The sequence below is a fragment of the Rhamphochromis sp. 'chilingali' genome, assembly GCF_963969265.1.
Source record: "Rhamphochromis sp. 'chilingali' genome assembly, chromosome: 5".
NCBI lineage: Eukaryota > Metazoa > Chordata > Actinopteri > Cichliformes > Cichlidae > Rhamphochromis > Rhamphochromis sp. 'chilingali'.
This window is the reverse complement of record NC_137932.1, coordinates 40,906,171-40,978,259: the sequence shown is the minus strand read 5'-3', so window position 1 is coordinate 40,978,259 and position 72,089 is coordinate 40,906,171. Positions and strand designations below refer to the sequence as shown.

At 40.2% G+C, this 72,089-nt stretch overlaps 2 protein-coding genes across 5 annotated transcripts; both read left to right on the top strand.

The window, feature by feature from the left end:
* Positions 1-707: 707 nt before the first annotated feature.
* Positions 708-7,808, top strand: tmem44 (transmembrane protein 44). Of its 2 annotated transcripts, none has more exons than XM_080883387.1 (10): positions 708-991; positions 1,071-1,197; positions 1,284-1,374; positions 1,630-1,811; positions 1,939-2,025; positions 2,105-2,275; positions 2,983-3,144; positions 3,447-3,515; positions 3,645-3,770; positions 7,566-7,808. In XM_080883387.1, exons 1-10 carry the CDS (start codon positions 807-809, stop codon positions 7,758-7,760), a joined length of 1,395 nt encoding a protein of 464 aa, XP_080739513.1. In that variant the 5' UTR covers positions 708-806; the 3' UTR covers positions 7,761-7,808. The 2 variants fall into 2 exon arrangements, with proteins under 2 accessions (XP_080739513.1, XP_080739512.1); XM_080883386.1 differs by having other exon boundaries at positions 3,642-3,770.
* A 13,325-nt stretch (positions 7,809-21,133) lies between these two features.
* Positions 21,134-67,237, top strand: atp13a3 (ATPase 13A3). Of its 3 annotated transcripts, XM_080883070.1 has the most exons (35): positions 21,134-21,326; positions 22,823-22,902; positions 30,394-30,474; positions 38,439-38,525; positions 38,889-39,062; positions 44,922-45,164; positions 45,356-45,426; positions 45,672-45,755; positions 45,955-46,024; positions 46,473-46,607; positions 47,358-47,430; positions 48,242-48,373; positions 48,499-48,681; positions 51,589-51,746; positions 52,076-52,264; positions 52,418-52,479; positions 53,714-53,864; positions 54,318-54,437; positions 54,649-54,666; positions 54,891-55,044; positions 55,414-55,534; positions 55,718-55,842; positions 56,295-56,455; positions 56,890-57,018; positions 57,107-57,186; positions 57,422-57,464; positions 57,556-57,665; positions 58,249-58,345; positions 58,432-58,504; positions 58,597-58,774; positions 59,458-59,636; positions 60,364-60,452; positions 60,689-60,769; positions 61,506-61,598; positions 62,605-67,237. In XM_080883070.1, the coding sequence occupies exons 4-35, from the start codon at positions 38,475-38,477 to the stop codon at positions 62,800-62,802; spliced, it is 3,825 nt and encodes a 1,274-aa protein (XP_080739196.1). In that variant the 5' UTR covers positions 21,134-21,326; positions 22,823-22,902; positions 30,394-30,474; positions 38,439-38,474; the 3' UTR covers positions 62,803-67,237. The 3 variants fall into 3 exon arrangements, with proteins under 3 accessions (XP_080739196.1, XP_080739195.1, XP_080739197.1); XM_080883069.1 differs by lacking the exon at positions 22,823-22,902; XM_080883071.1 differs by lacking the exons at positions 22,823-22,902; positions 61,506-61,598.
* The last annotated feature ends 4,852 nt before the right edge of the window (positions 67,238-72,089 follow it).

Sequence of the window (72,089 nt, the reverse complement as noted above, 5' to 3'; positions counted from 1 at the left end):
AATAAATAATCGCAAACACCCCTGACCTGTGGCAGTGATTTCTGATGTTTCTGTTTTTTTATGTCTAATGTCTTTGCTTATATTGGTAGATAGACTGAAACCAGCCTGATTTATGAAGGGTTTATGTCTAAAGCAAAGACATTAGCTGTTTTTCGAGTATTTTTATGACTCTGTTATTGTAGCTAATCTGTGTTCTAAATTATAATCGATCCAATCCTTTTTGACCACTTTAAATGTATTGAAAGAACAGCTGTATGTGATATTTGGTGAGATTTCTGCTGAGACTTGGATAAATAAAGGATATATATAAAAGTCAATTTGCCAAAAACTGACTGCAGCTTCTACATTTGTGACAGGAACGTGCTTTGTGGCTCAAAATCACTTGTTATCATTCATGAGAGATATGCTTGACAGATCATAGCCCAACAACTCATTGAAAACAATTTGTAGTCGTTTTTTGTCAAGCGGTCACTGTGATCAAGCGTAAGATTCCTGAAACGGACTAAGGTACACGCAATGCTCCTGATCGTAGCTACAAATGAACGCGCCTCTTTAAATAAATGGATGATGATTTATTTTTTGGCATCTCTAAACACAGAAAGAGCGTAAAATCCACATTTTCACTTGTGCCTTTGAACGTATTTCCATATATGACAGGTGGCACAGGTAAGCCCCTCCCTGCCGCGTGCGGGCCGTTTGGAGAGCTGCCGCTGTGCTTTTGATGAGCAAGAAGTCAAATGTGCACTAGGAGCATGGCTCAGTTTCTGATCGGTTCTGCGGATTGTCGCTGAGCATTTGCGCTTAAAATGAAGAAAAGTGCGCACATCGCGGATGGTCAAGTCGGGGAACGATCAGACTATTTCCTGACTAGTTTGGTTGATTTTTGCGTGGATTCAGTTAACACCTGTTTGTCCCGTGACGCAGACACACTTTGCGTCCCTGTTGGTCTCACCTTTCTTTCTGCGCTGCTTTTGCTGCTATCATGTCTCCTGTAAGTAGATTATCATTAATCACCCACCGGCCCCATTCATTTAATACATATCTAACATTGACCTGTGGTAACTGTGAAGGTTCGTGTATCAGAGGTGCAAAATTCGGGGAGAAAATCCGGGAGAAACCGCGGTTTTCTTCTACTGCTTCATCGGTAACCTGTGCAGTACAACTGGAGCCATCCTGTCCAGGCAGCTGCATATACAGGTAACACAGTTCTACGTGTAACCAAGTATTTTCACTCTATTTATGCATTAAAATACCGTAACTCCTTATCGCTGCCCTCTCTGCAGATTTTAATGGGTGCTTTTGCTGCCGCTGTGGATTTTGTGAACTGTATTTTGTGGTGCTTTCCAGTGTTCCTGTGTTGGAATTCGAAAGCAGGTATGATTAAGAAAATTCCTTATCTTAATAATGCAAACCTTATCATTCCCAAACAATTTAGCAATTGTGCATTATTCAAAGTGCAGCAGCAAGGTAGCACAGGTGTTTAAATATTGTCATCCAGCCGACCAAACCCTTTTGGCAAAACAGTAGGTACAATTATCAGAGAGGCGCTACAGATAACCATACAAATGAACAGGGGACCTATTGAAATGCTTTCTAACTGTAACCGTCCTCTCTGGTGTTCTCTCTCAGAAAAAAGGCTGAGGATGATGAAGAGGAGGAGGAGACAGCATCTCCTAGCAGTGTGTGTCTTGATGGTAGTTGCAGGAGGTTTTCTGAAGTCCAGGGTCTCCCATACTTCAGCACTGCAGCCCGTCAAAGGGAGGACGCTGCTGCATGTTGTCCTTCAAGTCTCCAGCTGGAGTTCTTCAATGGTGTGGTTACACAAACAGACACATGTGTATGAGTGCTGTCACCTGGGTTGTTTTGTTGTTTTTGAATTGCCATTTTGCAGCTACTCTAAATGTCCTTCTGCTGCATCGTAAAACCGTCTGTCTGTAGGACAACACTGAAATCGTGGGTTACCTACTGGGGCTGCTGTCTTTTGTCATAGCCTGTACCTCCAGGATCCCCAAACTCTGCAGAGTAGTAAGTGACAAACCATTCACTTAAAATCATGTTACTGTTCTAATAAAGTTCCTAGTGTTATTTGTATTCTTCCTTTTAGTGCAATGGACATAAAGTGACCCACACTGCCATTTTCTCTGGACTGTTGTGCTCACTGGCTGGTGCCCTCTACACTGCAGCCATACTCCTCTGTGACACTCAGTTTAGATTTCTTATGAGAGCGATGCCATGGCTTCTGTCATCAGCAGGCTGTGTGACTCTAGACCTTCTTGTATCCTTACACAGTAAGTGTGACCACGCATCACTCAAACTGTGTAGAGATTCACAACTCACTTTGCTAGTATGGGGTCGGGCCTCATTTTGCCTTCAGAGCTTTGTGTCATAGATTCGACAAGGTGCTGGAAACATTCCTCAGACGTTTGAGTCCATATTGATGTGATTGCATCACACAGTTACTGCAGAGTTGTCAGCCCTACATCCATGATGTGAAGCTTTTGTTCCACCACATTCCAAAGCTACTGTGCATTCAGAGATCCTCTTCTGCTTGCCTAGACTGTGACAACTGACTGTTATTTGAGTCACTGTTTATTTCTCTGACCATTCTCTGTAAACCAGAATGTTTGGGAAACTCCTGGTAGATCAGCAGTTTCTGAAATACTCAGACCACCCCATCTGGCACCAACCATGCCACATTCAAAGTGACTTAAATCGCCTTCCTTTCCCATCCTGATGCTCAGTCTGAACTTCAGCAGGTCATTTTGACCATGTGTAAATGCATGAAGTTGCTGCTGTAATTGGTTGATTAGATACTTCCAATAACAAGTGGCTGAACATGTGTACCTAACAAAATTGATGGTGAGTGTGGATTCTCACTAAAACCGGGGCTACTGTCCATTACATCTAGATCTAGGTGATTTGCTTGAGTCTGTGCCAGTCATGCTGTGGTGTGGTTTGTTGACCTTTAACCTGTCATGTCAGATTGTAATTACTCATTGGTGCAAGAGAGGCTCCAGCAAGAAGGCTATGAGACTTTTTGCAGATACAGAGCGCCTTTTAGGTGGTTCACGGCGCCCTGCAAAGAATAACACTGCCATGAAGAGACAGACAAAAGAGCAAATTCCTTCATCAGCACAAACAAAAGTAAGCTTGTTTTGTTTAATCATACCACTTTTTTGTTATTGTGTGTGCAAGGCTGCTTCTCGGATTTCTCAGAGTGAATTTAATAGCTTGTTTTCAATCAGACTTCCATAATAAACATGCTTTTTACTGTAATACTGATAATATTGGATTTTTACTTACTGCTTTCTTGTGTGGATTAAGTTATTTGGAAGTAGCACTATGCAGGCATCGTTCTGCAACAAACACTATTAGCATTGTTCTTCTAATAGTGTTTGTTTACTAAAGCCTTGGTGTGACTATAATAGTATTCTTTTTCTTCAAAGATAAAAAATCTCCAGAAGATGAGAGAGGTGGGCCAATACATGGATGTCAACAGTCAACCTGCGAGAAAAGTAAGCAAAGAATCTGTTGTGACACTACATTTTTACAACAGCAGTTTGTTTGATAGGAACTCTTCACTGCACACCGTTATTCTTCAAATACTAGATGTGCTTTCATTTTTGAAAATGCCCCTCGAGAAGGTGACGTCACCCAGGGGAGACGTGGGAAGCGAGCCTCCCAGCAGGAGGGTTGGGGCGATCAGAGCCGACGGCTTCTGCTCCACAGACACATCCTGTGACTCCTCGCCGGTCAGCTCGGATCTGGAGGTGACTTGGACTACTTGGATACAATCACTTAAATTAAGAAATGAATCAAATTTATCACTAAATAAACATTTCTCCCCCTCTCTCTAAAGCTATGATATATTTTCAAAAAGCTGGTAATCTTAATACATCAAATGTCAGTTCTCACCGTGTAAAGCAGGGGTGGGCAACTCCGGGCCTTGAGGGCTGGTGTCCCTGCAGGTTTTAGATGTGTCCTTGAACCAACACTGCTGATTTAAATGGCTAAATTAGCTCCTGCAGTTCTTCAGAGGCCTGGTAATGAACTAATCATGTGATTCAGGTGTGTTGACCCAAGGTGAGATCTAAAACCTGCAGGACACCAGCCCTCGGGGCCTGGAATTGCCCACCCCTGGTGTAAAGGATAGCTATAATATGTAGTTATTCCAAAGTGCCACTAGGTGGTGACAGCATGTTTGTATGCTGGATAGTGTGCATGGCTGTTATAAAAATATGAATGAACATAACCCTTTGTGTAACGCCACCTTACATGAAATGCTGTGATGACCTGATTCTGTTAGTATGAGTCTTTTTATGAGTTTAAGCTATTGAGTCATTTGCACAACAGCAGTGGTGAAGTTCCTAAAGAGGTAATGACTTCATGACTCATTATCATAAGACAGGGGGTCTGGAGTCAGCTTGTGGAAATGGTGAATAAGAATGGCACTGACAAAACTGCCTATGTTTTAGTGCCACTTTAGGATTGAGATCCTTTATTATAAAGGAATGGTATTGACTGTCTGCGTATGAAAATATGAAAATGCAGTAAGAAGAATTCATAAGTAGACGTAATAGTGCAACTATGCTTAGTGCTTTGCACATGTGACTTTGGGGGAAGTAAGTCAGAAGACAGCCCTCAGACGTTCTTATAAGGAGACAATAGTCAGCATGTTCTTATTGGACAGACAAGTTGAAGTCTATGGAGAGATGTGCATGTGGTTTTCTGAGTGCAAGCTCAGTGTTTTGTATTTTAGTTTTCTGCAGTGTATAGCTGAGCCAGTATCAAATCTTCACTAGTCTTATTTTAGAGAACAGTTCATATTTATATAGTTTTCTCTTTTTTGAAAAACACAGTCTGAGTTTGCAAGAGGATTCAAATTCCAAGTGTTTTTTTTTTCTTTGTCAGGCCTTTATGCTCATAAAAACTCCCTTACTAGAAAGCCAGGCTATGGAGGATGTCATTTAATCAGAAACAAAGGCAAATGGTGCAAGCACAAACAATCGCAGGTTGATACTGTTCACCAAACAGGAAAAAACAAAAGACATGAATGCCTTTTTAGCACAGTTGGTTTGTTCGAGAAGTAAAGGCGAGTTGGAAAAGTGTAAGTTTATGCTGAATGTGACAAAGTATAACTTTGTTTGGCTGTGAACACTCAGCTTAATCTTCACAAAGACAACAGGAGGCAATTTAAAGTTTAGCCGGGCCGTTTCTGTCTGATGCACTTGGAATTTACTGATGCTCTTTACTCGATCTTACAAAGAATGATTCTTTCCAAGATGACTTTGTGTCTAATGTTTAATCCTGATTACAAAGAGCTCCAGAGGAGTTCAGGTCTATCAGTGAATCTTTTACTTTTTATTTGGTTACCTAACTTCCTAACAGCCTTAAAGCAAACTGGGAACTAAAACAAAGATTACAGAGCATTTTTTGAAGTATTTAAATGAGTGGCTTTTCCTACTTTACATGTGATCCTGATAATTGGACAGTCGCCTCAGCCGGCAGCTTGAAACCTCCATTGGGCTGTGTTTCACGCACATTACTGCTGAGTTCTGGTTCTTGGCTGAGCTGAGGCTTAGGGCTACAGTGATGGGTGGAATTGTTTGAGATTTGCCATGTGGTCCAATTGTTCTGCTGTAAAGGATCTTTGATTAAAGACCAACAGTGGGCTGGGTCTGTCTGCCTAGGAAGTGGTGCAAAATGGTTGCCTTGTCTATAGGGGGCCAGTACCCTCTGCTATTTTGGGAGATGTTTATAGTCTGTTGTTTGACTCTCGCTGGCCAGGAATGTCACTGTGTGAACAATACAAGACCTGTGTTGTAGGTGTCGAGTTGACGCTCTCATGGGGCACCATTGATGAGCCCCCCTAGAAAACTAAGGAACACTTAGTGTAGAGCAGGGCGATATGGCCAAAAATATTTATCACGATATATATTTGAAAATTTGCGATAACGATATAACCGACGATATAATTGATGCGAGACAAAATACAACTCCACAACATTACTAGTGCAAAAAGACAACCTTCCATTTATTTTCACTTAAACAAGAAGCTGGTTTTTATGTACATTAAAGCTTTATAAAAATGTAACAGTGCAAATGCAAATTCCTTGCTGAAAGTTTAACCAAAAGGCATTTCCAGTAGAAATGGGCTGACATATCCTGAGCATAACCATGTATAATATCCACTGAAGTTAAAAAGAGGTGCTTTGCAACATTAAACTGCAGTGTGCAGTACGCATTTTTCGGACCATAAGGTGCACAGGATTATAAGGCACATTAAGCGAAACAAAGCAGTCAGATAAATCAAACTTGATTAAACTCATTCTTCTTGCTTCCTCCACTTCTGTACCATTGATTCATTAGTGTTGAATTCTCTGGCAGCTGCTCTATTCCCATGTTGTTGCAGTATATTAATAACTAACCTCGTATTGTGGATGGATTATCTCAGTTGTTCTCCTGACTGAAGTTTGGTCCGTTTACAGCATCCTGCCATGCGATTGCATTTGTCTCTAACCATGAAGAACCTTCACATTAACTTTTATAAGTGGAAAAGTGTTAGTGTTCGTCCTCCAGCTTCACTGCTTATGTTATGCTAACATAGCTGTGTCGCTAGCGATCACGTAGCACATCATTATATACCAGCTAGCCCAACTTCAGTAACCCTACAAACGTCACTGCTGTTTAGTTTCCTGTCTTCATTTATGCTGGAAGTGATAGCAGAGCTGTACGTTTGATTTTTTTTTCAGAAATCTCTCAGTCAGAACATGCTATATCATGCTTAGGTAACTAGCGAAACTAGCGAGCTAACTTCCGCTAGCTTCCTGCTAACTTCTAACTCCGTTAAATGTAATAACTTTTGTTTTCATGGATGCCTGGAAGTTAAACTTTATAGTTACACCTGGTAAAGCAGCAATGCTGATCGTTTTATTAAAGATGAAAGAATTTAGACAGTTTTTAACTCTAAGTGATGCTGCAGTGTTGTTTGACCTGAAGCATACGGAGCTTAGGACCCAGATTACTCCCAGACTTAAGAGCATCTTAGTCCGACAAATACGACAATAACGATGGCCGCTTGCATGTTCTGCAAAAAAAAGTGTGCTTTGTTGTGTATCTGACGGACAAACACCAAACCAGTTCCACATCACTGAAGTTGCACCATTTTTACAAACCAATTCTGGTTCATCTGTTTCACTCAACGACCGGCCATGTGCGTATGAAAACAAAGGCACTGCGCATGCGCGTTTTACTCCCATTCTATCGCGATATTTCATTTTCCTATCGTTGCCTAACATTATACCGGTATTATCGTGAACGGTATAATATGGCCCAGCCCTAACTTAGTGTATGGTACACTTCTGAGCTGCCTCCCAATTCATCAATACATACTTTGTTTGTATTTTAAATCAACATTAGGGTGCATTAATATATCATATGTGCCATGTGATTATCGCCAAATGCTTTTATAGCATAGCAGACACATTAGTCTCAGAATATTAGCTGTTTATATGACTTTGCTATAATTCTTTGTACGATTACTTTGACATGTTCTTATTTTCTAGTGGGATTTTGAAGCAGCAAATACACACTGGAGCAAAGCAACAGCAAAACAACAGGAGGGTGACGAGTTTCCCCTGCAAGAGTGGCCGACAAACCCCGAACCGTTTAACATCTGCGCCCGTTCCCCGTCTGGACTCGCACAGAAAGCTCTATCTGGTACGGAAGAGTGTGGCTCTGTTGTAAGCTTAGCTAAGTGAAGTTCACACATGCTGAGTGCAGTAATTTGTGAATAAAAAATAAATAAAAGTGCAAAAATAAATCTGTCATCTGTCTTGTTTTACAACAAAAATTACTGATTGTTTTTGGTTTAGTTATTTCGAGTACCTTTTTTTGTTTCTAATACTGTAGGGAAGCACAAACGTCAAGCTCCTGAAGACGTTCGGCCTTTTAGAAAGGTTTACAGAAAAGACCTTCCCTAATAAAACACTATTACTCCCCTGCTGCCATTCAAGGTTACTGGGTCATATCCTGTATTTTGCTTGTCGACCTGGGTTATCGGGGCTGGACTGGGAAAAGAGCCGGCAGAGCAGATAAGAACCAGACTAGACGCCCGGAGCTTGTCTGTCCTCTCCATCATTCAGCAGACCTCCGTCCATCTGCCTGCTGTGAAGCTTTATGAAATAAAAGTTACTAGAGGCATTTTTAACTAAAGGGACTTCCTAAGGCCTGATTATGGAACAATTACATTTTTACTCCTCCCTGTTACATTTCCTCAAGTGACAGGTCTCAGACTAATGACTGGGAAACAACTAATGAGATGTAACAAAGCAATTGCTGATATCAGCAGTGGATATTAATGTCCTCAACAACTGGCTCTGTCTGTGGAAATGGCTGGGAAATGTTTATTGAATTTTATTTGATCTGACAGTGTTGATGTTCAGGCCATGTGATTTATCTACTTTGTTGTTTGTTTTTTAATAATAATGAAGGTAATAATATTGTAATAATAATAATATTGTAAACGACCCTATTGCTCAGCTATACTGATGCTAGTATTCATGATTACACAAGTGCTAAATATGCTAATGCTAAATATACACTCACTGGCTGACTTATTAGGTACACTTTGCTTGTGCTTTTGCTTTAATTCTTTGTGGCATAGATTCAACAAGGTGCTGAAAACATTGATCAGACATTTTGATCCATGTGATGACATCATACAGTTGCTGCACATTTGTCAGCTGTACATCAATGATGAGTCTCCCACTCCACCACATCCCAAAAGTGGATTAACTGTGGAGGCCACTTGAGGACAGCATATTTTATGTCACGTTTTAAGAAACCAGCTTGGCAGGATCTGAGCTTTTTGGCATGGTGCCTTATCCAGCTGGAAGCATCCACTAGAAGATTGGTACAGTTGATCACAAAGGGATGAGTATGGTAAGCAACAGTATTCAGGTAGGCTGTGATGTTTAAACAATGCTCAGTTGGTATTAATTGTCCCAAAATGTGCCACACCATTACTCCCAGCCCACCAGCCTGAACCACTGATGTAAGGTACATTTTTCCACTCTTCTATTGCCCATGACAATTCTAGACTCAGTTTCCTCATGCTAGCTGACAGGAGGAGAACCTGGTGTGGTCCTCTGCTGCTGTAGCTCATCTACTTAAAGGTTCAGCGATACCTTGGTTTTAACAAGTGGTTACTTGAGGTAAAGTTGCCTTACTTTCAGCTTGAAACACCCTGGCCACTCTCCTCTTGCTTCTGGCATAAACAAGTCATTTTCATCTGCAGAGCTGGCTATTTTCTCTTTTTCAGACTATTCTCTGTGAACCATAGAGATTGTTGTGGGGGAAAGTGCCCCCACAATCATTCCAGAATTTCTACAAATGCTCAGACCAGTTCATCTTGCAGCAACAACTGTGCCACGTTCGAAGTCACTTAAATTATTTTATCTCCATTCTGTTGCTCAGTTTGAACTCGAGCAGGTTGTCTTGACTGTGTCTACATGCCTACATGCATTGATTTGCTGCCATGTGATTGGCTGATTAACGAAGATTTAAGCAGGTGTGCTTAAGAAGATGGTTTATGCATTTATATTAGAGATGGCACGATACCACTTTTTTATCAGCAATTTCCTAATGTTGTAAACCTGCTCAACATTTGGCAATAAACCCCTTTCTGATTCTGATTCTGATTATGTCCGATACCGATATCATAAATTTGGATATCTGCCGATACCGATATGAATCCGATATAGTGGTTTTTAATCAATAAAACTGTTTTTTTAATATCTTGCTGCTTTTTGTACAAGTTCATACTCAAGTTAAAAAAAACAAAAACACTAAAGCTATTCTGTTATACCTGTATGTAAAAAAAAAAAAAAAAAAAAAATACACTGCACCCAAAATATTTCATAGTTCAGCAATACTGATCAATCTAATAAACTTAAACCTACTCCATCCTCCCTATTCTGGTATTTTAAAGAGTACTTAGCAGAAATATTAAGCAACCTAACTAATAGGGCTATAAAACTCCCAGCAAAATAAATAAATAAATAAATAAATAAATAGGGAACCACCCCGCACCCTCCACCTCGTGATGCTTAATCGACGTAATCAACTTTAATTTGATGCAGTGTGAAAAAAATGCACAAAAATAAATTATTTTTCAAGAATAATTAAATAGATTCAACAGAATTGCAGACTGCACAGATGGTATCTTCCCAAAGGAAAAAGTACTATAGCTTACTAGGGTATATTAGACCTAATAGTTACTATATACAGTAATGGACTTCTATACATTTTACATCAGATTAAAACTTTGGGTGTAAGATTCGGATAATTTTTTATTAAAAGCTAGACATTTAAAATGAGAATAAGAAAGAAAAGTATGTCTTTGTGCCCCCTTTTCCCTGTTAATGCCCTATCGGCCCCCCTGACTAAACTTTGCTAGATCCGCCCCTGCACAGTTACCAGCCATCAGCTGCGTAGAAAAAGATCCTGGTGTAGAAAGTAATATTAAATAAGTTCTAACAACAGCTGATCAAGGTTAAAAGTGCTGCTGTTGTTCAGCCGCTGGTTTCCTCTTTCTGGCGCAAAGTGGGCCAAAAACAAAGAAGAGAGACGGACTAGCGACAGAAAAGCCGATCAGCTGATCATTGATCAGTTTCATGATTGAAGTAGCAGCAGGAGAGAGCGAGAGAGAGAGAGAGAGAAGAGGCCATCGCTCCATAAATCGGTTGTTAAGCTTAACGCGGGAATGCTTTACAAACATTCAGAGATGAACTTACACACTTGCTTTACTTCTCTCTGGGATCACTTCCTCGGAGATGAAATGCTGGTTTGGTAGCGAGGCTACAAATCAGAGGCGGAGCCAGACATTTGAAACACCCGGGGCTTAGCCCTAAAGGGTAGTATGCATGTGGGATTTTTTTTTTTTTTTTTTTTTTTGGGGGGGGGGGTTTAGAAATGACTGAAAGATTAATAGGCTCTGTTTTGAGTTTTGTTCAATAATGAATGACTTCATATAGGGAAAAATATATATCACATGTGCAGGACACCTTAAACTAGTTTTTTAATTAAGCAGCAAGGCAGAACAAAGTCGGGGGTGTATCAAGACACGAAGACTAAACCCCAATTCAACCAGACCCAGAACTGATCCGGAATTAAAACAGGACTACAAGAGTTCAAAATCAGGACTATTTAGGACTTAACAAAGACAGAACCAGAATCAGAACTAGATGATAGTAGCACTAAAAATCATCATAGACCTGCACTACACTTATTTTTTTAATTCTACCAAAGTCCACTATTTAGATTGAGAAAAGTTTATATAATTATTTAGCCTTGTTGTGCAAAAAAGCCTGCATAACTTAATAAATATAGAATTTGAAAAATAACAAACCTAAAAAGAAACACTAGGTACGAGATACACGAGTACCTATGATACGGTGATACTTTTGGTAAACAACCATTTGACTAACATGTGTGTCTCACCTGCTCTTCTTCATCTCTGTTCTGTCCTCATTCTCTCTCTCCCTCTCTGTTCCTCTCTCTCCCTCTTTGTGCTGACAATCATCAAATATACAGTTGAAACCACATATTTATGTACTCTTCTGATCAAAACACAAACACTTTTTTAATTGTAAGATCAAATCAAACTAAATGTTTATTTTTTTAGATTGATAAATATAAAAAACATATTTGTTAACTTTAAGGGTAAAGAGAGAAACTATCTGTATTTCTTAATTGCAAATGGCACCAAATTGTATTCAAACTTGAGCCACATTTATGGAGCTCCACAATTCTTTTCCTGGTGTTTTGGTTGACATCTCTTGATTTTCCCATTTCAAAGAAACAGGCTCTGTGTTTTGCCTTATATGCATCCACAGGTGTGCCACCAATTTACTCACATGGACTCTACTAACCTATCAGAAGCTTCTTCAGCTCAGAATGGAATCGTCTGGAGTTTCTTATTAATTAACAAACTTAGTGTACATGTACTCCTAAATTGGATCAAAGTGATAAAAAAACAGAAAGCTCTGTCTCTCTTTATTCTGACATTAAACTAATTCAAAAGATATTTCAATATTTATCTAACAAAAGTTTACTCTAAATTGATGTTGTACAGTAAAAAAAATTTCTCCCTAAAGTGTATGTAAATATCTGGTTACAAATGTGAATATCCTGCTGTGTACTGAAACCCCTCTTGTTTTGCATAGAAATATACTGAACAACATACAAAGCATAATATATAAAATAACATTTACCAGAGTTTTTTCTTTGAAAGAACCCTCTAATGTCCATTCTTATATTTCAGTACATAACTGAAACCGATTTAGTCGGGGAGGGTAAGAACTGAAAATATGAAATAAACACATGTAAGCTAAGACTCTTAAAAAAATTGCATTTGTTCGCTTTTCATTTCGCCATTTGTTGATTCACTTGAAGAGCAAGTAACTTAATATGGGTCAAGTGATCAGTTTGATATCAATCTTTCGTGATTCACCGTCATATTTACATTATTTATACGGTACGAATGATTTGCTTTGGTACCTGGTCAAACTTAAGCTCTCCTTAGTATGGCTGGCTCAGTTTCTCCAACAGCGCACTCACGGGCAGCAGCTGCCCCGCCCCCTCGCTCAGTCGCTTAGTGCCTGAGCTCGGATCATACCAATATCAGGGGGGATTCACGCACAGTCGTAAATTCCCACAGTGTGCACTATGTGCTTCGAATATTGTGTGTACTTTTTCTTTTATACAGTTGTCAGCCAGACATCTAACAATGAAAAATTACACTCCAAAAGACCCCGGGCTTCTGACAAAACAACCCGGGCTTAAGCCCAGTAAGCCACCCCCAGGCTCCGCCCCTGCTACAAATACACACAGCCGCTCTATCATGTGACCACACTGCTGCAACGTGCTACGGTTATGAGCCGAGTTACGCCATGTCACAAGTTTTGTGAGGTGCTTTTTTGATATTTAATGGATCGATTACATTTTTTATTTGTCTCCGATATCCGATCCAGTAATTTACGTCAGTATCGGACCGATACGTAATATCAGATCGGTCCATCTCTAATTTATATATCTGCAATAGATTTGTCTTAACTACCTTTGAAAAGTGAATGCACAAAAGCTTATCGAATGTTGATGAATATGGAGATATCCCATGTATGTAGCTGTATAAGTCTTCAGATCAGTCATTGCAACCATAGTAACAGATTGACTTTAATTCTATATTGAAAAAAATCTGTCCTGAACCTTTCTGTTGGAGACTTGGCAATTAAAACTTTTTACCATCTTAAAAATAGACCCAAAGACAAATTGTCATTTAGGGGTCTGATGCCATTACAAACGCTGAGCTAGCATGGCTTGATCTGGGCCTCATGTCAGTCCCTTCTGAGGCCAAAAGAAAACAACCCGTGTGTCCCATATAAAAAGGTGGAATTTTGTTTGCAAAAGTGATGAAGAGCCTGGATTAGCACATCTGAAGCTGCAGTGGGGAGAGGATCTTTCTGTTTTTCTTGGCCCTTTGTCAGCGACCACTCCACTGCAGAGCATGCAAGGCACTGAGTGATTCGATCCTGTAGAACATTTTGTTCTTTGAGAGGTAAAATAATTTCTTTCTCATCACATAAAAAGAAAAAAGAAAACAAAAATATTCAGGAATTAGAAAAAAACATCAAATCACTAGAAGAAGCCTACGCGTCCCACCAAGATCAGGAAACATTGAACAAAATACGCAAAACTAAACTAGAATTAAATGAGATAATTGATAAAAAAACAAAATTCTTAGTACAAAGACTACGCCTACAAAATTATGAACATGGTAATAAATCCGGTCAATTTCTAGCAAACCAGCTAAAAATAAATAAAGAAAAAACAACTATATGTGCTGTTCAAGATTCATCTGGGAACACAATATATGATCCGATACAAATAAACAACATTTTCAGGGATTTCTATAAAACGTTGTATTCACCACAAATAAACCCATCTAAAAAAGAAATTGATCAGTTTTTGGACAACATAACTCTTCCAAAATTATTGGACACTCAAGCAATGGCACTGGATTCACCACTGACACCAGGTGAACTCCAGGAAGCCCTGATAAGTATGCCCAATAATAAGGCTCCAGGTCCAGACGGCTTTCCTGCAGAATTCTACAAAGAATTCTGGTCGATTCTAGCACCAGTTTTCTACAGAACGTTGTTGGAAATTAAAGAAAAGGGCAGACTTCCATCAAATATGAATTCTGCAAACATTAATCTCCTGCTAAAACCAGGCAAAGACCCTGTATATCCCTCAAGCTATCGTCCAATATCCCTTATAAATGTAGACCTTAAAATAATCTGCAAAGCTCTCTCAAAGAGACTGGAGAAAATAACCCCCCTCTTAATTCATCCTGACCAAACTGGTTTCATAAAAGGTAGGCACTCATCAACAAATACACGTAGATTACTTAATTTGATAGACTACTCATACAGTAAAAACCTAGAAACTACAATATTCTCTTTAGACGCAGAAAAAGCATTTGACAGAGTTAACTGGAAATTTCTATTTGCAACTTTACACAAATTTGGTTTTGGATCCTCTTTCATAAACTGGTTAAAAATATTACATAATTCCCCAACAGCTTGTGTTAGAACAAATGACCAGACATCCTCCAGCTTCTGTCTCTTGAGGGGCACCAGGCAGGGATGCCCACTCTCCCCTTCACTGTTTGCAATTTTTATTGAACCACTAGCAGCAGCAATTAGACAGAATTCAGTAATTAAGGGCATAAAATGCAAGAACGTGGAACATAAAATCAGCCTTTATGCGGATGATGTGTTACTCTTTCTCCAAAATTCACAAACCAATATCTCTGGGGTGATTGAATTGATAAACTCTTTTGCAAGAATATCAGATTACTCAATTAACTGGTCAAAATCTACAGTCCTACCGATTAATAGCTCCTTCCATAATTCCTCTTCTACACCACTGCAATCGGGAAATATAAAATATTTAGGTATTAATGTTTCTCCCAAGCTTGCAGATCTAACTAAATTAAACCATATCCCACTTTTAAAGAAGGTAGAAGATGATCTGGCTAGATGGAAATGTCTACCCATATCACTCATAGGAAGGGTTGCCGCTATAAAAATGATGGTCTTACCAAAAATAAATTATTTATTCTCAATGATCCCAACTAAACCGCCACAAGATTGGTTCAGATCTCTAGATTCATGTATGTCCAAATTCCTTTGGAAAAATAAACCCCCACGTATAAGCTTAAAAACACTACAAAAGACCAAGGATAGAGGAGGATTAGAACTACCTAACTTTCAGCACTACTTCTTAGCCAACAGGCTTCAGTTTATCTCAGGATGGCTAAAACATACCCTCTTAGATGAACCTTGGCTAGATGTAGAACAAGCACTCTGCAATAATCTAGAGATCTCAGACCTACCATTTATCAGCTCAAACATCCAACGACATGAATGCTTTAAAAGCATCAACATCAGCTCTTCTCTGACAGCATGGTGGGAGTTTCTAAAATTGACGGCGTCTTCATTAATCCCATGCAAACGTACACCTATCTGGAACAACCCTGACATATTACAAAACAATAATATGATAAACTTTTCAGATTGGAGTGATAAAGGAATCAAATATTTAGAACATATACTAGAAGGAACAGAATTTATTTCATTTGACGGACTAGTTACACAATATGGGATCAACAAGAAAAGATTTTTAGAATATCAACAAATTAAATCCATAGTAAAAAAGAAATTTAAACCGGGTCAAGTTGAACTACAAACACCACCAAGTGTGGTTCAATTTCTTACTCTTAAAACCCCCAAATTACTATCCAAAATATACAGAATGCTTTCTAAAACAGACGAATCAATATCACTTCCTATTGCAAAATGGGAAGCGGATTTATCAGTTAACTTAGACCTAAACTTCTGGTCTCAGATTTGCTTAAAAACCTTTCATCTAATCAGAAATCCCAGTCTTCAATTAATTCAATACAAAATATTACATAGAGTGCACTATACAGGTCATCGGATGTTCAAGATGGGCTTTACGTCTACCAACAACTGCTCACACTGCCAAACCAATTCACCGGACAATTATATCCACGCTCTTTGGTTCTGTCCACCAGTTCAGAAGTTTTGGCGCGAGATATGTGAAGACTTATCGAAGTGTCTGAAATGTAACATTCCAACTTCCCCCTTAGTGTGTTTGTTGGGCAGCTTAGATAATGTCACTTCAGAAAAGAATATCGCCCATATGGTTTTCACTGCCCTATGCATAGCCAAGAAAACAGTCCTCATGAACTGGAAAAATAAAAATAATCTTAATTCTAACCAGTATAGAAATTATCTATTAGATTACATCAGTCTTGATACAGCCTCTGCCACCACATCAGATCAATTGCTCTGGGCTCCTTTGATCAGCTCCATCACCTAGTGGGGGTGGGGGGTCATAGTTTGGTCCCGCCTTCACTGTTGTGATTGGTGTGGGGGTAGGGACAGGCTTAGGGCGTCGGGGGGTTCCCCGGAGGCATCTTCCTTGGGGGGCTCAACCCGGGGTAGCGGTCATGTCCGGTTAGGGGCTCTGTTGGCTCTCAGGTGACTGTTTCCTCGTGGCCGCGTGCAGCGGGGCTAGGGGAGGGTCTGTGCTGACGGACGTGGGTTACTGACCTGGTAGCCTGGCTGCCCCTGGGTGGGTCCGGGATGGGCGTGAGGTTCTGGGGGCGCTCCATCTCTGGGCTGGGACCCGGGCCGGGCCTCGGGGGCTTGGGTCCTGGTTGGTGTGTTGCCGGGGTTGTGGGCGGGTGGGTGCATGGGGGCCCAGCCCTGGAGCAGGGTGCCGCCGGTGCATCGAGCCACCTGGGGGGCTCTTCAACTGGTGGGGGAGATTGTCACAGCTTTCCTCTCCTCAGGAGCTCCCTCTGCAGGAGGGGGAGATACAGGAGAGGTGGAGGAAGATCTCAGCCTGGGTGTTTATTGTCTTATGTAGTCTGGAAGATGAGTGGATGGTGGGGTGGGTGCAGTTTTCTCTGTGGTGGGGTTGGGTGGACTGTCCCGGGCTCTGTGGGGCCAGGAGGCGCTGCTGCACTGGGCCCCGGTCTGGATGGGCCTGGGCCCCCTTTCCCTGGCGGGTCGCGGAGTATGGGGGTGCCTACTGGGGTCAGCGGGGGAGCTGACCCCCTCCCCATCTCCAGCTGCCTCCCTCTTCCCGCTCCACCACAACCACCCACACATGCAGGACCTTGGAGTAGGGGTATGTCACCAGGGTGCAGAGGAGGCTACCCCCCCCCGCCCTCTGTCCCCTTCTGGCTGCCTCTGCCTCAATTTTATCCCACAACTTAGACATTCACATTACTCACACTCTCATTACACATACATATAGGATCTTGGGGGTGGGCACGATACACGGAATCCAAAGTACCATCAGGGTGTACACCTCACCCCTGGCGTTGTTACCCACCTCTCAATTTTGAATACACGTAGACATTGAGGGCTAGCAGGAGGGACTATGCGCTTACCTGCTGCTCTCTGGCAGGTAGCTCCATGCCCCCCTGGGTTTTAAATGCACCTTAGAACACACATGCATCAACACTACATATGAGCGGGTGGAGGGAGGTTTGGAGTCTTCTCTCACCCCCATTCTCTGCGACCTGCTGGAGCGGGGGGGCTAGGAGGAGGAGTTGGCCGTCCGACTGCGGTCTGGAGTGTGGGGCCTTCCTGCTGCTGCGGAGTCGGGGCGGTCTGCCTCCCCCCACCGCAGGGAAAAGGGTAACACCACCTGGGTCTGGGTGCAGTTCCCCCCTCCAGGGGCAAGGGTACCTAGACCCGGTTTGTAGAGTACGCTTGGGGAGTGTGATCGTGTGTACAGCGTCTCTTTATGTCTGTCTCCACGTTGGTTGAGTGTGGAGTGAGTGCATATGAGAGCATGAGGGTGGGAATGGATGTTTGTGTTTGTGTGTGCCTGTATGTCTGTGTCTATATGTCAGGTTGGGTGTCAGGCGCCACCTCTCTGGGGACATCTCAGGCCCTCCAAGGTTTGGAGGCCTATCTCCCCCTACCACCACTTCCCCTGCCAGTGGCGGACTCCCTCAGACATCGGTGCGTTGGTGGTTCTTTGTGTCCGGGGATGGGCGTCCAGGTAAACACCGGCTCACTCCTTGGCGGGGCCTGGAGCCTGGGGCTCGCTCGGGCCACTTCGGAGGTGGGGTGCCCCCGGCCTCTCGGCCTGGGGCTCGGTCACTCAGGCACGGCTGGCTGCCGGCGGAGCTCACGGGCGCGTCACTGCAACCCCCCCTGGCTTCTGCTCCGCGGCTGCTGAGTGACCCCTCATCTGGGACTCTCCTCAGCTCTTTCTGGGACAGTGGCGCGGATGCCCCTCTGTTGGTCTTCCTTGGTCTCTTGTGTTCTGGGGGCCTCTGGATGTCTGGAGTTTTGATCTCCTCCATACCTGCTTCATGCCCTGGAGGACGGGGCTGTGGCCCCCCCACACCCTCTAGCAGATCATTAGATGAAGGAACCTTTTTAAAAACAAGCGCGTCCATGCTCACAGGTGTACACAAGGGTGATCACACCCACAAACTACACCCTTTTTGGCTCCTACCTCAAAGCACACTGTGTTCTGTTGATCTTATGTGCTGCACAATAATGTTTAACATTTAGTATTTACTGTCATATTCCCATATATCATTGTGATGTTGTTTATTCTATTACTCTTGTTCTCTTCTGCTTGCTTTCTTTTTTCTTTCTCAGCAGGTGATCCAGGTGATTGATATATGCATTTTTTTTTCTCTCTGCCCGTTCTGTTGGTTTTTGTCTTTTGCCCTTCTCCCCCGTCCCTCTTCTCAGCTGTTTCTTTCCCTCTTTCTTTCTCCCCTTCTTTCTACCAGTCAAGTCTGTCCCGTATTCAGTAAGTGAAAATAAAATAAACAATAAAAGGTCAATCAAATGGACCATTACGGCAAGGCTGGGATGGTCAATTTGGTAAAGTAAATCCGTTAGGCATCTTTGTTTGCCTTTAGACAACAATTCTGATGGCAAAAGAGCCAAACGGGACAGACAAAAAAAAAAAAAAAGAACATTTTTTTTACCTTGAAATTTGGCTAGCAAAGGGGGGAGGTGAATTGCACAGGAGTGACACAATAGTTGAAGTGCACAAGTGAGGAATAAATCAGAAACTAAATCTTCACTCATGAATACATGGTTGTTACTGAATAAAGGATTATATAATCGTGGGTTGCTGAATTTCTTTGTCAAAGGAGCAATTGATTTGGTATGTGTTTTACAAATGGGGTATATGAACTTAAGTTGTGTGTTCACTGCTTTTGGCAGGAGAAAGAATTATCTAGTTTTTATGAAGCTTGGCTGAATTAGGGATTAAATATGTCAAGTTTGGATATCTTAATTTCTTTTGATCAGTTCTTTGTAAACCCCCAAGATTTATGAAGTTGCAAAAAGCAGAAAGCATTCAACATGTGCTCAATAAACACAGTGAAATAACTATATTTGTGGCTCTCACCTGGTTTAGTGTGCGCTACTATTCATGACAATATCATGGTGAAGTTTAGTGCTAGACTAAAGTGTTAATGCTATCTTATTTTAATAAACAACACTGCCACACTGTCATATGCGAAAAACTAGGGTGGCACTAGGGGTGGCACATGCCACCCCACGCCACCCCACACTGTCATATGCAAAACTAGGGTGGCACATGTCACCCCACGCCACCCCACAATGCAAAACTAGGGTGGCACTTGCCACCCCATGCCACCCCTTTAGATCCGCCCCTGATCCACAGAGCCTTTATACTCTCTTCTTACTCAAAACTGACCAAAGCAAAAATACTTTAAACAATGAAAGCTGGAATAAGCAAACCTGCTCTGAAAACTATGTAGAACGTAAAACAAACAAGCAAAAAATACAACGAAAAAGGACGATGAACAGCTGACAGAGCAGATATTTGATACCCGAATCTCGGGAAACTCTAAAACTCTTACTCTATTTAGCAATAAAGCGTTTGATGGTGTTGGGATTCAGAGATTCTTTTATTGCTACCATATAATTTGCCTTATGAAGAATGTATTAATAAAATGTTTCACAGTATCATTTATCAGTAATATCTCTTACAGGGTTTATATTGCATTGAATATGTCTGTCATCACATTGACCTTTCTATTTTTACAGGTTGAGTTCATTTTATACACAATGCATAAATGTGCTTGGTTAAGAGTTGATGTTCCATTCTAGAAGGTTTTAAGCTTCACTGGTGAGAGTGTCCAGATGATACATGTTGAGAGAAGATGAGAACATAGCAGGTTAATTGCATGCATGCTTACAATACACATATTAATCTAGTAGCAGGTTTGAGTGAAGGCCTAAGCGTCTTCTACTTCAGTTTGAGACTGGCTGCAAAAGTACTCTACTTAGGGATTAATGACGAGGGTCCATTATTAGCTCTCAGAAATGCTAAGACCTGAAGTTATTACCTTGAAAGGCAAGTAATGTAGAAAGGAGAAGTTATATGTCGGTGTAAGGTTATATGTACGTGATGAACCCTTGTCTGCACGAATTGAACTTTTGCCCGTCTGTCACCATGTATTTTTGAACTGTATTGACGTAGGTGTGATATTTTGTCCTATAAAACCAGAACCCAATGTATTCTTGTCAGAGCAACCCATTCCGTATGCTGACGGTTGGTTGTTCTCCTGTGATAATAAAACTCATCGTTTGATTGCACTTTTCCGGAGCCTCCGTCGTTTGTTGTCTGGTCTAAAGTTGATCGATCTCGCAACAATGGCTTTCGTCATCGCTTCTTCTTGAGAAACTCTAAAACATTTTCGTAAATAACCAATAAAAAATCTGTACTTCCTCCTTACACTGATATTGTGCGTACACTGTGCTGTGTTAGAGGCATCACTGACTCCTTGCTAGCCCAGCATTATTTTATTTATTTATTTATTGCGTTCAAGGCTATAGCATGAGGCAGCGTTCCCTTTGCAGCTGTTATAATATTTTCTCTAAGGGAAAAGTGCTCGTCGCTTACTTACGTGACGTCACGCGAAAAGATGGACGTCACTTCCTGCAGTCAGACAGCCAGTTCAGGCCAGTTCATCGTTGCTGTAGTACTCGGTCTATCCCATTGAGCTGTCAACACACTGCAAGCCTCCTCTGCCGCGACAACATTTTTCTAATCAACTTAGCCCGTTTTCTCCGTCAGCGACGTTTTTCATCAGATAACAGCTACTTTCTTCTCAATATGACTCGAAGGTGATCTTCAGCGTGTCCAGGTGGTTCTGGGTGAGTGTCTTATAATGAAATATCTGTGCGGTTTTGCCTTCATCGCTGTCACCACCATCATCATCATCACCCATGTGTCTTTCGTTATCAAGCGCGGCTAAATGCTAAAAGCGGTATGGTTCTAGCTGATGCGTGTGGAGACGTCAGCCTCATCCTTCTAGCAGCACGGGTGGAGAATCACCACGGTTGCCTCTGAGATACAGTTTTCCTTTTGGCAGCGATTAAATTGGGAAAACAGCTCAACAGTGGAGGATACCTGGACGTTGTTTTTAAGCTAGTCAGGCTAACAATGCAACTTGGCTAATGTTAGCCAGCTAGCAAACATTCAATCATGTCTTCTTATCTGCCCAGACCCACCTAAGTGGATACCTGGGATTGTAGCCAGGATTGTTCCCCCGGAGTAATTTTTCCATTTTTAATACAGATCAGTTTTGCTGGACAGCATCCGGTCATATCCTTTATGATACTGACAGTACGTAGTGACAGAAAATCAAGAATTTTCACCCTTCAAGTTGTAAACATGTGCATGCCAGTTGCGCAGTTGTGATGAGCCTTTTGATCTGCAGAAGGCTTTTTTTCTTATCCAGTTATCATTTCGTTGGCATAAAAAGTAAATCTGAAGACGCTTTAAACTGTTGGGCGTACAGTTTAATCTAACACACCTGCTACATTTCATCCTCGAGTAATTTGTAGGATTGGAAAAGTTAATACACCTGCAATAACTACAGCGTATGAAAACATGCTAATAAAATAACTTTGACTAATGTTTGATAGCATTTAATCACAGGTCTTGTGAAAGGCTTCTCGTGGTAGCTGCATTGAGTAATATATATATATATATATATATATATGACTATTCAGAGAAAGCCAAATGTAAGTGAGCTATATTTGATATTTGTCAAAGATCAGGTTGTAAATTTTCCTAAATTATTTTGTTTGAAATGTGCAAATTGTTCACTGGCATCTCCACGCTGTAACATAAAGCTTTTGTGACTGATTCAATCAGTCATGAAGTAGCAGGACTGGCACCCCTGTGACGGACAGGCCTGTTCACAATGACAAGTGTCATCTATTTGGATTTAGGGCACGTGGTATTTTAGTTGTATCAGAAATCTATGCAAATGTTTCCCCCTTTTTTGTCAGCTTTCACTAAACCCACTCTTTTACTTGTGTGCATGTTGTGGTAATTTGCAAAGCTGGCCTCGGACACTCTTGTGCCCCACATGAAGAGAGGTTTTTAAGTTCTGCCACAAATTCTCAGTGTGATTGCGAAGTGGACTCTGGACTTTCCACATGCCCTCTGGCAAACATTAGCACCAGAGCTTCTTCTTGTGGCTCCTACAGCCGTGCCTTAGCCCTGTTGACCTGAGTACAGGTTTGAGGCCTTATATCCGTGATGCTTTCCATTTTGGATTTTCACTGCCTTTGATTTTGTGTGTGTGCGTGCATGCACGCGCGCCCTTTGCTAATCTGTCATTTTCACTGACATTTTGCAGATTCGTTTGAAACACTGTTTCATCTTCGTGATGCGGGTGTTTCATCTTCGTGATGCGGGTGTTTCATCTTCGTGATGCGGGTGTTGCCAGATAATTGACTTGCCAACTGTTGGGTATATAAATAACCTCGTCTAACTGATAAGATGTGGACTGTTGGCATAAGACTGTCTTAAACTAGTAACCTGTACACTCCAAATGGCAAGTTTTGATGGAGATTTGGATCATGCAGAAACGTGTAAGGGTTTGGTTCTTTTGCTGAATGGATTTAAAGAGCGACAAAGAATATGTTTACATTAGGGCTGCCACAAACGATTATTTTGATAGTCGACTAGTCACCGATTATTTTGGCGATTAGTCGACTAATCAGATCATCATCCATTGGACGTAAAACGTACAGCTTATTGCACCAGCAGCATCTGCTCTTATATAACTATCATTAGCTTACAGCTTTAAGTGTTTAAGGTCTGTGCTAACTAAAAATAAAGACAGGATGATAGTTTATTAAATTTTAATGAAATTTGCAGATTGTTTCGGTGAAGTTTAATAAACTCCTTGCTATCTAAACTATAACAGCATCTCACACTTCTGATAATCAGCTGTCTGCTTGACGTTTATTCAGCTGTGTAAAAACTATAACTTTAATCTCAGCCAAACCGATTTACTCAGGAACAAATAAAATACTAAAAAAAAAAAAAAAAAAAAAAAGGCAAAACAATAACATTTTTAAGTTATCTAAGTGACTTATATATCACGTTTAACCTGACGAGCGAAAGAAGGCGGTGGGTTTGAAAACTATTTGCCGGGAGTCCGGTGTTCTCACAGCTCTAGTGAGCCTAGCCCCCGGCTAGCTATCGAGCTAGTGGGTAACAGACGTCTCCGAAAACGTCGGAGCGCTTTTGAAAATATGTGGTGTCTTGATAAACTGAGCAGATATTTGAGGTTTACACAGTTACAGTCTCGCCTGAAAATATGTGAAACGTTTATTTTGTGACCCAGAAAGAATAATAAGAGTAATATTAAAACTAACTAGCTGCCGCCATTGTTGGAAACTGAGCTGGGCCGCGCTATGAATTCTGGGACACAGCTTCTTCTTCTTCGGGGTTTAACGGCAGCTGGCATCCTTGTACATGCAGTGCTGCCATCTTCTGTTTCAGTCCGTTATTACACTCTTAAATCCTGCTACTTATTTCTGCGTCTTTTGGATCTTACAAAGCTTCAAACGACGCGTCGACTATTAAATCAGTCGTCGACGATTTTGATAGTCGACGTAATCGTGACTAGTCGACTAATCGTGGCAGCCCTAGTTTACATTTGTGATCTATCAGGGGCATCCTTGCATTTCTGTTCACAAATTCTACCAAAAAAGTTTTTAAACTGTTGTAGAGAAAAGTCTGTGATTCTCAGAGAATCACATAATTAAGGTGTAATTATACAAAGATATCATCCTTTTAGCTTGAAAAAATTGTGTCAAAGTAAAAAGAATATAAACCTGTCAAAATGTGTTTTTTCATTTGTAATTCATTTAGATCAATTTCAGAAGATTAGTTTTATTGAGTAAAGATTCTTCCAGCACAGTTAGGTGTAAATTGCTTTTTGGATTTCTGTATTGCAGATGTACCAATCCTGTATTTGGATTAGGTAGCACTAACTTGGGACTTTGTAAATACACGATCAACTGTGCAGTAATGAGTGAATTCAAATAAATTAGGTAAACAACAAATGTATTTTTTAAATTTAATTTATGGTCTGGTTCTCGTGTTTTTTTTTTTTTTTTTTTTTTTAAATGTATAAATTCTTTTAATTGCTAACAAATACTTCAGTCAAGATATTAGTGTTGAAGCTAAACTCATACAGAAGAGTGATTCCGAGCTTTTTAATTTAACACTGGCACTGAAACTGCAATGAAGCTATATTTGGTATTGATAGATACCCCAGGCCAGGGTATCGGTATTGTCAGTGCTGTAGATGGTGTATATTTCAATAATTCAGACTGCAGGCTGCTATTTATATACATATATAAGTGATAGGACTTACATATGACTTGGGTCCAAAAAAGGCTTCAGTAGTGGAAGGATGAGAAAGTTGTTTGGCTTTACTGAGCCAGCAAAACATGTCCTGTTAAAGTTCCAGTTTCTTTGTGTCTCAGTAGATAATATATTTGTAAATATTTGATGTCTTTTCACTTTAACAGAGCCAGTGTTATCTTCAGTATCACTACAGTTAGTGACAATATGAACGTTGAGTTGAGTGGAGTAATATCCATTCCTCTAGATCTTCTTTCACGTGAGACCTTGAGCAATATGGGATTCAGATGTAAGATGAATTGCATTTATTCATAAAATTTGACACTATTGGTCTGTAAATAAGATAGGTCTGTTCAGCACTTAAAACTATTTTTTGTTTTAAACTGGATAAAGAAGAATTGAAGAACTAAGAAGCTAACTTGCCCTTTTACCCTTGGACTTGGCTCTTCTCTGTGAGGGAGCTTGAGGTCTTGTCGAGCTGAGCACTTGAAAGCGGTTTAAATTAAGAAGTTTGGTGCCAGTATTCCACTGTCCTTTGAGCCAGTGCCTGTAGGGCTTTTACAGGTGAGCTTGAACACATCAACCTGTGATGGAAGGCCTGCCAGTGTTAATTCAGAGCAGAGATGTCAAATATCCTGACATGGTAAAAGTCCTCTCAGCAGCCCAGCGCTGTTTGATGTGGGAGCCTCGGAGAAGTGTGATAGAGAAACGCAGCTTTCTACTGCTGGTATCACAGTTTGCCTTCAGTAAGACCAGAACACTCAAGTTCTCAGCAAAAGTGAGAATGCTTTCAATGAAAATAGGAACAACTGCAAAATTTAACAGACCAGTGCAAACCTGAGATTGCAGTGTCATGTTGATTAAGACTTTTTAAGGCTTTAGGTAGCAAAGTGAGGTCATAAAAACACCGAAAACATCTTGACAAACATGCGCTGTACGACCTTAGAGCATTGTTTATCAGGTGTTATTAGGCTTATATGGCAGAGCTTATTTGCAGATCGTGACTGTTGCTTGCTCTTATCAGCACCCGTCGGGCTCTTTCAGCATAATCAATTGTTACAAGTGATATGAGTGGAATCTAGATACAGTCTAGTAGAGTAGGTCTTCTACTAAGTTATAAGTTGCTCTTTGATGCATCTATTGGAGTATGAATGTGTGTGAATGTTAGATAAAAAGCACTTGTTGACTGAGTTGAGTAAACCATAGATAAAAGTGCTTGTATGAATCGGTGTGAATGGGTAATGAGGGAAGTTATATAAAGCACTTTGATTACTCAGAGTAGAATAGCTCTATAAAAGAACCAGTCTGTTTATTCAAGAGGCATCTTCTAATGATAATTAGATCATTGGTTATATTAAAAGAATATATAAACTTTTTTTTTAACTTTCCTTATACCGGGTTAAAATACGTAATGCATGTTAACAGCACAGTTGTACCACTAATCCACCTTGCAGTAGCGGAGCCACGCACTTATATTGACACAGGGGAAGTTTTGGGTTTCCTAAACTGATGTTTCATAATAAGAAACAACTGCTGAAGTCGAGCTTTACTACCATTACATGGATGAAATGCTGAATGACACTTGGCTCCTTTGCTGCTGACACACTGTAGCTTTAAAAATGACCTGTAATTCTACCTTTTACTCTGTTAGCTTGTAGCATGTAATCAGAGTACCTACCGAATATACCAGACGTTGGCAGTCCAGCCCTGTGACTTGGCAGACTGTGGCTACTGTTTGGGTTATTTTCCTCACTCGTTTCTCATATGAGGATAGGAAAGTGTAAAAAAGCTGTCTTGGTGTTACGACCGTGTTGAAAAAGTTAATACCTAATTGAAATTGTGTACTAGTACACACCTCTGTAAAGTGAAAAGCACAGTTTCAAACAATTTTCCTGTTAATCCAAGATCATGCGGTCAGACTTGAACTTTAGCATACTTTTGATCTTGAGGATTAAAGTTTTTCCCAGGCTTTTCCCTCTAGTATTTTCTTTCCATAGGAAAGGAAACCAAGCTCTCTGTCTTCTTTTCTTTTTTGTCTTTCACCGTCTGGAGTCATCCCTTGAAGTCCGTTTTCACCTGACACAGATGACGATGGCACATCATTTCAGCAGCTCTCTTCACAGTTTTGTGTTTTTGTTATATTTGTTTCTGCAGTAAGGTGCAAGAGTATATGATGTAAGGTGATCTCACCTTTAACTACCTTTAAACTAAGCCAGTTTTCCTAGTTTGTCTTGAGACCAGTTTTTCAAGCTCCTCGGCTGGACGTTTCTTCGAATAACATGGAGAAGTTGTAACAGTTCCTCTGTGAGTTTTAGGTTCTGTGACTTAGGTAATTCCTGACAGAATTCATGATGTTGAGATAAACAGATACCATCTTTTGCAGGACTTTTTTTCATGTATTTTTTAAAACAACTTAAGCTGTGTGTTTCTGGTTGATGTCTTGCAGCTGAATAAATTTGACATGGCTTTCTGGTGTGATTGCTGCGATTATAACCATAACTAATGTTTGGATTTCTTCAGATTCCTTACACAGCTATCATTATTAATTCTGTTGTTCATACATGGGGAGACTCCTGATCTTTCTTTAATCGCATTAAAATTGAATATGAGCACGGCAGGTATGAGATAGAAGAGTTACTGTTAACATTTTGCAACTAGTGATCAGAGTTGGTGTTACTGTGTCGTGGTTATACTGATGCCTTTATACGTGCCGATGAACACACTGAAATCATTTCAAGATTTGTATTGAATAAATGAAGCATTTAAAAAACCACTCAAATCCTTCTTATTTTCGATAAGTTTTAGCTTCAGCACTTCAGACAAATTGGATTCCCGTTCTTAATTGCATGTCGGCCCACGTTTGAGAGTCCGAGTTTCTTTTTAAAGGTCGGGTTTAAAGATTTGAAGATTGGAATGCTCAACACAGCCTCAGCCTTGCAGTTCTTTCTTATTTTCTGTTTGTGTAGGTTTAGGGTTCATGTGGTTTGTGGTTGTGCGTTATAATCGTTATGCCATTGTGATGCTCCCCCAGATTGACAAAATATATCGGATGACAACTTTGTCTATCGTTTTATGTTATACTCTATTGTTTATTTCATGCTGCAGGAAATGCACTGTTTACTGCAATAGTTTTTTTGTTGCTTTAGGTGACAGTTTGCAACAGTCACCGTGGCATCCCAGAGAGACCAGCCAAAACAAGTTGAGGCGCTTGTTCCTAAATTTGGGGCTACCTCTGTAACAAAGTCTGACACCGACTTTGTCAGATGTAAAAAAATAAATAAATAGTACTTCCCATGTGATGATTACATAAATTATTCACTGAATTTACAGAAAAAGTGTTTAGATTGTTTGTTTTTATCCCAATAACAATATATATCACAAACTGATTAACTATAACCAACAAGTCAACACTTTACATCATTGTTTTTTTTTTTTCATATCTGTGTATGTACCTAAACCAAAAGGATGCAGTAGATGCTCTATGTGCATGAATGGAACATACATTTTAGGTAAAACAAGCAAGTTAAAATTGTATTCAGTTATTTATAAACTTATGTTATGTGGTGGAGAACTTTGAAGGCTGTCTCAGGAACTCTTTTTAGTCTACACAGGCGAGGAAGGGCAGGTAGTTAAAAGATTTTATTTATTTATTTTTTTAAAGTGAACCCAGAAGCTATAATGATAAACAACATGACTGGCTCATGATGGGAAACATAGTTTGGCTTTAATACCCAATGAGTAGGAGGGGAAGTGATAAAGAAAGCGCATTGAGTTCAGAGTATGATGGCAACAAAACACTTTTTCCTCCAAATGCTTCCATGAATTATAGACTTATGTCATTAGGTCATGGCTCATTGTTCACTTTTTCCTTTTTGTCTTGTGTGTTGTAGAACAGGACAGAAAGGGAAAGGAGTATATGTCTACTCTCATTATTTATTTGTCTCTTTGCTAAGATAAAAATCTACAAAGTGCCCGAGCATTATGTGCAAGCAGTATTTTTAATTAAATCCCACATGCTAAGTGAATCTTTGACCGCTAATCATTTGTTATTGTTAAAAAAAGAAAAGAATGGAGAACAAGAACGGTTCTCTGGACGCTTCTTGTATGCCGTGTAAATTTTATGTAAGTGGATATACTTGCATCAAAGAATTTGATGACATATTTTAGTGTTTTCTAACAATTTTTGTAGTTGGTACAGTAACTAAAAAATATTTCACAGAATAAAAATCCAGAAACATTGGTAGCCCACTTTGGTAGAATTTGTTTCCATACTGGCCATATGTAATGTTCCACTTGCTGACTTTAATGATTGTTTGTATATTAAAGCCATAAACTCCGCAATCAAATACATGCTGACAATATTGTGGTTATATAAGGCACTGGGCTGTGTAAAAGCTGTACAGGATCATAGATGCTTTAGGACTCAAATAGGTGTTCATGATTGAGCCTCTGAGGTTTTATAAATTTATATTAAGTGGATTTTTTTTTTCATCTTACAGAGTTTTTGCAGGAACTCGGATGATTGCAATGTTTTCTCTTGTTTGGGGAAAAAAGATCAACAGCTGCTTAATGTTTTATTTTTTCCCCAAGCAAACATTGCTTATTAATGGCAGATTGATTAGTCTAAGGCCACATTGTTGTCTCTTATTTGATTAGATAAGAGACAACAATGTGGCCTTAGGCTGGGCTCAAGCGATCTATAAATATCTGTGAAGTCATGTTGGCTCCTGGAGGCCTCACACAAGGTCCTCAGTGTTCCAGTGTGAATACTAGTTCCTCCTGTCACTCTTGTATTCAAAGCAGGAGGCATACCTTATCTGCTGAGCAATTGGCTGGTGTAATTCTAAACTTTGGAGTGAAGTGGAAACAATTTCTTATCATCTTGGCACCTGAAGTACTGAGATTCTGAAGTCCCTGGGAAGATGTAAAACTGGAACCTGTTTCATCCTCAACATTTAGTTTGGAGGCCACAACATGCTTGTATATTCTCAGTAATGAATAAATAACAAAACCAAATGAACAGTTTGTCACACAGTAAATCTTTTAATAATTTCAGGTGTAAAATAGGTCAAAAGCTTTTATTAAGATAGGTACAACATCGTAATGAATAACTTAAGTTTTGAAACCCAACAGATCCATCTTATATGAACAGACTTCTTATTCCACAGTGGTGCCAGTTTAGGTTTTGGACTAAACTCACATTTAACCCATTTTTATTTATTTATTTATTTAATTCTTTAGATACTTAACTTTAAAAAAAAAAGAAGAAGAAGAAGAATTGAAGTGTTGTTGGAAAAGGTGGCAATAGGACCAAATCAAATGATCAACTACAATCAAATTCTGAAGCAATCTTTCTGTATCTTGATGAAGTGACAATTAAGGAGAAACTCTGAACAGTTTTGGCTATTTGGTAATATTGGTTTGTAAATGTGTATCCTCAGTTAACCTTCAACCTACCTAAGACTCAGAATATTTGGAAATCAATTGTAATGTAGATTGTGTGATGTAATTTTTAATGTTTTTTTTCTCTTGGATTTTTCCATCCAGGGTTCCAGGTTAGTGTGGTTAGAGAGCAAGCTAACTGTGGGGAAGAGGACCGCCTGGGGCATTTTGTCCCTGGCTCTCAAGGTAGGTGCACAGAAACCTTCAAAAAACATAATTTTGTTAAAAGACTTGTGATATACTCACTCAGTTATGTTGCTGAAATCTGCCGAGGCATGCTTTAATATTAGTCAGTTGAACATTCACGTTAAGCAGTAATTTAGTTATGTTCAACTGTTTGTGGTTTTCAATATCTAATTTATCCACATATCTGAAAAAAATCTTCATTTTAATTACCAGACAAGCAAAGTGTTAATAATTTCCCCTAGGGATCAATAAAGTATTCTGATTCTGATTAATCCCCAAGGGGTCAATTGCACAGCAAATATGATGGCCAGCTGCTGTTTTACTTCATGAATTAAGTAAAAGGAAGGCAACAACGAATACTATATTTTTCTTCTCTCTGTTATGATGCAAAATGTTCTATTGTTACGGCATTTTAGCAAACTTTTAACCATACCCAATTTTCTTATTATGTTGCAATATTTCCATACACCTTATTTATTTACTTTGTAACCATTCCTAACCTGGCAGATAGGAAAAAAAATTTGACTCGACTTTTTCTTAGCTTCAGTTAAGTTGTCACATAGTGGTACTTGAATCATAAATGGGGTCATAAGTCTGGTAAGGTTTCAACTGCTGTTGTCTGTTTGGAACCTGTAATTAGAGGTCACCACCCTCTGTTATCTGGATAGACTACGTAACAGTCTTGGTTTCAGTAACCACATAAACTTGATACTCTGTAATCCTTTTTAGCTGCAATTTATATTTGGATGTTGTGTCATGTAGGGCTGCTCGATTATGGCAAAAATGATAATCACGATTATTTTCACTGAAATTGAGATCTCGATTATTTGACGATATTTATTTAACCCTTTAAGACCTACCATAGAACCAAGTCCGCCAGAGCTTATATTATTTTTTTTACATGTTGTAGTGCCATTTTTGGGAGCATTTCAAGTTGCTATACATCAATACAACTGTTATAGCCCATATTTTAATAATATGTATGCATTAAGTCCATAGTAATTACATTAATTGCAAAAATGTGCAATAAACTACAAAAAAATTGAAAATCGTTTTTGTTTTGTTTTTTACATATATTTCTACTTGGGGAAATTTAAGAGGTTTATCCCTCAAAACTTTAAATACAAAAAAGTTGCAAAAAATAGTTTCCCACCACAGGAAATTTATTTTGAGTGTCTTCATAGTTTTATTTTGGAGATACAGCAATTTTTATATACTGCAGGAAAAACAAAAAACAATCTTATGATGCAAATTTGCAAAGAAAACAGCATGTGCATCAAAATAAACTATTTCCAGCAGTGCAATTCGAGTTCCAAGCATCCCAGAAACTATTCAGAAAAGTATAGAGTCAAACATGACTTATAAAATCACCAGTATAGGCTTTTAAGGCCTACAAGTAAAAAACTACATTTTCCACGAAAATGACGTCACTTCCGGTTTCGGACAGGAAATGGCGGACATGCGATAGTTCGCGTTGACGTCTTTTTCATTGTGGGAAGTGTTACGAACAGCTGATAGGAACGGCAAAGCGTGTTTCTGGAATATTATGTTTTTGTTCCTGCAAGCGCTTTATATGCAATTTTTGCAAAGCTTTATGTGGAAGGAAACCGTGACCGAGGACAAGCTGATGGCATAAGATGTAAGTACAACTCCTCCGGTTTCATATGCAAAACAAATTATTGCGCTAGCTTACACGGTTCCGGTTCTACAGGGATTTAAAGGGTTAACAATAACAATGTATTGAATAAAGACTTTAAAAAATAATATAAAATAGTGTGCAAATACTGGTAATAGTGCAAATGTTTGCAATATAAAAAATAAATGAAAAATGTAAACATCTACTTTTAGTGAACTTTGCAGTGTTGCTCTGTGGTGCAGCTATGCTATGACACCGTAGCAAAGTTTACACACTATGTCTACTTGATCCACGTCTGACTCCGCGAACCCATAATGTTTCCACACCACTGAAGTTTTTTTTTTGTTTTTTTTTTACCTCTCTTTTCAACCAACGGCAGTCACTCTCCTCTCCAAATAACTTCTGCATAGCTTTCCGAGCTTCCCTCGGGTCCTCTTAATTGTTGTGACGCGTGTTCGAAATGCAGAGAGGTGCGCTCGATTTGCCACACGGAGCAGCGCGAGAGTAAAGCACGAGGGAGGGGCTAATAATCGGCTCAGTCATTTTTAATGATCGTTGAAAGCCCAGATCGTAATCGTGATTAAAATTCGATTAATTGAGCAGCCCTAGTGTCATGTTATGTCATTGAGGTCATTTTTAACATAGTACTCTATTTTAAAATGTGTCATTTATTTGTCATTCTTCTGTTTGGGGTACAAAACAGTACCTGATTATATTTAGTCATTGATCTAAGGCTTTTGATACTCTTTATCGTGACTGTCTTATGAGGCATCTTTTTTTTGTTTTGGTGGCAAATTGTCTCAGCTGTGTTATACAAGCTGTGGGGTCTGATGGCTTACAGTCCAGCCTCATTAGTGTCAACAGAGGTGTGCCACAGGGTTCTATTGTAGTACCACTTTAATACAAAATAGTTAATGACTCAGGTGTAACCTTTAACGGTCCAAAGCATATAACACCACTCTCTGTTACCAGAGTTTTATGTACAAAAATCTTTGATTAACCTTAAATTGTTGTCAAGCTAAATGCATTAAATAGTTTTAATGCATTCCATTTCCATAAATAGTTTTATGGAAAGATTGCCAAGCATGCTTTCTGCCTATAAATCCTCCTTGATGCTAACTATTGTCGCATTAATTTCTTTTTTCCATTTATTTCAAACTTTGTCTTGGCAAATTTTCTGGGTGTCTCATGAGTATTTTTTTTCCCCACTGTATACATCTTCACCTACACCAGATCCCAAGACTGTTTGGTCCTTGAAGAGAAGGATGTTAATACTGAAATGGGAAAAATGGCTTGTAATTATTAAGCTGTATGTGGGAGAATCTTTAAAATAAGATGAAATGATTCCCGTTAATAAATTTAAATCCATTTGGTCCATGGTAATCACTGGAACTAATTACCTGAGCTTTTTCAAGTCAAGTCAAGTCGGCTTTATTGTCACTTCAACCATATACAGTTAGTACACAGTGAAGCGAAACAACGTTCCTCCAGGACCAAGGTGGTACATGCAACATAAATTTACAACATAAATTAACAGAAAACACTAAACTAGCTAACTAAGAGGCCTAGTTAGCTGGCTAGCAGAGACAAGACAGACTGACCTAACATAAATGACAACATAAATTAACAAAATCTAACTATCTAAAGAAGACTTTTTTTTTTTTGTTAACAGACAGCAGACAACAAAGTGCACGTGCAAATGTGCGAACAAGAGCAACAAAGTGACAGTGTGAGGAAAAAAACACAACGTAACATAATAATAAGGTTTTGTGATGATGAGTTGAGGTAGTGGAGGAACAGTAAACATTCCTTAGTGTAGCAGCAAAAATTAGGAAGTAAAGAAGTTAGTGCAAAAAGTCCAGTAATAATATTGTGCAAAAGAGCATTTACAGGTTGGTGTGTACGATAGTTTGGTGGTGTAGGTCAGTGTGTTTGCGCTTGTGTTGATTAGTCAGTCCAGTCTCAATGTTTTGAGTAGTTGAGTTAAGCTGAGTGATTTGTGTGTGTGTGTGTGTGTGTGTGTGTGTGTGTGTGTGTGTGTGTGTTTATCAGTCCAGTCCCTTTAGCTTAAATGTTTCTGTAATGCAATCGGGTTGTGCTTGTGCCTTCCCAATGCATTTCTGGACAGTCATGTGGGTGCTTGTGTCCATGATGTACTTGGGTTGGCATTTCCAGTTATAGCAGAAATTTAGGAGGGAATGTTCTTGTTGTTATGCAGCCACCGCTGAGCGCTGGCTAGGGGGGCTGCTATTGAAAAATACAAGGAAGGGCTTGGTCCTAAGCAAAATATCCCGCAGTATGCCAGAGAAAAAGTCCACCCGGGTGCAGCAGGCAAGATAAGATCTGAGTGTGCGAGGCAGTGATATAGGATAATTGGGTTATACAGGGCGTTGGATGCAGTAGAAGGGTGGCCCTATTGGCACTCTGTCTTGACATATCATACCAGAACTCTCCAGTGATAATTGCTGTCAGAGAGGGTATCCTAACCATTTGCCTGACTTAATACCTCGTTGGATTTGCTTATCTTTGTGTGTACTGATGTATTTTGCTATTTAATATTCAGGCTTGTAACCTGAGTCTAACTTCAGTTAACTTTGACTCCTGTCTATACTGACCTGTATAAGGCTAGCACAGTGGAAGGTAAAGGTCAAGCACTCCTTGGTTTTTCTTGACTTGTTTTTCTTGACTTTCAGAGCTACACCTTCAGTTACTCCACACCCCACCAGTGGTGCCTGATGTAATCAGAGAAGCTGGATTCTCTGATTTCTCAGATTTCTTTTTTACTTTCTCTTGTCTTTTGTGTAATGTAGAAATGGTCAAATGCGGCACTGTTTTAATGTCTGGGCCTTACTTCTTGAAACATTAATTTGCATCTTTGTGTGCCATGTTTCCCCAAGTAGCCCCATTTAGCCCCTCTGGAGTGAACCTGATCAACTGTCTGTAATATTACTTAGTGACGGTTTGCTGGGGTTTTAAGTAAAAAGTGAAACTGTCTATAGCCTAACTTGTGTTTACAAGCACCTTAGGAATCATTTGACAAAGATTGTTCAGTGGATAATACAGCAAAATTCACATGCACGTCCAAACACACTGGCAATTTTCCTTCTGTACGGGATGTGTAGTCCTCTTGGGAATTGAGAGAGGAATGGAGCAACAAGTTTGATATGGACTGGAGTAATGCATGAGTTTGATGAGTCATTCAGACTGTGTGGGTGTATTGACTTAAGAGATAGTCTCAGGTGTACTAAGGTTGAGCAGCTTTTTGGGAAGTGCTGTTCATTGCTGCTGGGCCATGTTTTGTGTGCTACAGTCTACATCTGAATTTGTATAATTTGCTAAAATCTCTTTAACCCAATGTAAATGCTGCACGACTGTATGTGGACAGAGATAGGAAAAACAAAACGGTTCACTAATGTATCCATAGACATGTTCTTAACTTTATGTCCATAATGTTTTAATTTATATTTTATTCCAATTTTATCCTTACCAAGTGACATTAGTTAATGGGAACTATTCTAAACTGACTGGCACATGCCTGCAGTTTACAATTGGCATACGGCGATGCTTTCATTTACATTTGTCTAAAGTGTATTCTGCCACAAAGTGATTCATAATAAGAGAGAGCCACAGAAATAAAGACAGTATTGTTTGAAGTGGCAGCCAGAAAAGAATAGAATAGAATAGAATTCAACTTTATTGTCATTGCACATGTCACAGGTACAGGGCAACGACATGTAGTTTGCATCCATCCAGAAGTGCTTTAGCCATGATATAGATATATTACAATATATATTAGCAATAATATAGATATGTAAGTATATTACAGAAATGGGTCTATTACGGTATGTTATAATGTACACGGTATGAAGTATGTTATGAATATGCTATAACTATAAGTATGTACAGGCTGTTGTGAGTACAAGCTATGAATAGGATATATATATGAAAAAAACTATACAGAATATGAAATAATGAACTTTACAGAAATATGAGATATACACTTATACAGAAATGGGAACTATGCAAGTTGCGAACAGTTATAGAATTAAAAATTATCGTATGATTATTTACACAGAACTATACAGTAGTGCAGTTAAGAGGCTATATAAAGTGCTAGTGGTTGTGAGTGGTGGTTCAGTCCATGTTATTATTGTGTTTGAGGGTACAGTTGTCCATTGTGTGTGTGTGTATGTCCAGTCCGTGAGTTTAACGTGGGTCAGATGTCAGGAGGCAGAGTTCAGGAGTCTGACAGCTGTGGGGAAGAAGCTGTTCCGGTACCTGGTGGTCTTAGTCCGGAGGCTCCTGTAGCGCCTCCCAGAGGGCAGGAGGGTGAAGAGTCCATGTGATGGGTGACTGGGGTCTTTGATGATTTTCCCAGCCCTTTTCAGACACCGCTTCCTGTAGATGTCCTTTATGACAGGAAGTGGTGCTCTGGCAATGCGCTGGGCAGTTTTCACGACCCTCTGCAACGCCTTCCGGTCCGAGGCAGAGCAGTTCCCGTACCAGACTGTTATACAGTTGGTCAGGATGCTCTCGATGGTGCAGCGATAGAAGTTCACCAGGATGTCTGAGGACAGGTGGTTCTTCCTCAGAGTCCTCAAGAAGAAGAGGCGCTGGTGAGCCTTCTTGACCAGCTTGGAGCAGTTGGTCGTCCAGGTGAGATCCTCGGAGATGTGGACTCCCAGGAACTTGAAGCTGCTCACACGCTCCACAGCCGTCCCCTTAATGTGGATGGGTGGATGTGGATCAGCATTCCTCCTGTAGTCCACGATGAGCTCCTTGGTCTTCTCGGTGTTAAGCAGCAGGTTGTTTCTGTCGCACCACTCAGCCAGACGATCCACCTCCTCCCTGTAGGCGGCCTCATCGTTGTCACTGATGAGGCCAATCACCGTGGTGTCATCTGCAAACTTAATGATGGTGTTGGAACCATCAGCAGGTCTGCAGTCGTGGGTGAAGAGGGAGGTGGGGGGTGAGGATTTGTCACTTCAAACTTTATTGGGGGGAAAAAAATCCACAAGTGAGATTTCTTTCAAGAAATCTAAAAATTAAATATATAGCATGCTCGCAGGGTTAGCAAGTATAACATGTGTATGATATGCTAGCTAAAAATATATATTCTATAGATTATATGTGTGACTATATGTGTTATAGATTAAAACCCTCCTGTAGTTGCCGTTACTTCCACTGGTCCAAACCTCTTTGGCTTAAAGTGCATACTTTGAGTGCTGGTAAATGTTTTTTTGATCTTGTGAATGATGCAGAAAATCAGCTTCCTTCCTAAGCAATATCCGACCTGCCACGTGGAGCTTAAATACAAAATCCCTGGTCACTTCAGTCAAGAAGATTGCGTTAAGAATATTGATTAAAAAGACAGAAACTTGCTTTCCAAAGTTGTAATTTGCTTTTGACATTTGTCTTTGACATTTGACATTGTTAAGCACTTTACAGGGCTTTGATTAATCAATCTTTAATTTAAACAAATAATGTGGTGTTATCTTGTGACTTGTTCCGACACTGTGCTGTTGAGCTCTCGGTTTCAAAGCCTGCTGTGAAGCTTAAGCTGGGCAGAGACTGTGTGATTTTTTTTTTTTTCAGTCGCGCGATTCAGCTCCTGCTCAAACTGTACGATTGACTCGCAGGGGTTAGAAGTTCATAGGTCACGATGCAGGGTCTCACACTATACGGCCCGATGCTCTGATGCGACCCGAGTGCTCACACTGTGCATCCATAAAATGAAGGTTATAACAGAAATTCTGTCGCTCGCTCTCCCTCTCTCTTTCACACACAGACACGCACACCACCGCCATCAACTTTGCTAAATTGCTAAAAACATTGATCAGGCAGCTGTGATTGAGCAGCAATGTAGATCCAACTATTTTCACGGTTGTTGTGGTCGTGATAATTTTGTGAGGCCACATCGAAAAGGCTCGGATCAGCTTACCATAGTTCTACAAGTTGTGCCTCCGTCGCTTGTGTCCAGATCACACGCTGCACTGCCGTGCTGCGCCGTCTTTTTCGCTGACATTTGTGTTTGCGCGTGCGCAGTGTGAGAAACTGCGGTGACACCCTCACGACGGTCGCGAGGATTTCAAACGACCAAGCGATTGATGATCGGGAGCTGGTCGTGAGGTGTTAATCGCGTCTCGTTACCCCACGTATACTACACGATGCACGACGCACGATGAAGGCCAAAATCGGGCCGATCGCCAAAACGGTCGCACGACTCAAAAATCTGCTCAAAATGGGCCAAAAAATCGCACAGTGTAAGCCCAGCATTAAATGTTTCCCGCACTGTTCACCGTTGACATTTTGTCTGATCTGTTTGCAGTGACTAAGGAAGGGGCTTGGCAAACTGTTCTGCAGCATGGAGAAGGAAGACCTCAAGATTGTCAACAAGGGGGAAGAGGAGGAGATGGTATTTTTCATTTCACATATACGCATATTGAAAAAATACCAGAATTGACGTGATCCTGAAGGATCCAGAATCTAATGTGCCCATCAGTGACTTCTTGATGGCTTGCAATTTCTTCTCACTGCTTACTGAGTGTTTCCCTAATGGTACCATAACCACCCTGGCTGTGAAACTGGAGTCTGTTCCCAGCCTGAACCCCAGTGAGCTCACGCTGCTCGACCCGACCTGCGGTCCAGTCTACAGTGATGACCGCTACGCTTACTTTGTCTTCACTGCTAACTCCTGTGGGACTACCAGAAAGTTACATACTGTGTTACCTAACGTGCCATACTGTGCTCCTGTTTTCTCTTTTTTTTTTTTGTTAAGGAGCTGCAGGGCTACCGTCTGTGTCGTTGGCGGCTGGCCCTGGTGGGCCTCGGGGTGCTGTGTACAGGGGGCTTCCTTCTCCTGGTGCTCTACTGGATGCCAGAATGGTGCGTCAAGTCCACCTGCACTCGTACCACAGCCCGTGAGGCCAAAGTGGTGTTGCTGCGCTCCACGGTGGGTAGCAAGTAAAGCAGCAGTGAGTCATTATTATTCAAAAAAGAGAAAATTATTTACTTAGAAAATAAGTTTTTCTATTTTTTTCTCTCTTTCTTCGTATTAAATGGGTTTTTAATATTTGGTTGGAAAAAATCTAATCAAGAAATTGTGAAAGGAAGTGGTGGATTTTAGAGATTAAACATTTTATCAACAAACTAATCAAAACATATTAAAACAATTTTGGCTTCTTTTTTATTTATTATTTGGTGTTGCCAATTCATGAAAAAAATGGTAAAGACGTAAATAGAAGTAACTATTTTGAAGACTAGTAAATAATAATAATAATAATTAACATTTAATTTTAATATGTGCAAACACAGTTGTGGGCTTTTTCTTTGTTGTTTTTTTTGTTGATTTCTGTCTGTCTACATTATTATTAGAGCCCGAGCACTAAAAGTGCGAAGGCCCTTTTGTATCTGCTCCGTTTCTTCTTCTTATTATTATTATTATTCAGGCAAAACAAGGGCCTTTTTGAGGGCCTAAACATGCTCAAAAACTCATGAAATTTTGCACACATGCCAGGTCTGGTGAAAAATTTTGTATTTTAATGGTTTTACATATGAGCACTGGGAAATGGCTCTACAGCGCCACCTATGCCTTGTTAAATGCAGCCCTACGACCACATCATTTCAGCTACATGTATGAAATTTGACACACCTGTGTTACCATGCCAAGACGAACAAAAAGAAGTCTGTGGGCACATTGACGCAAACCCAACAGGAAGTCCGGCATTTGGACGTGAAGGTGACATTTTGGCTCTAATTTTGCCATTTCCATGCCTCGAACTTTTTCGAACTCCTCCTTGGGATTTGGTCGTATAAGCTTCATCTTTGGTCAGTGTCAACTACACACCTGGGCCATGTTAAATTGTGGAGCTTTTGAATTTTCGTGATACGGTGAGGCCGTGGCGCCACGGCGAATTTCGATGACTCGCCATGAAAATCTTATAGCCTCTCATTCTGTCATACATTGTCCGATCTGGACCAAAGAGCACACATATGAGCCTCCACCCCTGAACATATTTCAACTGCCACATTTGACATCAAGGACAGCGCCACCTAGTGGGAACAGGAAATGTCATGTTTTACACTTTGGGGTACAGTATAGTGATGGGTGACATCTGCAGCCTCAAATTTCTCCTGGAAAGCCTTAAGGAGTTGGTCTTGGGTTACAGTGAAAACTGTGAGTTTTCGCGAAAGGGTGTGACCCCGAGAGCATGGCGAACTTTGATGTCTCACCACGAAGAAACAAATTAGTATAACTCAATGAAATCCAGTCTGATCAGTACCAGACATGATGTCATACCTGCCCTGAATAGATTGATATTCCCATTAGGGCTGCTCGATTATGGCAAAAATGATAATCACGATTATTTTCACTGAAATTGAGATCTCGATTATTTGACGATATTTATTTAACCCTTTAAGACCTACTATAGAACCAAGTCCACCAGAGCTTATATTATTTTTTTTTACATGCTGTAGTGCCATTTGTGGGAGCATTTCAAGTTGCTATACATCAATACAACTGTTATAGCCCATATTTTAATAATATGTATGCATTAAGTCCATAGTAATTACATAAATTGCAAAAAAGTGCAATAAACTACAAAAAAAATTGAAAATTGCTTTTGTTTTGTTTACATATATTTCTACTTGGAGAAATTTAAGAGGTTTATCCCTCAAAACTTTAAATACAATAAAGTTGCAAAAAATAGTTTCCCACCACAGGAAATTTATTTTGAGTGTCTTCATAGTTTTATTTTGGAGATACAGCAATTTTTATATACTGCAGGAAAAACAAAAAACAATCCTATGATGCAAATTTGCAAAGAAAACAGCATGTGCATCATTTCACTGTGGGAAGTGTTACGAACAGCTGATAGGAACGGCAAAGCGTGTTTCTGGAATATTATGTTTTTGTTCCTGCAAGCGCTTTTTATGCAATTTTTGCAAAGCTATATGTGGAAGGAAACCGTGACCGAGGACAAGCTGATGGCATCAGATGTAAGTACAACTCCTCCGGTTTCATATGCAAAACAAATTATTGCGCTAGCTTACACGGTTCCGGTTCTACAGGGATTTAAAAATAGTTACGCAAAACGGAGCGTGCTGCTCTGACCGGCTTTAAAGGGTTAACAATGACTTTAAAAAAATAATATAAAATAGTGTGCAACACCACTGAAGTTTTTTTTTTTTAAAACTCTCTTTTCAACCAACGGCAGTCACTCTCCAAATAACTTCTGCTTAGCTTTCCGAGCTTCCCTCGGGTCCTCTTAATCAGCGGTCTCCAACCTTTTTTGCGCCACGGACCGGTTTATGCCCGACAATATTTTCACGGACCGGCCTTTAAGGTGTCGCGGATAAATGAAGGAGGGGCTAATAATCGGCTCAGTCATTTTTAATGATCGTTGAAAGCCCAGATCGTAATCGTGATTAAAATTCGATTAATTGAGCAGCCCTAATTCCCATTGTCAGGAATACGCAGCGCGCCACCTAGTGGCAACAGGAAATGTCATGTGTACTTTGTTGTACTGATTTTCACAGGTTCATCGTGGACACCTCAAAAGCGGTGAATATCACCATCAGTCCCTCATGATGCTTCAGTGCGAAAACTGTGACTTTAAACTCAACGGCGCACCCTGGTGGCAGCGCGGTTCACCATTAACAATGAAGTGGCTTTTGAGGGGCTTGGAAAGTTTAAAAAGTCTTGAAATTTGGCCCACACCTCCAATGTGATGAATGCTTTGTTATGTGATCACTTTCCTTGAATAGCGCAAAATGGCTCCACAGCACCCCCTACAAAATTTCAAATCATCAGCCCCTGCTCTGTGTTTTATCTATGAGTCTGAAACATGATAAGCTTGTAGAAGATATCAAGATGTAAAAAAAAGTCTCTTGGAGCAATATCCCAAATCCAACAGAAAGTCAACCATTTTAAGAACTCTCTGCCTGGGAGGGATGTGAGGTGGGCAAATGAACTGAATCATTTCTTCAACAGATTTGATTCAGCCATGAGGCAGTCTGCAACATCGGCTGCAGACTCACCCACCCCCACTGCTGCTGTTCCACCTCAGACACTTCACACCTCCTCTATTCACCCTGCTCACTCCCCCCCACCCCCAACAACAGCATCCAATACACACTCAACACAAGGCTCCAGCCTGTCTCTCTCAACCACCCAGGTTAGGAGGGAACTGAGGAGGATTAATGGCAAGAAGGCAGCGGGTCCAGATGGCATCAGCTCGAGGGTCGTCAGGTCCTGCGCGGACCAACTGTGTGGGGTGATGGAGCACCTCTTCAACCTGAGCCTGAGGTTGGGAAGAGTCCCACAGCTCTGGAAAACCTCCTGTGTTGTACCAGTGCCAAAGACTTCACGCCCCAAGGACCTCAACAGCTACAGGCCGGTGGCTCTGACATCCCACCTGATGAAGACCCTGGAGCGGTTGGTCCTGGCTCAGCTTCGGCGCCTAATAAGCTCATCACTGGACCCACTTCAGTTTGCCTACCAGCCTGGCATTGGAGCGGATGATGCCGTCATTCACCTCCTACATCGTTCCCTCGCTCACCTGGAGACCGCTGGAAGCACTGTGAGAATCATGTTCTTTGATTTCTCCAGTGCCTTCAACACCATTCTTCCCTCGGTTCTAAAGGACAAGCTGGTGAACTCTGGAGTGGACCATCACCTCACTACCTGGATCCTGGACTACCTCACCGACCGACCACAGTATGTGAGGACTCAGGGCTGTGTGTCGGACAGGGTCGTCTGCAGTACGGGGGCCCCACAGGGAACGGTTCTGGCTCCGTTCCTCTTCACCATCTACACTGCAGACTTCTCCCACAATTCCACCCAGTGCTTCCTGCAGAAGTTCTCTGATGACTCTGCAATAGTCGGCCTCATCACTGATGGGGACGACAAGGAGTACAGAGGTCTGACCCAAGACTTTGTGGACTGGTGCCAGCTGAACTACCTCCAGATCAACGCCAGTAAAACCAAGGAACTGGTGGTAGACTTCCGCAGGCACAAGCATTCTCCACTGCAACCACTGAACATCCAAGGTATGGACATTGAGGCTGTGGACAGCTACAGGTACCTTGGTGTTCATCTGAACAATTGACTGGACTGGACTCATAACTCAGACGCCCTCTACAGGAAAGGGCAGAGCAGGCTGTACCTGCTGCGGAGACTCAGGTCGTTTGGAGTGGAGGGCCCACTCCTGAAGACCTTCTATGACTCTGTTGTGGCTTCTGCTATCTTTTATGGCGTGGTCTGCTGGGGCGGCAGCATCTCTGCTGGGGACAGGAAGAGACTGAACAGGGTGATCCGAAGGGCCAGCTCTGTTCTAGGATGCCCTCTGGACCCAGTGGAGGTGGTGAGTGACAGGAGAACGGCGGCTAAGCTGTCATCCCTGTTGGACAACATCTCCCACCCCATGCAGCAGACTGTGACAGCACTGAGCAGCTCCTTCAGTGGGAGACTGCGGCACCCACGGTGTGGGACGGAGAGATTTCGCAGGTCTTTCCTCCCCACTGCTGTCAGACTCCACAACAAAGACTTTAACTGAACAAACACACACATCCACACATGTGCAATAATACCAAGTGCAATAATCCTTTCTGTCATCGTTGTATTTTTACTCAGTTGTATATAGTATTTGTATTTGTATTCTATTTTTATCTTATTGTATATTTATTTTATTTTATTCTACTGTATATAGTATTTTATTTTATTCTATTCTGTACAGTTGTGTACTGTATTTATTCTTATTGTATTCTAATTTTTGCCTCATAACTTTTGCACTGTCCACTTCCTGCTGTGACAAAACAAATTTCCCACGTGTGGGACTAATAAAGGTTATCTTATCTTATCTTATCTTATCTTAATTTTCGCGACATTTTCCCCTCTTTTCAGGCTCCGTACTTTGACGAACTCCTCCAAAGATTTTCATCAGATTGACGTGATCTGCAGTGCGTGGAATCTGAAGACCTTCGTGATGTTAAATTGCGAAGCTTTTTACGTTGAGGGAAACGGGGTGGTCATGGCGGCACGTAGAGTTTCAAACACTCGCCAAAAAGCAGTAATCTGCTGTCACTCAAAAACACAATGTCCAATCTCACACAAAGGTCGCAGGCATGATGAGACTCGAGCTCAGAAATAGTTGTTGTTATGCCATTTGTCAGTAATGTTTAGAGCGCCACCTAGTGGGACGACTATAATCATGATCGAATGAGATGAAATGTTAGCTGGGCAGGGATAGCTCAGTAGGTAGAGTGGTGGCCCCATGATCGGAAGGTCGGTGGTTCGACTCCACTGAACGCTACCCTGAGGTACCCCTGAGCAAGGTACCGTCTCTACACACTGCTTCCCGGGCGCTGCATTGGTGGCTGCCCACTGCTTCACTGGGTGAATGGGTTAAATGCAGAGGAACTATTTCCCTACGGGGACTAACATGCACACTTTACTTTACTGGTGGTTAAATGCATGAATTCCATCAATTTGACATCAGATCGGACGTGCTGGTTGTAGGTGTTGGGCGTGGCTCGACGTGCCGGGGTGCGAGGGCCCTCATAACGCTGCTTGCAGCTTTAATTATTATTATTATTTTAGTAAAAAATTTCACATCTGTATTTTTCCGTTATATTAATGGAAATATAGTTATGAGCTCTCACCCCACTTCCCAGTGACTAAAAATGGAGACTGACATATAGAATAATGTTGTTCCTCCTCATAAACGTTGCACTTAATAGGGGGAAATTTGTTGTTACTTATTGAAGCTTCTCAGAAATTCACTAGATTAACTTTGTTTGGGTGGTTTAGGATGAGTTCCGGCGCTGGTTCCTGGCCAGGGTGCGAGTGATGCTTGCCCCAGGGAGAAACCCCTTCCACAGCCTGGAGACCCAGACCACCTCCCCCTCCTCCCCTTCCTCTCCTTCCTCCCTCTCCTACCCCTTCTCCTCCTCTGCTTCCCCACCTCAGGCCAACGGACACACCATTCATCCCTCCGATGGCAGCCCTGCTCAGGAGCTCATCAGGAAATTTGCAGACTACCAGCCCACGCAGGTAGGCACAACACTTGTCTCAACATAAATCTGTAGTATAAACTGGAAATGCACTAAGCACATAAATGAATGTGACTGTCGTTTTTCAAAGTTCATAGAAGGGTTGTTTTATGGACAACAATACAAATATGATTACTTTTGCCAAATAAATCTGTCTCTTATTTTGGTCCCTTTGCTCTTTTTTCCCCTCAGATTCGCTACTTTACCTTTCATAGCACAAAGTATTATTGGAACGACGAGAAGCAGAACTTTGAGGTTTTAACGTAAGCATTCTTTTATAACTATATAACTTTCAATTTTCACTGCAGAATCCTCTTAAGTAAACTCTTCAAAGGTTGCACACAGCAGTAATGACAAGTAAATATATGACTCTTGCTCTGTATGTTGACTAACAAAAAAAACTTGAGGGGGAGAAGATTTTCATTTTATAGCAACTTGCATGCTTGTTTTGCTTTTGCTGTTGCGGTTATGTGGAATTAAAGTATCTCCTCCAATGTTCCTATTACAGTGGCCTGGAGGATCTGCAGGTCAGCTGCTCCACCCTCCACTCGGAGCACAGCACAGGCCTGACTATGAACCAGCAGGAGTACAGGTAACATTCAATCAAAAGACAAAGTCACTCAAGTTTGTACGGCACTGTAGGTGCAAGGAGTTGTTGTTGTTCAGTTGTTGGGGTTAAAAACTATAAGCCCTGATATTGTAACTGGAGTTAATGAACAGTGGAGGAGGAATATCCACAGTCTTTGGTATTTACACACAAACTAAATACAATTTTTCTTCCTGTCTTTTAGGAGACTGTTCTTCGGAGTGAATGAAATTGCAGTGAAAGTGCCTTCTGTTTTCAAGCTGCTTATCAAAGAGGTAAAAGCAAAGTTTGAGTTTCTGTATGCAGCATGAATGTGTGTGAGACATCTTTTCATCTTGTGGGTTTATTGACACCTTGCACCAAATATTAGTGAATTAGTTTATTGTGTGGCACACGTATAATAATTTGAGAACAGAAATCCTTTTCTTCTGTCAGAACAGAGTCGTGCTTATGTACTGCTGTCTTGCTACTTTTTCATGTTAATGCGATTAGCTGAAGTAGGTTGTTAATCATTTCAGTGCATTATGAATGAAACTGTGTTTAAAATTTTTCTTTTCTTTTTTTTTATATTTAAGGAAATTGTACTGGTTCAACATTTTCAAATATTTCTGTTTTCTTGTGATTTCTGGATCTTTCTCCGTTTTTCTCTCTTTGTTTTGTTTTGTTTTATTTTATTTGACCTCTTTGCTTGCCATACCGATTCCTCTCTAAATCCTTCTGCAGGTCCTCAACCCTTTCTACATCTTCCAACTCTTCAGTGTGATCCTGTGGAGTGCCGATGAGTATTACTACTATGCTGCGGCCATTGTTTTAATGTCGGTCATATCCATAGCTACCTCTTTGTACACCATCAAAAAGGTGAGCTCTACAACATCATGAGATTGAATTGAACTCGTATTTCTGTCAGGAGCAATTTAAAGTCAGTGGGTTGAAAATTAGTTCACTTTGTTTTTCTGTAATACTTAGATTTTGTTTAATGAAACTAAATTTTAGCACAGAGCTCTATTAATACAGAATTAATCAGCAAATGTGTGAAAGAAGAAACAGGTTGATTCTTTTTTTCTAATATAAACACTTGTTTTGAAAATCTTCAGCATCCTTGGAATAACTTAAACTATTCAAGTATTTATGTCATATCAGCCACTGATAACGTATCCTTAGATTTACTTATTGTATCATTATGTCAAAACACAATGATGACGGCTTACTTAGCTTTTGCTTTTTTCCCACCTCATTAGCAATGGGGCCTAAGCCCAGTTTGTCCAGCTGTGTTTTTGCCTGATGGCGTTCCCACGATTGTTTTTGTTTTCAGTCTCAGATAAACGTCTTCAAAGGCTGACTCATTTATATGGAACATTACATTAAGTACCACAGAATCAGACGACTGCCTGTTGAAGACCTTTTTCCCCTTCTTATTTCCTTCTACCATTATGATTTATACCAGTGACTAAACTGAGTATCTAATCTAGCGTTTTCAGTCCAACGCATGCACGTGGTTTACTGGCTCATGGTTGACTAACTCAAATGAAAACATCCTTGCAATTCACAGATGTTCATGGGAATTAAAAAGGTTTTTTAATCATTGTTATTTTTCTTCTCTTTCTCCAGCAATACGTCATGCTTCATGACATGGTGGCAGCTCACAGTATTGTTCGTGTGTCCGTATGCCGAGCCAATAATGGTTTGTAAAACTTTTTCTTTGATTTTATCTTTTGTTTGAGATTCAAAAATTATTTTCATAGGAAAAATGCATCAGGTATTCTATATTCAGCTAGTTTCAAAAAGGGATTTCCAATCCAAATCTGACAACGGGGATTTTTCTGCATTTATGCCGAGCCAGACCCTGCACTGGCTGCCCTCTAAATGTCCTCTGCTGTGAAACACTGCAACGTTAGAGTCTATATGACAATAAGGATGGACAGTTTGGTCTGTTATTCTGCACAAAAGGTTCTGTTTGTGTTTGCAGAAGTGATGACAATACCATCACCATCTCAAAATGCATGTCATTAGTTGTCCAAAGGAGGGTGGTTGAACTTGGGTTTAGAGTTGTCAGACATAGCTGTGGGGGCACATAAGCTGTAAGGTACTGCTTATGATGCCTCAGCTTTTTCCACTGCTGCGTAGAGAGGCATTATTAATGAGAGAAGTGCTGAACAAGACTATGAGGCTCTTAAACACAAAATATCTCTGTGGCGGGGCTGCTGCCAGTGCTGCTGCAGGGGAGGCGGACACACCTGCACGGCATCTGCAACTCTGTGCTGACTGACTGTTGTTGTTGTGTGTGTCTGTAAAGGACGACAACAATATGTTGAAAAGAATGAGCGAGTGGTCGGGTCTGCCTTGGGTTTATTACAATCTCCTCATCCCTGTTGCCTATCATGTCCACTGTCTACACTTGGAATACATTTCTCACCTCTCCTGTTTTAGGTATGATGTCTGTATCTGATTGCACACATTCACTCACTTTGTTTCTACCACATATTTCCTGGCAGATATCGAGGAAATTTTGTCTACTGATCTGGTGCCCGGTGACGTGATAGTCATCCCCAGCAATGGGACCATCATGCCATGTGACGCCGTGTTGGTCAGTGGCACCTGTATCGTCAATGAAAGCATGCTTACAGGTTGGTAGAGAAGCACATGTAAAGACTTGTTTCTTCAAATTTTATGTCTTTGCAAGTTCCAAACAGTCTGGTTTTCCTCTTATGTATTTCTGGACGCAGTGCTAATGTCTTTTAATCTTCATTAGGTGAGAGCGTTCCAGTGACAAAGACCAACCTCCCAAACCCAGTGCCAGGGGACAGGGGGGAGGAGGCTGGTAGTGCCTACAACACAGAGGAGCATAAGAGACACACACTCTTCTGTGGCACCAATGTAATCCAGACCCGCTTCTACACAGGCGAACTGGTCAAGGCTGTAGTGGTGCGCACAGGTTAGTTTGGGGGTCTGGATTCAAGTGCTTTAATGATTAATGTGATTGTAATAATCCAGATCTTTTAAAATGAAATGGGGTACTGTTACAGTATAACAGTGAGATTTAGCCTATATGGAGCGATCGTGGCTCAAGAGTTGGCAGTTCGTCTTGTAATCGGAAGGTTGCTGGTTCGAGCTCCGACAGTCTCGGTCGTTGTGTCCTTGGGCAAGACTCTTCACCCGTTGCCTACTGGTGGTGGTCAGAGACCCCGGTGGCGCCAGTGTCCGGCAGCCTCGCCTCTGTCAGTGCGCCCCAGGGTGGCTGTGGCTACAATGTAGCTGCCATCACCAGTGTGTGAATGTGTGTGTGAATGGGTGAATGACTGGATGTAGTGTAAAGCGCTTTGGGGTCCATAGGGACTAAGTAAAGCACTATACAAATACAGGACATTTACCATTTACCATATGTTTAAGTTAGTGACATAGTCTCTAATGAAATCCTTTACTTTACTGCAAAGTGGGAGCTTGATAAAGTTGGCTGGAATAAAATGGTTTGTCAATTTAGAACAACAAGCTTGCTGTTTGATCTATAAAAGTCCGTTTGGTCAGAACATTTTGCCTCAGTTCAAATGACAGAATGAAAGAAAGTAAGGGCCTGTCTCAATATGCGTACTTGCGTTCTCGTGTACTCGTGATACGTCATCAGTCGGAGAGCAAGTACTGTTCCAATTCAAAGTACGCATCAAGCCGAGAAAGCGAAAAATTCCCGGATGTGTTCTCGCTCCGCCCGTTTTATCGCGCATGCATTGGGGCGACCGTGACTCAGGGGGTTGGGAAGCGTATCTGTAACCGGAAGGTCGCCGGTTCGATCCCCGGGCTCTCTGTCCTGGTCGTTGTGTCCTTGGGCAAGACACTTTACCCTACTTGCCTACTGGTGTTGGCCAGAGGGGCCGATGGCGCGATATGGCAGCCTCGCTTCTGTCAGTCTGCCCCAGGGCAGCTGTGGCTACAACTGTAGCTGCCTCCACCAGTGTGTGAATGTGAGAGTGAATGAATAGTGGCATTGTAAAGCGCTTTGGGTGCCTTGAAAAGCGCTATATAAATCCAATCCATTATTATTATTATTATTATTATTGTGTGGACTTGGTACAGCTAAATAACCCAGAATGCATTTCGTCCAAAACGCAGCAATGGCGGACGAGCGCGGCTAAAAACTTTTAAATATTACTCTTTCTGGGTCACAAAATAAACTTTTAAGTTATTTTCAAGCGAGAATGTAGCTGTGTAAACTTCAAATATCTGCTCGATTTATCAAGATACCGTAAATGTCGGGCTATAAGCCGCTACTTTTTGCACAAGCTTTGAACCCTGCGGCTTTTAGTCAGGTGCGGCTTTTCTATGGATTTTCCATGATTTTTGTCATATCGTAAGACGATTTGTTTTGTTTGTTCCGCTGTTGTACGGCACTACGTTGCCTGGCGGAAGGATCGGGGTTCAAGAGTGGTATGTTAGTCACATGTCCGTCCGCCAGGCAACGTAGTGCCGTACGAAGTAGCACGAAAAACAAACTTCAAAGTAGCGCTACGCGTTCAGCGGGAGTCGTGGATGATGAGCGGCGATAAACTTGCAAGTTATGCCCAAAAAGCAAGTTGTGCCCAACTCCACCGGTGGATTCTGACAGCGTGGAAAAGTGTGAAAACATCCACGATCACCAACGGATTTTGAAGGGCTGGACTGCTGCATGATGAAGAGGAGGACACCGCCACGGCCCTTCTGAGGCTGTTCGACTCTGACACTGACAATGAGGATTTCTTTGGTTTTGAAAGTGACAACGAAGGAGAGAAGAAGAGTGGATGACGAAGCCATCATGAGCCTGTTTGTATCCGACACTGGAGAAGAGGACTTTGGTGGTTTTAGTGCGTAGGAAGAAGAGAAAGATGGTGGTGAATGACTGACTTTTCTTCTTGTTAAAGCTGTGTCACTGCACCTGAGCCTAAAAGGTAGGCCGAATCTATTGTTCTGGTGTGCTGTAGGTTATTGTTATGTACTACATGTGCAAATATGTACCCATAACTTGTTTTTCAAAATATTAATAAAAGTGATGTCTCCAAACAGCCATCTCTTTCCTGACAATTCCCTTTGTGCATATTCTCTTACATATGATAAGTCAACATTGAAACACCTGCGGCTTTTGGTCAGGTGCGGCTAATGTATGTACAAAACAGGATTTTCCCCTGATTTTAGCTTGTGCGGCTAATATTTAGGTGCGCTTTGTAGTCCGGGAAATACGGTATTATATATTTCCAAACGTGGTCTGACGTTTTCGGAGACGTCTGTGACCCGCCAGCTCCATAGCAGACCGCGAGGTCGAGGATCACTAGAGCCGGCGAGAACAGCGGACTCCCGGCACATCGTTTTCAACCCCCCCGCGGTCTTTTCGCTACTCAGGTTAAACAAACCCCAGCAGCTGTCTATTGTATTGAGTGTCCACTAAAATAAAAATAAAAACATTCTAACATCTCACCTGCTTGTTTTTATTAAGTCACACATGTACACTATTTTTATTAATAGAGATTTCGCTACTGAGGTTAAACATGATATATAAGTCACTTCGTTCACTTCTAAATGTTAATGTTTGGTTTATTTCAGTGTTTTATTTGTTCCTGAGTAAACCGGTTTGGCTGTGATTAAAGTTAAGCTTCATAACATATTACTCACAGCTAAATTAAGAGGGGACGGCAGTAAAAACTCCGGACCTGTGACATCATCAAGCACGCTGGTGTTCCAGTTGTACAAATCGCGAGTCCGTGCTTGCATTCTCGGCAAGTCCGGACTCGCCGAGAACGCGAGCACGGACTCGCGTACTTGAGAATTGAGAAAGGGCCTAAGACTTAAAAATGACCAAAAATTCATTTTCTTCACTCAGGTTTCAGCACAGCTAAAGGCCAGCTGGTGCGCTCCATCCTTTATCCCAAACCCACCGACTTCAAGCTGTACCGCGATGCCTACCTCTTCCTGTTGTGTCTGGTGGCTGTGGCTGGAATCGGCTTTGTTTACTCCATTGTACTCAGTATCATGAACGAGGTAATGCAGAAAGTTAAAGGAGAATGATCGGTCTCCTCTTTCAGTTTTTCTTTTTCTCCAAAAAATCTTGTAAGATGATTACGTTTTCAGATGGTTTCCCTTTTTAATGCAATACAATTTAATCGGGTTGGTTGAAATGCCTGAGGCAGCTGTTCTAAGAGTGAGTCATCCTCTGTGGCCAGTAGAAACAAATATTTTGTTCTCCAGAAAACTGACAGTCTTCTCATACATTTGTGTATCTCTTAGCACTGAAGAACATGGGCTCTTTGTGAGTTGTCGAGAATCAGGGTTGTCAAACATGCAAACATCTGCAGTTTTTTGTTTGTTAGGTGCCAGCTAAGACCATCATCATTGAGTCCCTGGACATTGTCACCATAACAGTACCACCAGCGCTGCCAGCCGCTATGACAGCCGGCATTGTGTATGCACAGCGACGCCTAAAACGTATTGGCATTTTCTGCATCAGCCCACAGAGAATTAATATCTGCGGCCAGATCAATCTGGTGTGCTTTGACAAAGTGAGTCTCTAATTTATTCAGATTATCAGTTGTAAAAGACGGTGCTTAAGTCACTCTGTAGAATTTTAGTGCCATGTCATATGTAGAAGCAACTGGTAGCAAAGATCACCCCGTGTTGATTCAGTTGAATTTCATTATCTTTTATCTTTAAAGACTGGAACTCTGACAGAAGATGGGTTAGACCTGTGGGGAGTCCAGAGGGTTGAGAATGGCAGGTAAGATGCTCTGTGCCCTAAATTAGTAAACGTGAGCCTATTTTACTGCATGTTGTAGCCTAAAGAAACTAAAAATCTGAAGGTGTCATTTATTTCAGCCACTGATAAACTGTTAAAAAGAGCTTAGAATATACTGGAGTGTATCTGTGTAACATTTCATATCCCTCTAAATCAGGGATGTCAGACTCATTTTACATTGTGGGCCACATGCTGCCCACTTTGATCTTAAATGGGTCAGAACAGTAAAACTCTGATAAATGTGTAAAATTCAGTAACTACAAAATATAAAGTTTTCATTTCATTTTTCAAAGATTTCCAGTGGGCTGGAGTGGAGTCTTTGCTGGGCTGATTCTGGCTCCCAGACCTTATGTTTGACACAGTTGCTGTAAATGCACAAATTACACTGAGGATCTGGGGTGTTAACATTAAATTACATAGACATTTACTAGTCTTTTAATCAACTCGGATGTGTTGTTCCTGTCATGGTTGTTTCAAACAGCTCAGAAGAAATTTGGATACGAGCAGAAACCAAGAAATCTGCTTGTCTCTGAGATTCCCAGTGATGCCTAAAACTGATCATGCATTGTAATAAGCAGTGGCTGGATGATATGTCTTTTTTCTAGTACTAAGGTTATCGTTAGAAAACTGAATTGTAATAGCTCTGAATTTTAAAGGCCTAATCATTTATTTACCAGATAGATTAAAAGTTTTTATCTTGCAAATGCTCATTTCTCAATCAATTTCTTGCACGATCTGATATCCTCGTGTTGGTGTTGTTCCCACATCATCATAATAAATGTTGTTCCAGGTTCAACATTGCAAGTGACCAATCACATTGTTGTGACGTCATACTGTTGCGACTTCGGAAAAAAAACAGCCGTGAAAAGAAAAGTACTTAACTTGCGAGAAACCCCCTCTGTCCTCCGATCCAGCGATTTGAATTCTTTGCACTTCAGGATACTGTTCTTTAATGAACGGTAAGCATTATACATATTGTTCTTGCAACATTGGAATTTCATAATTGAACGAATCGCTTGGCTTGCAGAAGTGTTATGTCACAAGAAGGTGATTGGTCACTTGCAATGTTGAACCTGGAACAACATTTATTATGATGATGTGGGAACAACACCAACACGACGATATCAGATCATCCCAATTTCTTATGACTCCCACAATGTAGTTAAAGGAGTATAATTTAATCTCTCTTCACCGCCCACTTCTTCTGCCTCTCCAGCTTCCACCTGTCAGAAGAAAATGCCTACAAGGAAAATCTTGTCAAGTCCCAGTTTGTGGCTTGCATGGCCACATGCCACTCACTTACCAAAATAGAAGGCCAGCTGTCTGGGGACCCGCTGGACCTCAAAATGTTTGAGGCTACAGGCTGGGTGAGTTCATCTGTATCTATCCACGAGCTAAATGTCTGTAAGGGCAGGCTAGAGTTATGAGACTCATGAATCCATTTTGTGATGCAGTGTCCCCTTTATTCTCCCTTCTGTCAGTATTTAGGCTGGATACAATTTTGCTAAACTGGGCATTAACGCATTATTGCTTTATAACCTGCCACAAAAACATCTGCATGATTCCAATCATGTTGATGGCTCGAGATTAGAAAGGTCCTCTTCTTTTGTACTAATCTAGTGTACGAGTTTTAGATTATATACAAAAGCTGCGCTGTTCTGATTTTTAGTATGTCTTTGGCATGTCTGGATAAGATTATTCAAAGTAAATGTTACCTCTGCCTAAAAGACATGTAAGCATTATTTCAATGTCTTAATGTTGCACATCTAAAAAGCTTCTTGGTATGAAATGTAAACATTTACTTATATTTACCTGCCCAGATCCTGGAAGAGGCTACCGAGGAGGAAACGTCTCTTCATAATCGTATCATGCCCACTGTCGTTCGACCGCCTAAGCAGCTGTTGCCCCCGGAGCCTGCTGTAACACCAGAGCAGGACATGGTATGTACAGCAACCTGGTTGTTAGCAGGACACCACAGGCCTTCAGAGTCTAGAAAAAGTATAAAATTATATGAATATATCTGTCCAGCATCTAAACGTGCATTTTTTTGTGTGTGTGTCCATGTTATTATAACATTAAAAAGAACAGTGTATTTTTACTCTTAATGACTGGTTTATTTGTTGTTGTGTGTTTTTGTTTTTGTTTTTATAGGAACTCTATGAGCTCTCGGTAAGTAGTAGTTGTATTTCTTTTCATGCCTGTCAAAGTTAACTGTTCATTTCATTTTATTTTTAAAAAGAGTAATTTGGTGATGTGAGTATTTGTGTTTTATTCATTTCTATAGTGCCTTTGTGTATAACTGGTATACTTTTAACTCGATTTTAGCATTTCATCTTTCTCTTTCTAATAAACAAATAATTTTATTTTGTTTGTCTTTACGTGTGCATATGCAGGCAGCCTATGAGATTGGTATTGTGCGCCAGTTCCCTTTTTCTTCAGCGCTCCAGAGAATGAGTGTAGTAGCTCGTCTCCTCGGGGAGAAACGTATGGATGCCTACATGAAAGGTGCACCAGAGGTTGTGACTAGTCTCTGCAGAAGAGAGACGGGTGAGGTGTCCAAAATGTAGAGATGTGCATGTTGTCTTACAATTTGTTTTATTTTTTCTTTTATACATTTTTCTACAAATGTATCTTTGACCTGGTATATCCATGATTTTGTCCCAAAAGTAGATTCTGTTCATCTGGAAACTGTTTTCTGATGAGCAGAATCAACTTTTTGGGACTTTCTTCCCTGGATGATTGAGCATACTTCAAGATAATGATTTTGTTGCTCCAAAATTAGTATTTAGTGTTGTTGTTAGTGTTGGTGCTTGCACTGTGAATCTATAATTCTTGGGTTTCTGTCTTCTTTTCTTGCTGTTTGTTACTGATGAATCACTGATTGGCTCTCTTGTTATTGTATTCATTTCTTTGCAGTGCCAGAAAACTTTGCAGCGGTTTTGGAAGGCTACACGAAGCAGGGTTTCAGAGTCATTGCTCTCGCTCATCGGCGGCTCGAATCAAAACTTACTTGGCACAAGGTCCAGAACATCAACAGGTAGTGTACTTTGCATTGATGTAATACATGCATTCTGTGATCTGAATAAGAAAATAAAGGGAAGTGGCTCTGTGTGGAACAAAAAAATATTTTAATGAGAGATAATTTACTGGGAAGAAATGTATGTTTAATATGGGGATTTTGTTAGACACAAACACATTCATATGTCTTTCGTTGAATTAGGGATCACATAGAAGCAAACATGGAGTTCCTGGGTCTCATCATCATGCAGAACAAGCTGAAGCCAGAAACTCCAGGGGTGCTGCAGGACCTTCATCAAGCCAACATTCGCACAGTCATGGTTACTGGTGAGAACATGCTGGTATTTTCCATCATTGCATAACAAATGAGAGGTCACAGGTATGCCAGCAATAGTTTACTCTGCGTGTATACTTTAACCAGGTGTTCCTGTCTAGACTCACTGTACTTGGCTGTGAATCAAATTCAACTTTGAGCCTTAAAAAGAATTGATTGTTTCACAATTGATCCATGGTTTGCACGTACTCTGGCTCACTTTTAACCTGTTTTTTGCAAGCTCATCCATCTCCATTAGCCCCCAAACTCTACTGTGGTGTCACTTAGGGTGAGGTGACACTGAGCTTGTATTTCATCATTCATAATTCATCATCTATCATCAGTCACAGCCAAGCAAACCCTTGGGTAACTTATTTATAACCCAAGGCTGAAGATGAAAACATGACAAGCAAATGACTGAATTGTGGGATGTTATAGCAAAATTAATATCGTAATCACTTTGCAGGTGACAACATGCTGACGGCCATCTCTGTGGCCCGCGACTGCGGAATGATCCCTCCCCAGGACACAGTCATAATTGCCGATGCCCTCCCTCCACACGATGGACAAGCCGCCAAGATCACCTGGAGATACGCTGACAAACCTCGCAGTGCATCCCGACTTCAGGTGAATCGATGGGTCTAATTCTAACACTGGTACAACACACAGGCAGCTGAACATACTTCAGCTAAACATAGCTCGTAATGTCACATATAAATTGAGCAGTATCTTGTCTACTAAAGGAAATGTAAAGGTTTTCAGCAGATCAAATACAAAACAAAGGTGTGTGATCAGATCATCCAAAACCCATTACCTGTTATTTGATTAACATCGATTACAAGTTATAGAAGTTATTTATTGATTAGATAAAATGCAGCAGATTTTAACATTCAATAGTGAATTTCTGTGTGGGTTCAGAACCTTTGTTAAATAATATAAAGATGTCTTTGTTGATTGTTAAAACAGTTCAAAGACTTGGTTTTTAGTAATTATTGAATGTTCCTGTTTTTGTTTTTTTAAATCTCGATGCATTTCTTAAAATTTCTCATACTTTGGAACAGGAAGTGAACATAAGCCTGGAGGATGTCTGTCACATAGATGATCCCAAAAGCCAAGAGCTCTACCACTTTGCTATGAACGGAAAATCATTTGCTGTAATCGATGAACATTTCCCAGATATGCTTCAAAAGGTAAGAAACTGCTCAAACGAAAATGGAACAGAAGTTGCATCAAATACGTCTTTGTTTCTGACTCCTGATTGTGTGCTCTGCTTTATAGCTCGTGTTGCGCGGCACAGTGTTTGCCAGAATGGCACCTGACCAGAAAACCCAGCTGATTGAGACGCTGCAGGGTGTCGAGTGAGTATTTAGTCAAATATGGGATGTAGCTTTGAACTTGTCAAAAATGAGATTTCAACATTCTGTTATTTAACATTCCCATCGTGTGCTGCTGGACAGTTTGTCATTAATGAGCAGCAGAATCAGCTTTTAAGTCAAAACTGAAAGTTTGTGGCATCGTAGCTTTGATCTTGCAACGACTTTAAAAAGCATTACACTGAGTAAAGATTTACTGTTTGTTCTCATGTGCTCGCAGCTACTTTGTTGGAATGTGTGGCGATGGCGCGAATGACTGTGGGGTATGTACACCTTCATCATTTGGACAACAGCTCTTTGTAATGGACACAATCTGACAGCAGTATGTATATAATGCTAACTTATCTCACCCAGGCTTTGAAGAGGGCTCATAGTGGGATCTCTCTGTCGGAGCTCGAAGCCTCAGTAGCATCTCCCTTCACCTCAAGGACCCCCAACATCTCCTGTGTCCCTAACCTCATCAGGTCTGTATTTTTATTTACATGCTGATCCATAAATGAATAAAACGGTATTAAGAATAAGTATCTTATAGGCTGAATTTGCAGTCTGGCAAATATACACAGTGTTGCGACTTTCATCCGTAAATAAAGCCACGGCCGGCTGAGTTGGTTGTGTCCCTGTGACGCGCCTCCAATAATCCATAATGAGTCGAACTTGTACTTTGCGCATTTATTTTAAGAACAAAACAAAAACAAACATTTGCGCTTTCAATCAATTTACAACTAGCGCATGGATTAACTGGTGTGCCAAAAAATGACGTTCAACAGAAAAGTTTGCCGACAAACCACTCACCCAACACACCTGCTGCGTACACCGACATCAGGTAAATAGACTGTGACCACACCCACATACCATCACCTGAGACGCAGGTAAAGCTATACACCTGTGCCACCAGAACAAAAAAGGAAAAACATAAACATTGACTTTGGCTCTTACACACAGTGTCACACTATTATTCAAATGTTTTGAGGAGTTGAATTTGTTGTTCCGGGAGCAATTTTTTCCCCCAGTTATGTTGTTAAGACACAGTTTGCTTTGTTTTTGCAGGGAGGGCCGTGCTGCTCTTATCACCTCCTTCTGTGTGTTTAAGTTTATGGCCCTCTACAGCATCATCCAGTACATCAGCGTCACTCTCCTCTACTCTGTACGTAAAACTGCCTGCTTAGTTAGATGAGAAATCCAGTGAATTCAGATTTTTGTCATCTGTACCGTGTTGTTTTTGGTTTTTAGATTTTAAGTAACCTTGGCGATTTCCAGTTCCTCTTCATCGACATTGCTATCATCCTCCTCATTGTCTTTACCAGTAAGTACAACTAAAGTATCAAGGATAAGCGATATGTGTGTTTATTTGTTCTGAATGTAATAATCCTCACTATTCACTCTGCCCCTTATCAGTGAGTCTGAACCCAGCGTGGAAAGAGCTGGTGTCCCGTCGTCCTCCATCAGGTCTGATCTCAGGGCCTCTGCTGTTCTCTGTGCTGACCCAGATCCTCATCTGCTTGGGCTTCCAGATCTGGACATTCCTTTGGGTCAAACAGCAGCCCTGGTACAAAGTTTGGACGCCACTTACCGAGTGAGCACTGACTATTACTTCTAATGTGTAGCAGACAAATACCCAAATCAAATAATAACTTGGTTTCATTATAAGTTTTAAACGTTGTCATGTTATCATGTTCCACATTTTGTTACATGATGGATTAAATTCTGCACACAATAGAATTTAATCCACCACAATGAAATTCTTGCAAATGTATTAAAAATCGAAACAAATATATAACCTGTGCATAAGTATTCACAGCCTTTCCCGTGACACTCAGAATTGATCTTATTGTTTCCACTGATCATGTGAGATGATCTTCAACTTGATTGAAGGCCACTTGTGGCGAATTCAGTTGATTGGGGATGATTTGGAAAGGCACACATGTCAATTAATAAGATCCCATGTGTCAAAGCGCAAAGCAAGCCAGGATGTCCGAGGAATTGTCTGTAGACCTCTGAGATGGGATTGTATCAACTTTGAACCACCAGGGCCTTAGTCAGGGAGGTGACCAGATTTGCACGAATTTCAAGTAACGTTTTTTACTTTGTAACTGTGGGATTTGTGTGTATAATTTTTGTGTTGAAAAATGAATTTAATCCATTTTGGAAAAGGCTATAAGATTCTGAACATGTGAAGCGCTGTGATTACTTTCTAGATGCAGTATAAAAGGACCACAGAGTGAAAATGTTCTTAATGACTTCTCTGTCTTCACACAGTGTCTGCAACCTCACATCACACATTGAAATGGACTTTGAAAATGAGACAGAAGAGGACGAGCACAACATCCAAAACTATGAGAACACCAGCCTCTTCTACGTCTCTTCCTTCCAGTATCTCATTGTTGCTATTGTTTTCTCCAAAGGCAAACCTTTCAGGCAGCCGAGCTATAAGAATTGTAAGAAACTTTTCCCTAACGTGTGTGTGTGTGTGTGTGTGTGTGTGTGTGTGTGTGTGTGTGTGTGTGTGTGTGTGTGTGTGTGTGTGTGTGTGTGTGTGCTTTTTCCATCAGCTTTTTCCATCAGGCCATCAGACTGCTGAACACGTCATAGACACCTCAGCTTCACTACTGGAACTTCAACATTATGCACTCCACACTGTATATAAATGCCACTTGTTTTGCACATATTCAACTCTGTATATTTTATATATTTTATTATTATTATTATTATTTTATTTTATTTTTTTACTATTTAATTTGTAAAAATGTGTATACACACACACACACACACACACACACACACACACACACACACACACACACACACACACACACACACACACACACACACACACACACACGTAGGAAAATATTTAGTATACACATCCAGAAATGCATACACTATTATATATTGTACATATATTTATTAGTTTCAGGTTGGCCATTCTTGTATTTTGCTCGTTTGTGTTGTTGTGTTTGCACATCTCTGTTGCTTGTGGGGCTCGCACACAAGAATTTCACTCGCATGTGCTGTGCCAGTGTGCCTGCACATGTGATGTGACAATAAAAAGTGATTTGATTTGATTTGATTTGTGTGTGTGTGTACGTGTGTGTGTGTGTACACACATATATATATGCCCTAAAAAGTAAACTCTACAATTTTATTTGCGTGTTTTCTTCACAGGGCCTTTTGTGCTGTCTGCTGGGAGTTTATATGTTTTCCTGCTGTTCATCTTGTTCTACCGAGTAGACGTCATTAATGGGTTTATGGAGGTGGGAAGACATTAAATGCACACTTTATATTCTTTAATGTAGGATACAGCTTTATTTATCACCTCAGGCTCCATCTTTTCTTGGTATTTATTCATGTAAATGGAGATTCTGACTTTGTTTTTGACTTACTGTAGTATTGCGCGTGCATAAAGCTTTAAGGCAGGGCTGTCTTGGTAAGACTAACTTTATAACTTTTTCTTGTCGCTTCATTGACGAGTGTTTCTCTGTCTGTGTAGATTGTTTGCATCCCGTTTGAATGGAGGCTAAAACTTTTCCTCATCATCTTAGTCAATGCTGCTGTGTCTGTTTTGGTGGAGGTAAGATCCACACGTTCACACTTGGGTAACAGCTGATGTTTTCCCCATGTTCAGATTTTGTTTTCTCATGCAGTGTGCTCATCTTTATCTCGTTTAACTGGACAGCAAGATCAGTTTTGTGTTGTAAAGCAGAAACGGAAAGAAGCAAAGTGTGAGGTTTTTAATAGTTAAAGTCACATTCTTTAAACGGTTATTTTGTTACAATATGTGCATTTGTGGGTATTTTACTCCACATGTTTGTCTAATTAAGGATGCTTTTCAGAATTTATTTCTGTAAACCTTCACGACACTGGATTATTAATGCCTGCCTGCTGACTCGCTGGAGCAGTATCACTGTTTCTGCCCTCCTTTTAGATGGCTGCCCTTGCATTCACGTACTGCTTAGTATGCCCCCGTAGATGGAGCCTTTTCCTAAACTAACAGTGCAGTTTCCCTTCATCTTTGAAGTGAATTGGAGGGACAAAAACACAGCAAGCAGATTCAGTTTCATCAAGAGCTTGCAGTATTTTTTTTAGACGACAATAACCATGCACGGCCTTCTTACTAATAAGCTTAATTTTAACCTCACATGCAATGATTAACACTCAGTTTCATGGAAGGAAAGAAAACTGCTATACTTGGTACTTTAAAGCAGTGTGGCACTAAAAATCAGTTGCGCACCTCTATAACAGGAGCTTTGTGAAATCAAACCAGACTCTCTGTAATTCTTTCCCCTGCCCACTGCACCATCCCATAGACCATCATCCTTGACATCGTCTTACGGAAGCTTGTGTTCAGCCGAGACAAACAGGGCAACTTTGGCGTCACTCCTGCCGCCCCGGCACCACAGGTTGGAAATATCTGACACCTTTTTCTCTAGCCCTTTCTTTTTACTCTTGTGTGGTGTTCTCTCTCTCTCTCTGTTCCCACTTTTTTCTTCTAATGTAACTGCTAACCACGTGCATGTGCAAAACCTCAGTCTTCTGATCTGTACGCTCCTCCCTTTGTCCCTCTAACGGGCACTCTGGTCAGGGCTTAAAAACGTGGTAACTCAGTTTTATTCAGGCTGAGCCACATGACATCAAATGTTGAAACTATTGCTGGATGTCATAGATTGTTGCTATTGAAGCAGCGCTGGCCTTCGGTGAAGTAAACCCATAATCTCATCATATCTAATGTGTGTAGTTTTAATGTTTTTCTGTACTGTAGGTCATTTAAATAAGTGATATGCTTCCATGCAATAGACATGCAGAATGCTGAGCAAAACATTCATCTACTCTTATTAATAATAACAACAATAATAATAATACATATTTCCCATTGCCTAGCAAGTATGACACACACCCCTCCCCCCCACCGCTCCACCCCCTGTGGTAGTCTGCAGGCCCTCTGCTTGCTGCCCTTCTTAGCATCACTCAACATTGTCACTGGATCTCATCAAGTGTAGTATGTTTGTATTTGAATAGTGAGACCTTAAATGTCTTTGTCAGTGTGTGGTTTCTAAGTTACCCTTTTGTCTATGTTTGTAATGTAAAGATCCTTTGTCTGTTTGTTCTTTGAATCCATGAGCTTGTTTTTAAGGAGAAGGCTCAGTCTTTAAGCTGTCTGTAGACCAGAATCATGCTGAATTTTGTTTTAATCTGCATGCACGCACAGTTGCTATAGTTTATCAGTGTCAAGAAATATCCATATTACAACTTTGACACTATATGAGCATATTTATATTTTGCATGTAGCAGTTTTGTTTGATTTGGCTGTTCAAGTATTCATTAAAAAACACACACAAACTTTGTCTGTCAGGGAACCTTTCTGCAGTTTTACTTATTTGATTATTTTTCATGTTGTGGTATTCACAGGGAGCCAATGATCTGTATGGACACAAGTGTCTGTCCTGCCAGTGTTGCCCCCGCAAGATGAGACCCAAAGCTCGCTACATGCACCTTGCCCAGGAGCTCAGTGTGGACCCTGACTGGCCTCCGAAGCCCACCACTACCACTGAAGCCAAGCCACGCCCAGAAAATGGCTCTGCCTATCAAATCATAATCAACTCCTAGCACCCCACAGCCTGTACTAGCTTATTCAGCTTCTACCTTTCATACAGGAAACATGCATATGAGGTGTGTTCAGTAAATTTCAATGGAACTGTCATGGGATAACTGCTTGCCTTCACTGTTCGTGCTCTAATGCTGTATAGTTTCAGATACTGTATTATTGCGCAAAAAAAATCTATGACACACATCTACCAAATGAATTTACATTGAACTTCGCTCAGTACTCTTGCTCTCTTTGGTTCACCCCCACACACGCTCTCAGGTCGCTTCTTATTTATCGTTAAAGGTGCAATATGTTGAACACCTTACTCTCGAAAAGGTCAGTGTTGTTTTGCAGGGTCATGCAGCAGCTCCTCTGGAAGTAGTGCTGCTTTTACTTTGCTTTTCATTTGCAAAGAAGGATAAGTGCAGCAAACAGCACAAGGCTTAAACTGACCATAGCAGGTTGGGCTCCACTGTTTTACTCCTTATAAAAGAAAAAGCAATCTCTGGGAAGAGCTCTTCCTTCCTTCATGTTAGACTGACGCAGGCTTTATGCAACAGTGACTCAGTGTCTCACCTTGAGATACAGTGCGGTATTACACTTCAGTACGGGCTGGCGCTACCTCGTTATCATCCTTACTTCAGTAGCTGTCATACAATCTTCTGATAATTTGTAAATTTTTAAGCAGTTTTAAGCTACCAGTCTTGTATGTTTCACCTTTAAATGTCACAAATTGAAATCCTCCTTTATTACAGTGTCTTTACTGAAACTAAGCAGTATTCAACTCAGTCTAGAAGAACCATTGAAAAGCCATCAAAATGGTGCATTGGCCCCTTCAAATCAACGTTCAACACAGGTTCAGCATAACCTCGCTTTGTGTGTGTGCAAGAGGGTGGAAAAGAGAGGCCGGGGCCCACTACACTCCAGAGCTAGCCTCTCACATACGTGTTCTGTCAGAAATCTCAGTTAAGGTGTTTAATCCTAATTAAGTTATTCCTTTTATATGATTGTCATAAATAACAAGGTCTGCAGATTACAATATTGACCACAATACTAGAGTTTTGATTAAGAGTGGAATGGGATGTGTAGGTGTTTCAGAGAATGGAGAAGTACGGCGTTGGATAGGATGTGTTTCTCAACAGACATTTGCACATATCTTAGCTGATGTGAATATTGCAAGCTCTAATTGCTACTGTGTAGTGCTCTTTTGCAGCTAATGTAGATACATAGAATTTCAGTCAGCTGTGGGGAGGTTTGCAATTGTATACTGGCTGCATTTAGTGCTTTGTGCAGTTACACACCCATAAGGGGAAGTACCTTTATATTCCTGCTTTGAAGTAAAGACACACTCATATCTAATTGGCTATCGGAGATCATGTTAAACATCTGAAGAATACAGAATTATTTTTTAAATCTACCATCAGATAAATTTGTTCCATGATTTGTTGACCTGCTATAATTAGATGTGACCTGTTTCAAAATCAGTCTGTTCTCGGGAACTTCTCATTTCCATGGTTAGGAAGGTTAGGGAGAGTGTTTTTTTACAAATTGATTGAAATTAAGTGTAATTTATGCCAAGTTTCAGTCAACTTTCAGTCAGGCCATTATGGCTTGGTAAATAATAGGGGGGGAACCTTGATGCTGCAGAAGGATATGATTATGTTTAAAAAAACAAACAAAAAACAGTGAATATTTGATGTACTTCCATTATGGGTTTTTTTGTTTGTTTTGTCCAAACATGCTACCTCTAAAACAAATGACTGAATTCTCATCTATCTTAACAGTACTGGCATTAATGTTAATATATCATACTAATAGAATTTACATAGAATATTGCATCTTTATAATAATTGTCAGGATCATATGCTGTTAACGCTGACTGGGAACAGCAATGCCTCCGTTTGGCACCTCCCTATCCATCTATACCAGCGGTCCCCAACCTTTTTTGCGCCACGGACCGGTTTATGCCCGACAATATTTTCACGGACCGGCCGTTAAGGTGTCGCGGATAAATACAACAAATTTAAACTAGTACCGGTACTGAAAAAAAAGAAGATTTATTCATAACACACGTGAAAAGACCCAGGAAAACAGAGTTAATGATAAAAACGATAACAAAATAACGCTGAAAACCGATAAAACCCCTGAAAACCATAAATTTCACACCTGAGCCTCAACTCTCGCGGCCCGGGTTGGGGACCGCTGATCTATACTGCTTTGGCCTTCTAGTGCTGAAAATCTAGCAAAGTCGCCTCTACTTACTGTGCTTCTCTCTACTCTTTCAAATTGTTTTCTAGTGTGTAATAAGCTTTATAGAATTATGGGCTGCTAGTGGAACTTTAAATCATAAATATTTTGTTTGCATCTACTGTATGAGCCATGTCCTGTCTGCAGAAAACATGGAAAAACATGCATGAAACCAGCTCTCTATGGCCACGCTCTGAAGATAGTTGATGGTTGCAATGCTAGAAATAGCACTTCAGTTACAAAGCTTAACTATAGAATTAAGAAAGATTAACATTACATTTATGTATTACAAAAAAGGAAAGAATCTACATCAGAAACGGCATGAATCTGTCTGATTATTGTGGACAGCTAACCACATGCATGATACCATATGAATCTAAGCATCTGCATATTCAAAGCCTTTTTAGAGTGGCTCCAAAAAGGCAGAAGTACATGCTTACATTTTCAGTTTTAAAAGGAGATTTCTTCCTATGGAAGACTGATTACAATACTGTACTACATTATAGCAGCTGTGCAACTGATCCACTCGCTGTTTTAAAGCAATCATGAAATGACAAAACCTGTACAAGATGGATGTTTACGCAGCCAAATTTCTATATTACACGTAGCCTGATTGCAAAGAGTCAAGAGCTGTATTTATGCTCACTCCTCTTTATTTGGCATTTACAGTAATACTCCATGAAATGTCTTTCAGACTCACCCCACTAGATTTTGAAGGAGCTGTAAATGATTGAAGGCTCTCCCTAATAAAATCTAATGGGGAAAGTTCAGTCTTTTAAAATGGGTTTCAGTCATTACTGACCAAACAGATGGATGAGAAAGATGAGCATTCTCATATGAAAGAGTATGAAGATTTTTTTTACATTGTGCATTTATAGCCATGGACGTGGAGAAATGGGCAAACTTCTTTACAGGCAGATTAAAAACCAGTATAGGAAGACTGTAGTATCACTTTAAACCAACTTGCACAAATCAGGTTAACTGTATCAGTGTAAGTGTAAAGCACAGCAGGTTGCCTTTCATGAATTGTAGTGGTTCGGTTTCTTCAGAGTGCTCATTAGAGATTATGTGACGCCGTACAGAAAGAAAAACGATTAAAAAGAAACTTGATTCCTCCAGGGGAAAATGGAGCAAATGAATTCTCAGACATCCTAACAGCGCTGTTATTGTCCGACTCTTCTTCAAGTATTTATCTGGTTCACTGATTGTTTTTCTATACAGTGGAAATTGTCATATTAGTAATAATAATGTAAGGTTGCTCCAGTGCTAAAAGCCATTTCAGCAGTGTCTATTCAGATGCATTCATGTGAAAGTTGGGCTCCATGTTGCATAAACCTTTCCTTGGATGCATTGTTCATTATTACTTTGTGCGTAAAGAAGGCTCTATAGATGGGATGCAGATGTGATGATTTGTATTCATGCGAATTCAAAGCATGGCTCACATTGGCATTTTTGTGCTCATTAGCAGAATGGTTAAAGTGTGTCGTCATGTTGACTGAAAGCGATTTGGCATGTGTGCTCTGACACTGGTCACATCCGTCACACGACTTTCTCGCTTTTCTATATTAATTATATATATTTTTTTCTAGGTGACCTGTGAGGTTAAGAATGAATGTAATGCAAAAAAACCTACAAAATTTAATCCAATGCAATATTACAATTATTGATATTTCCAAAGACTTTTCATCACACTTTTTTCTTTCCAAAAAAAGACTGAGTGAAAGAGAGAGGTTTCATCTGTCCTGTGTCAGTTTCAACAAAGCAAAAGACGGTTTTTAGTGGTGATAATGTTAATAATGTTAGAGGTTGGATCATATATGAGATGTACATTTCTAGTGTGTGCAGAAGAGTCGAAAGTTATAAAAACAATTATGGTTTTTGAATTATCAAAGGGCTGGTGTGTCTTTTTCTACTTTTTTTGGTACTGTGTTACAATCATTTGTCTATTTTTGGATTATGGATTAATCTGTACTTTCACTTTTGTTATGGAGTTGCATTATCTTTGTTTTGGGGGCATAAATCCTGGGCATTTATTTCATAGTTTGAATCGAGTTTTGCAAAGTATGATTAGGGCACTTGGATTAATATCATTTGGGCAAAAACGTGTTATAAACTTCATCCAAACCTTTAGAGTTTGGATGAAGTGAAATGTTCACCATCGTAATTTCAAAGATTTCTCTTTAAAAAAAAAAAAAAGAAGAAGAAGAAGAAGAAGAAAAAGATCGGTTTCTGTTTTGTTTTTCACTTTTTCTTTGGTTTCTCTTGTGTGTAAACTATGAATTAAATTCTGTCACAAAAAGGGAATTCAGCTGCAGTAGGTTAGGCATCTCTGCTTAGCTCATTCAGAATATGAGCATCATCTGACAATCTTTGTCCTGATCGTCATGTGTATGTATTTTACTTTTTTCTTTTTTCTTTTTGTCTAGAGTTTTTTAAACACTTCCATGTAAAGTGTAAATGTAATTTAGCAGAATGTGCATTGTTGTTCAACATCAGAGGCCTGTTGTCATACATACATAGCTGCTTAGGAGCAAAATGTTTCAGTCTCAGCTGCATCATCACTGTGCACTTCAACACAAACAGTTCCACCTATAGATGTGCAAAGTGTGAGTACTACTATTGCTTTTCCCTGTACTTGGGTTTTGCCTTTTACTGTAACAACTGTATAGAAGCAGTGGATCTTATGCTGAAACCTCTATGCTCTTAAACAGGTACAGGACACCAACTGTTCAGTTAGCATTGGCCTCTTATTTAAACCATGTATTTAAAACACACCACCGAATGGCATTTAGATTAAATCTAAATTTAATCTGAATTAAATCTGAGTGAATGAACACTCGTGGATGTCGTTTCCTCAGGGAACTGGGTCTATTTGATCATGTATTTGTTACGAATTAAGAAATAAAAGTTGAAACCCAAACTGAATGGGGGGAAAAAACCCAGTTGATTTAATAACTTTATCACAGCCAATCTGGGTTTTTTGTTTTTGTTTTTTCTTTCAGGGCAATTTATTTGCTGTGCTTATTATTTGCAGGTCCCTTACCTCAGCAAGAGGGTATATGTATTTACTTTTTAGCAGAGATGTAAATTGTTTTTAAAGAATTTTGTACTTTATAATTTATTTCTTATTTATGTTAAGTTCTTTTTCCCTGAGGATTGTATTTCAAATTTATCTTGATTTCTTTCTTTTCAATAAATGTTTTTTAAAGCAACCTTGATGATAATAGTAATTTTCGTGAATAGGATAATGTGAGGGTTGAAATGCTACAGAAAATGAAGTGGAAGAAGATTTAACAAGAATCAACCTGAGCAGAAAATACATTAGCTTGCCTATTTACAGAATTGAACCCCCAAACTGGGATATGGGTTATTTGCATGTAAAATTAAAACATTTTAAAATATATTACTTTTGTTAGTGTTGTGTGAAAGTCTTGAGTCACCTCTCATAACCTATATTATGTTTCCAAGGAGCCAGACTTTCTTTATAATGGGCTATGACTGATTAAAGCATAAAAAGACACTTAACTCAAAGGGTAAAGCAATGCTGTCTGCTTGTAACAGACAACTTGGTAAAGAACCAAATTAAAATGGTCGTTTTAGGCAAGGTGCAAGCAGCCCATCGCATTTTTCTACCTTCTTTTTAGTTGAATCTACGTAAAATGCCGGAGATAATAATTTGCGAGGCATGAAACCGTACTTTTGCATTAACAGGCAATTTCTCCAGAAAATATCTCAGCGTAAAGTGCAGTGTTGGAAAGAGTTTCAGGCCTGTTACTTCTTTTTTCCTCGACTTGTCCTATCTACATCACATAGACCGTATGCATTTTTTTTAAAAATAGGGAAAAATCCAACAAAAACCTGAGATCCGTGTGAGCCACTGTTCATTGAAGCTTCATCTGAAATGGGCAAAGGCTGGTTATCAAGAAGCCATCCTTAAGGAAGGGAAATGGAGACGAAAGCCTGAGGTATTTGAAAAGTTACGCTTTCTGTGCATCTTGTGAATGTAATGACTAAAGAAGGAAGTCATCTAGGATGGTCAAACTTATACTATAGGTGCATGCTCTAGTAGCCTCCGGGGCACCTGTTGTTGTCAATTGACATTACATAAATAACATTGAATTATATTGAACTATAGAGACATTTAAAAATCGAAAAAACACAGTATAAAAAGAAGAAATAATGGCAGCTTTATTTCCTAAACATATGTAGTGCACATTGTTATGGTTATCCCTAAAAACCCCGACACAGATGACGAGGGTGTCATTTGAAAAGAGATATTATTATTATTATTTTTTTTTTTTTTAACTTTATTTAACAAACAATGAGTATATAACATACGAACAGATGAAGTATACAAAACAACAGAACATTAACACAAAAAGCCAAGGGAAAAGAAAAAGGTAACAATTATAAGGATACACGCAAAAATTCACATACATATATTGTTTTGAGAGCCTTTTTGTTGGTGCAGTCTGATATTGATTGTATGTACATTTCCACATCCTTAAAATAATGACAGAAATATGGTGTTTTGTTAGTAAACATTTATCATACTTCTTGGGGAACTTAAAGAAACAGAATAAAACATTTTCCCATCGTAAAGAAAACTCCCTTAAAATATGGACAATAACAAAGCTGCTAAATTCTTCCAGAATCTCTGTGTAAAAGAACAGTACCAAAAAAGATGTCTCACAGTTTCTGGATGATCCCCACAGAAAGTACAATTAGTATTAATTTCCCTTTTAAATTTTACCATGTAGTGACTGGCTGGATAACATTTATGTAGAATTTTAAATGAGACTTCTTTCACCTTATTTACAATCAAATATTTATGGGGGACCATCCAGACTGTCTTCCACTTGATATCTGGAACATATCGGTTCCAATAAGATATTATATATGGGAGAGAGACGATATCTTCTTGGAATAAACGACGTATTTTCTTATTACTGTTACCAAGTTCCTGTGAAAAGCAGATTTTTCCTATTGGTGACTCAGCTGGATCAGGGAGAGTGACTGAGGTAGAGATTGAGCTGTCAGTGTTTTTATATAACATTAAAGTCCCTGAGGGTATGGCACCAAGCACCATTGAGAATTCCTGAATACTGATTGGAAAATTATATAGTGCAATAAAGTCGTTGTAAGTAAGTAGTTGTCCCTCTTTATTAACCAGCTGAGCCACCAATAGGATCCCATTTTGGACCCAAGTTTCCAGGAAAAGTGATTTATTTTTATATAAAATATCTCTGTTGTTCCAGATAAGGTATTTGTGAGGTGAGAAGTTGTGTTTATAAATGAGGGTCCACGCTAAGAAGAAGAAGAAGAGACTGAACAGGGTGATCCGAAGGGCCAGCTCTGTTCTAGGATGCCCTCTGGACCCAGTGGAGGTGGTGAGTGACAGGAGAACGGCGGCTAAGCTGTCATCCCTGATGGACAACATCTCCCACCCCATGCAGCAGACTGTGACAGCACTGAGCAGCTCCTTCAGTGGGAGACTGCGGCACCCACGGTGTGGGACGGAGAGATTTCGCAGGTCTTTCCTCCCCACTGCTGTCAGACTCCACAACAAAGACTTTAACTGATCAAGCACACACATCCACACATGTGCAATAACACTAAGTGCAATAATCTTTTCTGGCATCGTTGTATTTTTACTCAGTTGTATATAGCATTCGTATTCTATTTTTATCTTATTGTATATTTTTATTCTATTTTATTCTACTGTATATAGTATTTTATTTTATTCTATTCTGTACAGTTGTGTACTGTATTTATTCTTATTGTATTCTAATTTTTGCGTCATAACTTTTGCACTGTCCACTTCCTGCTGTGACAAAACAAATTTCCCACGTGTGGGACTAATAAAGGTTATCTTATCTTATCTTATCTTATCTTATCTTAAGAGGACCTGCTTATGGAAGGATGAAAGCTTTACAGGGAGTTTCTCAACATTGTAATTACAATTTAAAGTAAAATTAAAGCCACCAAAACGAGAGAAAATATAATATGGTATAAAGTTCCAGATAGAGGTAGGGTTTTTAAGAAAATGTTTAGCCCAATTAATTTTGAAAGTGTTATTTAAAGTAGAAAAGTCTAAGACGTTAAGCCCACCTGATTCATATTTATTCATCACAACAGTTTTTCTAATATAATGCGTACGGTTTTTCCATATAAAATTAAAGAGCATACGGTCAATATCTTTACTAATTTTCTTATCCAGATGTAAGGAGAGAGCAGCATATGTTAATCGGGATATCCCTTCAGCTTTAGTAATTAACACTCTACCTTTCAAAGACAAGTCCCTTTGCAGCCACTGGTTGAACTTTTTTAGGGTTTTCTGTACAATTGGAGTGAAGTTTGAAGAGCATCTTGATTTTTAGTCTTTGGATATTAACAGTCCCAAGTATGTGACTTCTTATTTAACAGCGATATTACAGATAGTATTTGCAGGGCAGTCTTTAATTGCTAGTAACTCACACTTTTTTAGATTTAGGCATAAACCAGAGGCCTCAGAGAAATCACTAATCACAGTAAGAGCTGGAGGGATTTGGTTTGCATTCTTCGAGAAGAGTGTGGTGTCATCGGCTAACTGGCTGATGACGAGCTCCTTATCAGCTATGGTGATTCCTTGTACAACACTGTTTGAAATATTAGTTGCAAGAATTTGTGTACAAAGTAAAAATAAGTATGGTGAAATAGGACATCCTTGGTGAATACCACGTTTCAGGTCAAATCTCGGGGTGGAGCCGTTAATCATTTTAATAGAACCATTGCCATTTGTGTATAAGGTTTTGACAGCTTTACAGAAAAACTTGCCAAAGCCAAATTTTTCCAAAGAGTGGAAAATAAATTGATGTTCAATTGTATCAAAAGCCTTATAAAAATCCAGGAAGAGAATGAAGCTATTGTCAGGTACCAGATCAGAGTAATCAAGTAAATCCAAAACCAGTCTAATGTTATTAGAAATGTGTCTGTTTCTCATAAAGCCTGATTGTGTCTCATCAGTAATTGTTTCCAAGACCTCTTTAATTCTGTTAGCAAGTATTAAAGCCATAATCTT

Bases quoted from the DNA above. Each gene is read 5' to 3' on its own strand.
- tmem44 (XM_080883386.1), top strand. From the start codon at position 807: ATGAAGAAAAGTGCGCACATCGCGGATGGTCAAGTCGGGGAACGATCA. The intron at 2,026-2,104 runs GTAAGTGACAAA...TCTTCCTTTTAG, and splicing joins TCCCCAAACTCTGCAGAGTA to TGCAATGGACATAAAGTGAC. The intron at 3,516-3,641 runs GTAAGCAAAGAA...ATGCCCCTCGAG, and splicing joins ACAGTCAACCTGCGAGAAAA to AAGGTGACGTCACCCAGGGG.
- atp13a3 (XM_080883069.1), top strand. From the start codon at position 38,475: ATGGAGAAGGAAGACCTCAAGATTGTCAACAAGGGGGAAGAGGAGGAG. The intron at 45,427-45,671 runs GTAAGCATTCTT...TTCCTATTACAG, and splicing joins CAGAACTTTGAGGTTTTAAC to TGGCCTGGAGGATCTGCAGG. The intron at 53,865-54,317 runs GTGAGTTCATCT...TTACCTGCCCAG, and splicing joins TGTTTGAGGCTACAGGCTGG to ATCCTGGAAGAGGCTACCGA.